Here is a 72,089-nt window from a genome sequence, read left to right as displayed (position 1 = left end):
GGCCCGAGACCGATCGGAGGTAAGCGTTTGGGAAGAGCGACATCGATCGGTCTGGGACCGATCAGATACCTTACAGTGAGCCACCGTTCGAAGTCGCGCGTATTTGGAAATACGACATCTGATCGGTCCGGGACCGATCAGATTAGTACCGATCGGCGCACCGATCAGCGATGATTCGGCGTGGATCGGTGCACCGATCCACGGTATTGTTTGTTTGCATGCACTTTTTCGATTGCCGATTTGTTTTCGCCCATCTGCTTTTAACCATCGCTGTGAGTCTTTTTAGCTTGCAGGTTGCAAGTCACATTCTCATGGTTGAATTCAAATTGAGCTTCATTAAGAGAAGAAGACAAGTGCTCTTTACACTGTGATTTGCAGCAGATGCATTTGAGGCATCAACGCTCACTGTTCGATTACGATTGGGCTGCGATCTACTTGACTCCTGGGATTGGTTCGAGCTCAGGATCATTGGTGTGAGTTCAGAGAACCAGGTAAGGAGGAAGAGGGATTGGCTGCAGCGCTGATTTGCGCAGTTTTGACCAGATCTGTGACAGCAGAGATCAGTTTTTGAGAAGCAGTAAAAACAGCGAGAGGTGAACAAGAACAAAAAGAAGAAAGCTTGAAAGAAAAGTCTGTGCTGTTGTGCGAAGTTCTTGAGCTCTCGGGTGAACTGCGATCTCTGTTTTCTGCTACCGATCCTCGCGTGGTTGTAAGCATTTCTATTCTCCTTTGCCACCGAGCTTCTGTAAGTCTCGTGCTTTAACTTAGATCTTTCTTGAGACGTTGTGGGGAGGTTACTCCACCGAGAAGGAGGATTTGTAGCCGGAAGTTATCCGGGGTGCGATCTACCGAAGATCAAGGAGTCGTCCTCCTTACGGATACGCCGAGGAGTAGGGGCAAGTTATCCCCGAACCTCGTATATCCTTGCGTCTGCTGTGTGTGTGTTTTTCTTCCTTCGTTTTAGTTTTCCACTTCTGCCGTGCTAACTAGTTTTTGTGTAGAACTCTCTGTCTAAGTTTTTTTTAAGAGGCTATTCACCCCCCCTCTAGCCATCTAAGATCCCAACAAGTGGTATCAGAGCCAGGTTATCTTCATCTGGACTAACATTCCAAGGAGCAACAAGATGGCCATGAAGGAAGGATTCAGCACCAACAGACCACCCTTCTTCGATGGAGCAGATTTCCAGTATTGGAAGAGCCGCATGGAGTATTACCTCAAGACTGATATCTCCATGTGGTTCTCGGTCAAGGAAGGCTTCACACCACCGAAGGACGAAGAAGGTAAGGAACTCGATTCATCAAGGTGGTCTACTGAACAAACTCGTAAAGGGCAAGCCGATGCCAAGGCGGTTGTCACCTTACAATGTGGGATTGCCAAGGACCAACTCGTCAAGGTAGGTCCATTCTCGAGTGCAAAAGATTTATGGAACAAGCTTATCGAGCTCCAAGAAGGAACTCGAGATTCTCAGATAGCCAAGAGGGACCTATTCTTGAATCAACTACAAAATCTCACCATGAAGGAAAATGAAACGGTAAGTGAACTACATGGGAGGTTCAAGGAAATCATCAATGGTTTACATTCCGTGGATGAACGCGTGGAGAATCGCGATCTAGTAAGGTACGCTCTTAAATCCTTTCCAAGGAATGCCTTGTGGTCATCTATGGTAGATGCCTACAAGGTTTCCAAGGATCTTTCCATTGTTAAATTAGACGAATTCTTTTGTGAAATGGAACTTCATGAACTTGCTAACAAAGGTCAAAAGGAGAAAGGTATAGCTTTGGTTGCAGGAGAAAAGAGCAAGGATGGGAGAAGAAGGAAAGAAAAGAAGAAGGAGAAAGAGATTCCTTCATCTTCATCCTCCTCCGAGTCCGATGATGAAGGTGGATCATCATCAAGCGAGATGGCAAATTTTGTGAGGAGGATCATGAGAAGAAGCAGGAGATATAAAGGAAAAGGTAAACCTAATGATCAAAATATCGATAAGACTAATGTTACATGTTATGAGTGTAGTAAGAAAGGCCACTACCGGAGTGAGTGTCCAAAACTCAAGAAGGAGGAACGGGCCAAAAAGAAGGAGGAAAGAGCCAAGAAGAAGAAAGCTCTCAAGGCCACTTGGGATGAATCCTCCTCAAGCTCATCGGAGGAGGAAGAGAAGAAGGAGAAGAGTACTCGGCAATTGGCACTCATGGCAAGGGAGGAGTCCGAATCAGAGAGTGATGACTCAAGCACATCAGCCGCGGCTTCATCATCTTCGGATGATGAAGAGGTAACCTCTTCTCACTTAGAAAAATGCTATAAGACTATTACACATTTGTCTACCTTGCTTAAAAAATCAAAAACAGAAAATAAATCATTAAAAGAAGAAGTAGAGAACTTGAGAGCTCTTAGGGAAGATGAGGTTGATGACCTACATCTAGAGCTCCTTGAAGATGAAAACAAAGCCTTGAAGGGTGAGGTTGAGAAACTCAAGAAAATGCTTGAGAAATTCTCAACTAGCTCCAAGACATTAGACATGATTCTAAATGCCCAAAGGGCGGTCTACAACAAGGCTGGATTAGGATACCAACCTAAGGAGTCTAGCTTTATTTCTTTAGTGTCAAGAACCCAATTTCATAGATCGCATGTTTCTAGGGTTCATGAGACTAGGAAGAAGGTAACAAAGGCATGGGTGCCTAAGTCTTTCATTGTAGATGCATTAGGTCCCAAGATTTGGGTACCTAAAACATCTATCTTTCGTGTCTTGTAGGCATTGGTAAAGGGGGAGCGTCTATCAACTTGGTTTGTTGATAGTGGATGCTCCAAGCACATGACCGGGGGCAAGTCACTATTTTCTACCATTCAAAACAAAAATAGAGGTAATGTGTCATTTGGTAACAATGGTAGTCTTAAGGTTGTAGGAGTTGGAGACATTCATATATCCGAATGTCTCCATATCAAGAATGTCCTTCTAGTCAAGGGGATGACTTTTAATCTCCTAAGTGTCAGTCAATTGTGTGATACGGGTTACACAATTGAATTTCATTCAAGTCAATGTTTGGTTAAACACATTGACACACTTGACACGGTACTAGTAGGCACAAGGGTTGATAATATTTATCAAGTATCGTTTAAAAGTGCTACTAATGCTTTGATTAAGTGTTTCATGTCAAAAGAAGAAGAGTCTTGGCTATGGCATAGAAGGTTGGCACATGTAAACATGAAGAACATCCGGAAGTTGGCCAACCAAGGATTAGTGCGAGACTTACCCAGCATCAAGTACCACAAGACCAAACTATGTGATGCATGTCAAAAGGGTAAGCAAACAAAAGGTGTTCATAAAGGTAAAAGCACTGTAAGTACATCTACTGCTTTAGATTTATTGCACATGGACCTATTTGATTGCAGTAGTGTAATATCATTGAATGGAAGTAGATATTGCTTGGTAATCGCTGATGATTTTACTAGATACACATGGACTTTCTTTTTGAAACATAAGGACCAAACTATAGATATTTTTATTTCCTTTTGTAGAAGAACTGAAAATGAAAAATCGACAACAATTAAAACCATTAGAAGTGATCATGGTGGGGAATTTCAAAATCATAGGTTTTTAGAGTTTTGTCAAGAAAAGGGATATAGGCATGAGTTCTCTACTCCAAGGACCCCACAGCAAAATGGGGTTGTGGAGAGAAAGAACCGAGTCCTACAAGAGGCTGCACGAAGCATGCTCAATGAGTACTCACTACCGAGCTACTTATGGGCTGAAGCTGTGAATACAGCTTGCTATGTGTAAAATCGAGTTTTAATACATAGGTTTTTAGGAAAGACTCCCCATGAACTTTGGTTTGGGAAACCACCTACAATTAAACATCTTAGGGTGTTTGGTTGTAAGGTGTTTATTTTGAACACCAAGGACCATCTTGGGAAGTTCTCGGCGAAGGCTGATCAAGGGATACTAGTCGGGTACTCTCTTACCAGCAAAGCCTATCGAGTCTACAATGAGAGGACTAAATTGATTGAAGAGTCCTCTGATGTAGCTTTTGAAGAAATCCCTAACTTAAATGATCAATCAAGGGATGTAGGAGAAATTCAATTTGAACTTAGAAATCTAAGTTTGAATGATCAAAATGAAGAACGAGTCGAAGTTGACTCTGATGTTGATGAGCAAAGGCAACAAAGAACTCAATCTGATCCTTTGCCAGATATTGAGTCCTTGCCTATGCTTAGTGAGACCATTCATGAGGCACCATCAACACCAAGACAATCTAGGATAGCCTCTAGTCATCCCCAAGACCAGATTGTGGGAGACATCCAACAAGGGGTTAGGACTAGATCATTCTTTAGAAATGAGTCCAATGAGGTTGCCTTAATCTCAGAAATTGAACCAAGACTAGTTGATGAAGCATTGCACGATCCTGATTGGATCATAGCTATGCAAGACGAATTAGGTCAATTTGAAAGGAGCCAAGTATGTGATTTAGTTCCTAGACCTAAGAAGACCACCATTATTGGAACTAAATGGGTCTTCAAAAATAAGTTAAATCAAAAGGGAGAAGTTGTAAGAAACAAGGCAAGACTTGTAGCCAAGGGCTATAGTCAAGTCGAAGGTCTCGATTATGATGAGACTTATGCTCCCGTGGCCCGATTAGAGTCCATTCGTTTGATGCTAGCTTTTGCTGCACATAGAGGTTTCAAGCTCTATCAAATGGATGTTAAATCTGCCTTCTTAAATGGTTTCATTAAAGAAGAGGTCTATGTTGAACAACCACCGGGGTTTGTGAATACCGAAGTTCCAAACCACGTGTACAAGCTCAAGAAAGCTCTTTATGGGCTTAAACAAGCACCTCGAGCATGGTACGATAGGTTGTCAACTTACCTATTAGAAAAGGGCTGTGTAAGAGGCCAAATAGACCCAACACTATTTCTACGTAGAGATGGTGAAAACATTTTTGTAGCCCAAGTATATGTTGATGACATAATTTGTGGCTCAAATAACAAGGGCTATTTGAATGAATTTATTTCTCACATGGAAAGTGAGTTTGAGATGAGTCTAGTAGGAGAGTTGACATTCTTCCTCGGACTTGAAATCAAACAAACTCGAGACGGAATTTATGTCCATCAGACAAAATACACTCAAGAGATGCTTAGAAAATTCAATATGAGTGACTCTAAGGAAGTGTCCACTCCAATGGTGACAAACACTCGCCTTGACAATGATGAGAGTGGAAAACCAATTGATCTAACGCAATATAGAAGCATGATTGGTAGTCTTCTATATCTCACAGCTAGTCGACCGGACATACTCTTTGCTGTGGGCATGTGCGCTAGGTATCAAGTCTGTGCCAAGGAATCTCATTTAATTGCAGTTAAGAGAATATTGAGATACCTTAAGGGCACAATTCGAATAGGTCTATGGTACCCTCGTACAGAGTCTTTTGACTTGATAGGCTATACCGATTCCGATTATGCTGGGTGCAAATTGGATCGGAAAAGCACTAGTGGGGGTTGCCAATTCTTAGGTTCATCATTAGTTAGTTGGTCAAGTCGGAAGCAACATTGTGTTGCTCTCTCCACGACCGAGGCAGAATATATTGCCATGGGAGAGAGTGTATCACAGTTGTTGTGGATGATACACACCCTAGAGGATTATGAATTTTCTTATAAGGGTGTACAAGTGCTATGTGACAACATTAGCACTATTAACCTAACTAAAAATCCAGTCCATCATTCGAGGACCAAACACATTGAAGTGCGTCATCACTTCATAAGAGATCACGTAGCTAGGGGAGACATTGCACTCACATATGTTGAGTCAAAGTCAAACCTAGCTGATATTTTCACCAAACCCCTTCCGGAAAATGAATTTAGTCATTTAAGGAGAGAGTTAGGAATGTGTTTGGCTCCTTAGGTCATTAGAACTTCACCATGATCAATAAGGACTAGTAAATGACAAGAGTAATTGGGAATGATTTTGGGCAACTTGGGAACATCTCACACAAACTATAAGGTTTAACAAAATATTTTTGTTTGCTAGAAATGGGGTGAGATGCTAGGAACAACCAAATTATTCAAATGTATCATGCATCTCTTGAATAATTAGGTTGAAGAGACATTAATTGAGTATGAGGAACACCATTACATAATTCATGTGTAATTGGTTCCTAGATCTTACTCATATATTCCAACCAAGGAATCTTGGTTGGACTTTTGCCTAGAAATTTTCTAATCATGGTTGATGGTTGATGTGTTGATTGGTATTATTGTTTGGTTCATGTCATGACTTTGATTGATAAAACGATAGGTTATTAAAGGAAATAATAACAACTTGGATATATTTTGACAAACTTGAAACTAAACATAACAAGGATCAAGAATTTCAGCTTTCATGCCTTGATTGCAAATTAGGACAAGTTGTTTATATTTTGACAAACTTGAACCTGATCATAGAGATGAGTTTAGCAAAAATATGTTTTGAACTCTTAAGGACCAAGAAGACAGAACTCCATATGGTTGGAGTTAGTGTGAGGTTTTGTTTGATAAGAATCTGAAACTTTAGGGCTATAAACATGTTCAGACCATAACTTTTAGGTAAGAGCTATGCTTGTAGATCCTCCATGTTCTAGGTGCTGAACTTGGGAGTTTTCCTAGAGAAACTTCCACGAATTATCGAACACAAGTTACTGAAATTACTACTTTCAGTTACTGAAATTACGGGAGAAATCAGACACTGATCGGTCTACGGACTGATCAAGTCAGCCTGGCACGCTCGAGCCCGCTACTGATCCCTTTCTGATCGGTCTACAGACCGATCAGAGAGATCCCTGATCGGTCCGGAGACCGATCAGATCAATTCGGCACAAAAGCCACTGATCAATCTCTGATCGGTCTACCGACCGATCAGGAAGCTCGCTGATCGTACTCATCGTCTCCTGATCGGTCCGTGGACCGATCAGGATGTTCCTGGATCGGTCCAGGGACCGATCAGGAGGCTTCTGATACCTTCTGATCGGACAACCGTCCGATCATTTCTTCACTATACACCGATCTAAACCCTTAAAACCTCCCGATCCCTTCTTTTCTTCATTCACGCGAAACCCTAGCCGACTCTTCCCACCAGCTCACCCTTTCTCTTCTCTTTGCACGCCGGAACACTAGTCCCAGTTCTAGCCCTCCGAAGCTCTAGCCAAGAGTTCAATGGCACCAAGGTAACTCCTATTTCTCTAAAATTTTGGCATTTCGATTTCATTTCTCACATATCTGTGGCTTTGTGTTTCGGTTGGCTCCGGTGCTCCTCTTTTTCCCATTGTGTCCCCTTAGGAAGAAACCAGTAGGTGAGGGTACTTCCAAGTCCAAAGATAAATCCAAAGCTCCTGCTGCTCCTTCCCGACCTCAACCATCCAGTTCGGGAAGATTTCCCAACCAACATTTTGAACAATCCTTTAAGGAAAGGACCTTCAAGTTGCTCCCATGTAGATCAGTCGATCAAAAATACATGAATGAGTTTTGTCCAGCGATTACGGAGACCATAGCCTACTATAAACTTGATTCCTTGGTATATTTAGAGAGAGATATCAACTTTGACCTAGTTTCTGAATTCTATAACAACCTTCATCAGACTATTGATGGTAGTTATAGATCAAGAGTGGCTAAGCAAAACGTTGATTTCAGCTTAATTGCCTTCTTTGATTATTTAGGCTGTCGTTTGTGTTCGGGGACGGTGTTCTCATTTTATCCTTCTTTGCCTGAACCCGTGCCTCATCCTCTTGATGTCTCATCTGACTCGATTTATGAGTACTTCTTTGGACATCCGAGACCGGATGGATTAGATGAGTTAGATGTCGACTTTCCTACATTTGCAGCCCTTGGCCTTTCTGCTTCTGATTACATTCTTTTCAAAATTGTCACAAACTGTCTTCTACCTATTACTTCTAAACCATTGGCAGAGATTCGACCGTATCATTGTCTGATGCTTTACGGGTTGCGTAGGCGTCTTGACTTTGATGTCATGTCGAGTGTCTATACTTCTATCATATCCCATAGCGAGCCAAGCGGTTACACCATCTATATGCCTTATGGGCATGTGATTACTGACTGGCTTGAGACCCTGGGTATTGATGTCTCTAAGGGGAGGATAGTAAAGATGGTTAGGCAGGATTGTCGACTTGGGAAACGTGCATTTTCCAAGTCTAGAATCTTAGGACAGGCTGGGGCGGTTAGGTGGAAGGATGGGAGGGCACTAGGTGAGTTACCTCGACGACAGGTTGCTCCTGTTGCTGCTCCTCCTGCTGCTGACGATGGAGAGGCCGATCCTGATCTGCGCTGGCAGATCGCCGAGCTGGAGAGTCGCTTTGATCGACACGAGGAGATGGTGGCTGCTGAGTTCGATGGACTACGCATTCGGATAGACCAGCGCTACGATGACCTGCGCTGGCAGATTGACCAGCGCTTCGATGATATGCGCAGTCATCAGGTGGTGACACAGCAGTTGCTACTCGGATGGATGGCACGCTACCCGCCTCCGCAGTCTTACCCAGGCTATCCATCCTCCAGCGTGCCGCCTCAGGATTTCACCCCTCCTGCCGATGATGGTGATGTTCCTCAGTGTGAGGATATTGATTGATACAGTTTGTTTGTTGACTGTCTGTATTTTGGATGTTATTTGTTAGTCTTTATGTCGGACCTGGATGTTTGCACTTCTGATGCTACTCATGTATTTATGCTACTCAGTTTTATATTTGCTTGCTCTTTATTATGCTTCATTTTCTATCGGTTTTTAATATGCTGTTCCTATGCCATGATTTGATTGTATCTTATGTCTTTCTTATTATCATATTGTGACCTTAGAGGGAATTCTAGGTCAGTTAAGAGAAGGCAGTATGGGTTAAGGGGGAGCCTTTTGAATTTTTGTCACCTCATTTGCACCTTTTCGGTGTTTGACAAAGGGGGAGAGGATACCTAAGTTTAGAAATGTATGAAAGCTTGATTATAGGGGAGAGGATAACGGGAAGGATCCTGTATCCGTCATTGACTTGGTGGTGTATCCGTCTTAGGGGGAGGATCCTGATTTCCCTAAAATTATGAGTATATGAGCATTTCTGATCTAAACTTAAATCGTGTTGTCAAACAACAAAAATGGGGAGATTGTTGATACAGTCTGACCTGGATGTTGTTTCGCTGTTGACACTGATTTAAGTTTGTATCAGATATTTAACTCAGATTAATTACTAATCTAGGTTGACTAGGTTGACCTGATTGAGAAAGTCCTAACTGGGATGTTAGGCAGTTGGAAAGTCCTGGTGAGTGAAGCCAGGTGAAAACCCTAGTGAGTGAAGCTAGGTGCAAGTCCTGGTGAGTGAAGCCAGGCAAGGGAAAATCCAGATGGATCAAGGGTGATCGGACATCTGGTGTTGAAAAGTCCAAGAAGGAAACTTGGCATGCAGAGTCAGAGAGGGTTCGGTAGCTCGTTCTCTAGGACCAGATGAAGTCGGAGAGGGCTAGGGAGCTCGTTTCTCCGGACTAGGTCAGAGAGGGCTCAACCCGGATTGAGTCCAGAAGCTGGATCGGTCGGCAGACCGATCCAGTGAAACGTTTCCAGTTGGGAACCGAATGCCCCATAGCTTCGATCGATCTGCGGACCGATCGACAGGTCGGTAGCTCAGTTGGGAGGTTCAGTTTCCCCTCGGGAGCAGATGTAAGCGTTTGGGAAGAGCGACATCTGATCGGTCTCGGGACCGATCAGATTAGTGCCTGATCGGTCCGCAGACCGATCAGAAGCTGCGCGTATTTGGAAACAGCGACATCTGATCGGTCTGGGGACCGATCAGATTAGTACCTGATCGGTCCGCAGACCGATCAGCGATGATCCAGAAAGCGTGGATCGGTCTGCAGACCGATCCACGGTATTGTTTGTTTTGCATGCACTTTTTCTGATTGCCGTATTTGTTTTCGCCCATCTGTTTTTAACCATCTGCTGTGAGTCTTTTTAGCTTGCAGGTTGCAGGTCACATTCTCATGGTTGAATTCAAATTGAGCTTCATTAAGAGAAGAAGACAAGTGCTCTTTACACTGTGATTTGCTGCAACAGATGCATTTGAGGCATCAACGTTCACTGGGTTTCTGATTGCGATTGGGCTGCGATCTGCTTGACTCCTGGGGATTGGTTCGAGCTCAGAAGACGCCAGTGATGACTGTGATATCATTGGTGTGAGTTCAGAGAACCAGGTAAGGAGGAAGAGGGATTGGCTGCAGCGCTGATTTGCGCAGTTTTGACCAGATCTGTGACAGCAGAGATCAGTTTTTGAGAAGCAGTAAAAACAGCGAGAGGTGAACAAGAACAAAAAGAAGAAAGCTTGAAAGAAAAGTCTGTGCTGTTGTGCGAAGTTCTTGAGCTCTCGGGTGAACTGCGATCTCTGTTTTCTGCTACCGATCCTCGCGTGGTTGTAAGCATTTCTATTCTCCTTTGCCACCGAGCTTCTGTAAGTCTCGTGCTTTAACTTAGATCTTTCTTGAGACGTTGTGGGGAGGTTACTCCACCGAGAAGGAGGATTTGTAGCCGGAAGTTATCCGGGGTGCGATCTACCGAAGATCAAGGAGTCGTCCTCCTTACGGACACGCCGAGGAGTAGGGGCAAGTTATCCCCGAACCTCGTATATCCTTGCGTCTGCTGTGTGTGTGTTTTTCTTCCTTCGTTTTAGTTTTCCACTTCCGCCGTGCTAACTAGTTTTTGTGTAGAACTCTCTGTCTAAGTTTTTTTTAAGAGGCTATTCACCCCCCCTCTAGCCATCTAAGATCCCAACATCATCTTCATCAAGGTTGGGTTAACTACCCTTCTAATTAAAGTTGACACTCTCTAAACCCATCTAGGGTGTAGAGAATATACTTCTAGGAACTCAAAACCTATTGGCACTCCTTGAGTGTTCTAGGTATTCATTAGGGATAACTTCCCTAGTTACCTTCATAATGACCTTCCTAGGCTTCTTAGAGGCCTTGGTCATGCTCCTTTCCTCTAGATCTGTTAGGATGTATACTAAAATCCTAGCTTTTGGTATAAACATTTATCTAGAAATAAGAATCACATTCGTCAAATGTCTACATTTATGATAAATGTAGTTGTTCAATTAATTTATATTGTAGATAACATGGTGTGTGGTGTCACACACAGAGGATCATGTTATCAGTACCTTATAAATTATAAACAGTAGCTCACGACCAAGATGGAAAGGAACAAATCATTGGAAGGTCGTAGTGTAATTAGGTATTAGTTTATTTTAACTATATAATTACACTAGTACACTTAGAGTGTATTGAGTAGGACCATTAGAGGTCGTTTCTTTTTATACTGACTTTATAAAGGAACAAAGACCTCAGTTATTATGGAACTGTGTGCTCTTAATCCTAATATAATAACAAACACATATATTTGATATTTATTTCTTTAATTTATCAATGGGTGAGATTTAGTTCGATAAATCAATAAGCCCGATAAGTTGAGAAATGATATCATTTATAGTGTGTGTTGTTGATTATAGAAGGAAACTGTGTCCTAGTAATCTAGGTTGAGAATGCCCCCAAGAGGAGCTCATAAGGATTGTCATGTTAAACCCTGCAGGTGGACTTACTCCGACATAACGATGAAGTTGAGTGGTACTACTCTTGGAGCTAGATATTAATTAAGTGAGTTGTCAGTAACTTACTTAATTAGTGGACATTTGTTATCTTAAACACAGGGAGACTAACACACTCATAATAAGAAGGAGCCCAAAATGTAATTTGGGATTGGTGTGGTAGTTCAATAATAGTTCTCTAGTGGAATGATTTATTATTGATAAAATTAAGTTGTGTGTTCGGAGCGAACACGGGATGCTTAATTTTATCGGGAGACCAAAACCAATTCCTCCTCTCGGTCCCTATCATAGCCTCTTGTATAGAGAGATTTATACCCACCACATACCCACCTTCTTACCCATCCAATGGGGCCGGCCAAGACCAAGTGGATGAGTCAAGTTGGTGGCCGGCCAAAGCTTGAGTCCCAAGCTTAGGTGACCTGCCACTAGAATATTAAAAAGGATTTTTATTAAAATTATTTCTTATGTGGATATCATGGTTTTAAAAGAGAGTTTTAAAATTAAAAATTTTCTTTTATAGCATTCTACAAAAAAAATTAAGAGAAGAGATTAATCTCTTTCCTTATTTGTAGATTAAAAGGATGGTTTTAATTTTTGGTAAAAACTTTCCTTATTTGTAAATCATCTACATGTTTAAAAGAGAGTTTAAAATTTGAAATCTTTCCTTATTTGTTGATTAAAAGGTGGATTTTAAATTTTAAGAAAACTTTCCTTTTTAACCATGTTCATGATTTAAAAGAGAGTTTAAAAATTAAATATTCTCTTTTATAAGTTTCTACAAAAGATTAAGAAAAGATTTGATATCTTTCCTTATTTGTAAATTAAAAGAGATTTTAATTTTTAGAGATAACTTTCTTTTTATCCACATGTTTAAAAGAAAGATTTTAATTTATTAAATTTCCTTTTTATAAACCAATCATGAAGGGATAAAAATTATTGGAGAAATTTTTATAAATTTCCGGAAACAAATTAGGAAGGTTTTAATTCTTGATTGAATTAAATTTCCTTTGCTTAGATTATTGTGGCCGGCCATGTTGATTAATAAAAGAGAAATTGATTTTATATCAATTAAATTTATTTTTCATGGCAAAGGAATTAAGGAAGTTTTTATTAAAATTTCCTTATTTGCCAAGACCAAGGATTATAAAAGAGGGGGTAGAGGTACCTTCATGACAAGAACTCTATTCTATTTTTCTCTCTCTTTTTCTTCCTTGGTGTGGCCGGCCATCCTCTCCTCCTCTCTTCTCTTTGATGGCCGAACCTCATCCTTCTTGTGGAGATTCATATGGTGGCCGGATCAAGTTTAGGGAAGAAGAAGAAGAAGGAGAGAAAGAAAGCTTTGTTTCTAGCATCCCTTGGAGCATGGTGGTGGTGGCCGAACCTCTTCATCCTAGGAGAAGTTTTGATGGCCGAAACTTGCAAGGAAGAAGAAGGTGCTTGGTGGTTCTCATCTCAGAAGGTCGTTGCCCACACAACGTCCGAGGTTAGAAGAGGAATACGGTAGAAGACCTAGAGGTCTTTGTTTGCAAAAGAAAAAGGTATACTAGTATTTAATTTTCGCATCATACTAGTTTTATTTCTTTGTAAAAATACCAAATACAAGAGGCATGCGATTCTAGTATTTCGAATTTGTTTTCGATGTTGTGTTTTTTTTTATTTTTTCTTTTCCTTGTGATTTGATTGTTCTTTTCGGTTGACCTAAAGTTATTTAAGGAAATTAAATATTAGCTTTCCTTAAAAGGCTTTGTCTAGGTGGTGGTGGTTGTTCCCATATCCAAGAAGGCCATGTGCCTCGCCATGCAGTCCTGGAAGCCAATTTTGGAAATTAATATTTAATGAAATTAATATTTAATGAAATTAATAACCTAGGTGATTTGGATCAAACGTGTTAAGTTCCGCAGGAGATCCAAGTCTAAACCTAAAAGAACAAATAAATTAAACTTAGAATCAAACGTGTTAAGTTCCGCAGGCGATCCAAGTTTAATTTAAAAGAACACATGGTAGCTAGGAAAAGGTTCAGACCTTTGTACAAAATTTTTGTACAGTGGAACCATTAGGTTTTCCGAGTAGCAACCAACAAGATCAACTCTAGGGATAGCTTCTCTTGTGACCTTCTTAGTGACTTTCTTAGACTTCTTTGAAGCCTTAGTCACATTGGTCTTCTCAAAAATACTTCTAGGGATAACTTCTCTTGTATCTTTGGGTACCCCTAGACCTAGAATTGGTTCTATAACTATATAAAATCCTATGGTATGACGTCACATCCTTCTTGGCTTTAGGTTTGTATCCCAAACCTCTATGGTCATTAGATGACTCTTGCCTTCTTAAACCTAGGTTATGCTCATTTTGCCCCTTAAAGATATTTTCTATTCTTTTTAGGGACTTTTCTAATTTATCAAGCTTTGACCTCAAGGCTTGATTTTCTTTCCATAAATCCATAGATTCAGATTTTTCTTGATTCCCATGAGTATTTTTATTTTTAGGCATATATCTAAAGTCCTTAGAGTTATTGCCTAAGTTATTATTTACCTTTCTAGCCTTAGGTTGAGTTGTCCTAGCATGATATGCTACATATTTCTCCTTAATCCTATCATGCTTTCTATTCTCATAATAGATAGAATTGAAATGATATAAATTATTTCTAACATGCTTTCTATCATTACTCAAAGGAATTGACTCAATAAATGATACCTTGGTTTTCTCCTTTGAAGATCCCTCTTGACTTGAGCTTTCTCCTTTGAGCTTGGTCGATTTCTTTTCCTTTGGACATTGGCTCCGGTAATGCCCACTTTGATTGCAAGAGAAGCACACAATGTGTTCCTTGCCTTTTCATTTCATGGGGCCGACTTCCTTGGGCTTCTTCTTGCCATTTGGTGCCACTTGACCCTTCTTCTTGGCCAATTTAGGACACTTACTCTTGTAGTGCCCTTTTTACCTACACTCAAAGTAAATAATATGATCTTTATTATTATTAATTGAAATTTCTATATCTTTGCTTGTAGGGGTGGCACATGTTCCTCCATTTGATTTTGCTTGATTTGTGGAGGTGACACAATCTTCTCCTCCATTTGACCTGGAAGTAGAAGCTTCTTCTTACTCCGATGTCAATGAATGACGCTCCCCCTCAATTCTAGAGGTGGAGGCCTCTTCTTCTTCATCCTCTTGCACATGAAACAAAGAGTATGCTCCCTCTTTGCCTTTTTCGTTACACTTCATTAAGGATGAAGCTTCTTGATCTTCTTCTTCCGATATTGAGCATTTCTCAACTTCGGACTCTTCTTCTTCCTCCTCTTGATCCAATGAGTTGTCCTCTTTGAATTTCTCTTGATTTGATGCAGTGAAGGGGGCCTCATGAATCTTGCCAACTTGCTTCAAAGCTCCTTGGTATCTTCAAATTCTCCTATCTTGTTCAAGATGTTACTAGGCAATAAAGTGACCAAATCTTGGTTACTTTATCATTGACCTCAGATCTTTGGATTTACTCTTGACTCCATTTGCTCCTGACTCCATTTGCTCCTTTTGATGCTCTTGCCCTTGTCATTTGTTGGAGCTTGAAATCCTTCCATTAGAGCAAATCATTGGTCTATCTCCATCATGAAGAAGTTTTTGATTCTTGATTTCCAAGAATCCAAGCTCGTTGATGTGAATGGTGGAGGCACCTTTGTGTCGAATTCGAGTCCATCTCGAAATTCCATTTTAAAGTTTAGCTCCTCTTGATGAAATCTTTGACTTGTTGAAATTTCGCTTCAACTCCTTTTTCCTCTAGCTCGTTGCCCTTGTGGCGATGAGTCTGGTGAAGAGCGGCTTCACTCTGATATCACTTGTTGGGATACTTCGGAGCTAGAGGGGAGGTGAATAGCTTCTCACACTTCGATAATGATGATTTATAACGGAATACTCGAAGCAAGCTCTCCAATGCTAATAATATGGATTTACTTGGTATCCACCTCAAGAAGAGGAGACTAATCCAAACATCCGACCCTTACTCACACATCCACTAATAATACACTCCTTCTCGAAAACACTCTGGAGATTGAGAAACCTCGTACAAAACTCTCAATATAACAAGAAGAAGAAAGAAGCAAACACAAGAAAAATCTTACAGGATTTACACAAATGAAACCCTAGCTAACTTCTTCTTCTTGTTTGGTAACATCTTTTGACCTTGAAAGTGCAGCAACACTTGTCTCCAAGAAGATTCAAGAATTAGCGAGCTCGGTGAAGAGAGTGGAGAAGAAAACTTGTGAGCGATGTTGAGAACTTTGCTCGAAAAACTCTTTTCTAGGGTTATTGTTGGCTCCTTAATCGATTAAGAATTCCCTTAATCTATAACCACATCAGCAACTTACATAAACGACTATATTTTCAGTTTTAATCGGCTACCCTAGTCGATTAGGCATTACTAAATCGATTATCCAGATAGATTCAACAACATTTTGTTTAATCGCGAGAAATAGCTTAAGCGATTAATCTGATCGTATAAGCTTCGAACATAAACATTCTGTTCGAACCAAAAGGCAACATAAGCGATTACCCTAATCACTTACAATGTCCTAATTGATTACACCAATCGATTACGCATGCTTTCTCGCGATTCTGAGCTTAAGTGATTATCCTAATCACTTAAGCATGGTAATTGATTAGCCTAATTGATTACCGAGCCCTAACTACCAAACCTAGGTCTAAAGTTTCCTTACCCAACATCCAATTAGCCTTAACCTGTTGGGACTTCTCATTGCTTAGCATCTAGTCAACCTTGACCTGTTGAGACTTCTTCACCAAGTGTCCGGTCAATCCTTTGACCCACTTAGATTTTTCTCCTTGCCCTAAGTGTCCGGTCAACCTTGACCCACTTGGACTTACCCCGCCAAATGTCTGGTCAACCTTGATCCACCTGGACCTCCACATGTCTACCTTCACTCACCAGGATTTTTCTTATGCCTAGCTTCACTCATTAGGGCTTTCACCTGACTTCACTCATCAGGATTTTCCTTCTACCTAGCTTCACTCACTAGGGCTTTTACCTGTCTTCACTCACCAAGATTTTCCTTCTACTTAGTTTCACTCACTAGGGTTTTCACCTGGCTTCACTCACAATGATTTTCCATCTGCCTAGTTTCACTCACTAGGGCTTTCACCTGGCTTCACTCATCAGGATTTTTCATTTGCCTAGCTCCACTCACTAGGGCTTTTACCTGGCTTCACTCACTAGGGCTTTCCATCTACCTGACTTCACTCACTAGGACTTTTAACACTAAGTGTCCGGTCAACGCTGACCCACCTGGATTTTCGTCTTCTGTTAACCTTCCCATTGGACTTGCCCTTGCCTAACCTCCAGTTGAGACTTTTCAATCAAGTATCCGGTCAACCTTGATCTACTTAACAAATCTCCACACACGGACAATTGTAATTACAATATCCATATATTGTCAAATATCGAAACCTAAATATCAAGACTTAAACTTGAGTCAACTCAAGCTTAGTCAAATTTTCCAATCTTGACCCAGAGGATATTGTACCAACAGATTCCTAGCTAGAAAAAATGACTCCGAACAGTCTTACGTGTTAAAAGGAATGTCAATAACCAGGTTAGGGAGGAGCCCCTGGTGTAGGTACTTCATGGAGACCCTCTTTTATAATGTTACTGTTTGTCTGCGCATGAATCTTAAAGTGTTTTTGAAAAAAGACATACCATAAAGATGCTTTGACAATATTTCCAAAATGGACTGTTGACAGGGTGGAAGCTTCTAAAGTACAGCTTGCATATGGAATATTCTCTGTCATCCATGATAAAACATCAAAAAGGAATGTAAGATCATTGGATTTAGAGACCCTTAATATATTTAACAGGCAAACCAACCGAGCCCCCTTTATAGTTTGATTGGCTATAGTTTGCAAGAGCAACCATATCGGATTTGAGGAATGTTGTCAGGGACTCATCCTCGCTCAACCATTTCAGTCGGACCAAGTGTTTGCCTGGTTGGATCATAGTTCTGATCGACTAGATTACTTGTTCAAAATAGTTAACCATGCTATCCTCGAGTGATGAAGAGGACTTGGGTCTGGATGGTATTGACTCGGCTTAGAGTTTCATCAATATTGAGGGACTCGATGTCCGACCGACACAAGGGGACATTTGGATAACCTCTTGACCTAGACGACCGACTGTGCTGGCCCAAGTGTTGGCCCCTCCTTGACTTTTACCACCATATCAACCAGTCTCTTGGACTTTGACCCGACTTGGAGGCCCACCTTATTCGCTATATCATCTTTTATTCCTCTTTATTGGTTAGACATATGATACTACCACAAGTAAAAGCATTCACATCAGTTACCTTATCCAAAATTTTTATCCTAAATGTTAGATAGGGTAATTAAAAAAACATGAACATCTATATATGCCTTAAATGCATTTTTGCAAACACCAACATGGACATCTATATGGATGTCCTACTATATCTCCAAGGACCTTGAGGTAGCTTGTTGGAGGATCGGTGGCCGGCTTGAAGGGGGGTTGGATAGACGGCACCCCTAAAACTCGCTTCCTACGTATTCGTTAGTGCGCAAGCGGAAATACAAATACTAAAACAATGAATACGAAAGCTAAAGACAAAGAAAAGAACTAGCAAACCAATAACACGTTCGTTTAACGTGGTTCGGAGATGATGCTCCTACTCCACGGCTGTCCGTAAGGTGGACGATCCCTATCCGTCGGTGGATTAGCCCCCGGCAAACTCCGGCTATCTCAAGTCGCTCCTTGTGGGTGGAGAAACCTCACCACAACACACCAAGACCTCTTGGATTCCACAAACACTTGAGCACTTGTAGACTACTAATTAGACCTTAACCAAGTCTAATTTCGTCACCTTGGCCGGCCATACCAAGCTCCTTCTTATAGAGCTTGGAACAAATCAGAACCTGATTTGCCCGTTACCAGTCGACTGGTCCTTGCACCAGTCGACTGATGCCAGCCCAACGGCTCTCTCAACGGCTATCTGCTACAGTGCATCAGTCGACTGGTCCATACACCAGTCGACTGCTACAGTACGCTACAGTAACTGCTACAGTGCCACTACAGTATAACCCTAAAACTAGGATTTTACTCGGTACAATCTCTCATGCACTCGTACCCTCACGACTCATTTGACTCTTCTTTGCAGCCTTGACCTCTTGCCTTCAAGCCTACTTCCTTTGGCTCTCGTCCCTCGGATGCATCCAAGCCCGCGGCTCGTCCCCAATGCCATCCTTCGCGTATGTCTCGAAGTCGCTTCCCTCGGCCCTTGTCTTCGCTGCCTTGTCCACGGTCCCTCGGATGCTCCATCCTTCACCGGACCCGAAGCTGTCAACCTGAGTCACATGTGTCACCTGCAGTCCTGCACAACTCAAGTACACATATCAAATAACAAGGGTAAACCTAACTTAAACCCTTTGCCCAAACACCAAAACACATGGTCCCGCGGACCATTGGGATTGCTCCAACAATCTCCCCCTTTTTGGTGTTTGGCAATACGTTTAAGTTAGGGAAAACATATAGCAAATAAACATGCTAAAAACAAGATGGACTTACGTTGCCAAGGCTACACACTTGGACTTACACCGCCGAATGGACTTACGTTGCCAAGGCTACACACTTGGCAACCGCCGAATGGACTTACATTGCCAAGGCTACACACTTGGCAACCGCCGAATCAAAATGCAAACATGCATTAGAACCTATCCCAAGGCTCCCCCTACACCTACGCTCCCCAATGAGCTAGGATTTTACCACGGGCTTTTTAAGAACCTATCCCAAGGCTCCCCCTACACCTAAACTCCCCAATGAGCTAGGATTTTACCATGGGCTTTTTAAGAACCTATCCCAAGGCTCCCCCTATGCAAAGGCACTTAAGGTTTTCCCAATTTTAACCTTACTTCTCCCCCTTTGCCTAACATCCAAAAAGTTCTCCAATAATATCCCAATTGTTGAAAATTTCTCATCCAAATTGACCCTAAACTCATGTATTAATCCCCCTTGGATCCCATACATCTAACCGAGTTGACATGGTCAAGAACAGCGCTGAAAAATACTTTCAGGCTGGTATCAGTCGACTGCCCTAAGTGCCAGTCGACTGCCCCCTTCGACAGAACCTTACAGAAACATTCTGTAGTCGAAATTTACTGTTACCAGTCGACTGGTGTTGGTACCAGTCGACTGGTGTCGTCAAAATGAGCTTACAGAAACATTCTGTGCTCAAAAACACTGTTACCAGTCGACTGGTATCTGTACCAGTCGACTGGTACCCTATTTCTGAAAAAATCAGCCTTTTCAGGCCAACTTCAGAAATACACCAGAAATTCCCTAGACCTCCAAAAATTCCCAAATTTTGTGGAGAGGTCTATTGTACCAGTGTCCACCTGGGAAAAATATATTACAAAATATATCTATCACCAATCCCAAGATTGACACAAAATCTAAAACTAGCTCAATGGTTCAATTGAACCTTGACCTAAAGTCCTAGTTTTGGCTTCCTCTTGATGTATTTGCCCATACCAACCCACAATGCATCCCTAGCATTGGTTTATATGGCATCTATACATCCAAAACCAATTATCATGCTATATGACCCCAAATGTCATATTTCTTGCATGAAACACAATCCATGTGTGCCAAATCCCTAGGTTTGAGACTCAAATCCGTCTCTAAACCATTTGGCACACTCCATGGCTCCTCTAGACCCCCAAGTAGAACCCACCTGAGATCCATTGGCCATGGGTCCCAAATTGACTCTTTGAGCTCCCCCTAGAGCTCTTAACCTTAGCCACCTCCTTAGGTGACTCATCTATTGTGGCTAAACCACAATGATGTCCCTTAGAAGATCTCCTTATCTTCTTGACCTTGGACACATCATCCTTGCCATAATCATATGCAACCCTAGCATATTTCTTTTCATTGGCCTTGGACGACACTCCTTTGCACTTATCATGTGCCACCCTAGCACATGGTCTTCTTTTAACCTTGGAGGGACTAGATCGGTATCCCAAGCCCGATCTATCATTGTTGGGTCTTTGACTACCCAACACCATATTTAATCCCTTAGATCCAATAGTGAATCTCTTAAGGAATTTCTCCAAATTATCAAGCTTTGACTTCAAAGCTTGATTTTCCTTTTCTAAGTTCCTAACCCTAGAGTCAACATGTCCACCTTGGACATTCCTAGACCTACCCTTTTTAGGTATGTGTCTCCCCTTCTTGGGATTAATGCCTTGGTTCTCCATTACCTTCTTCTCCTTAGGTAATGAGAATTTAACGTGTCTAGGTCTATCATGTATAGGTCTCCTAGGGTTATGATCTACATTTACCCTATTTCTATCATGATATCTAAAACCAAAATTTTGCATGGGCATATAATGATTAACATTATTTTTCCTAGCATGCATGGAGGAGTTTAAATTTGACTTCAAATTTAAATTAGGGTTTACCTTACCCTTTACCTTTGGAGCTCCCCCTTGACATGAGCCTCCATTCTTCCTCCACTTCTTTTCCCACATCTTCAAATGCGCCAACTTCTTGAGCTCTTTCTTCTTTGGGCATTTGGTGTGGTAGTGTCCCATGTCTCCACACGTGAAGCATCTAATGTGCTTCTTCTCTTTCTTCTTCCTACAACTCAAATTAGATTCAAAATGAATTGAATTGAGTTTAGGATATACCTCTTTCTTACCCAAAGGACACCTACTCTTGTAGTGCCCCTTCTCATTGCACCCGAAGCACATAATGTGGTCCTTTGACTTTGCTTCGGTGGAGGTGCTTGCTAGATTAACCACTTCCAAGACCTCTTCTTCACTTGTCTTGGATTCTTCCTCAACCTTTGAGGATGTCTCCTCATCCACACTAATGGATGGCATTTCTTCATTCTTCTCCTCCTCCTCGGAAGTTGAGTGCTCATCACCTTCCGGTTGCTCCTCCTCCTCTTCTTGAGCTACTAAGCCCATCTCCTTGGGCTCTATCTCATCATGTGTAGGCAAAAGTTCTTCTCCTAGAACTTTCTTTACCTTGCTCCACAACTCGTGGGCGTTCTCGTATTCACCTACACGATTTATCACATGATTAGGCAAAATATCAATCAATATAGATATTACCTTTGAATTTACCTCCGATCGTGTGGTTTGCTCCTCCGTCCAATGTCGTGGTCGGAGCTTCTTCCCTTTCTTGTCTTTTGGGACTTTGAATGGTTCCTCCACCACCATCATTGTGTCCCAATCCGTTTCGAAGAAGTTCTTCATCTTCACCATCCAAAAGGTGATGTCCCATAAGCTTCCTCCTTCGAACTTCGGTGGTTCTATCAAGTAGGCCATCTTCTTGCTTCCTTGGCGGTTAGTCCAATGGAGAGCGTCCTCGCTCTGATACCACTTGTTGGAGGATCGGTGGCCGGCTTGAAGGGGGGTTGGATAGACGGCACCCCTAAAACTCGCTTCCTACGTATTCGTTAGTGCGCAAGCGGAAATACAAATACTAAAACAATGAATACGAAAGCTAAAGACAAAGAAAAGAACTAGCAAACCAATAACACGTTCGTTTAACGTGGTTCGGAGATGATGCTCCTACTCCACGGCTGCCCGTAAGGTGGACGATCCCTATCCGTCGGTGGATTAGCCCCCGGCAAACTCCGGCTATCTCAAGTCGCTCCTTGTGGGTGGAGAAACCTCACCACAACACACCAAGACCTCTTGGATTCCACAAACACTTGAGCACTTGTAGACTACTAATTAGACCTTAACCAAGTCTAATTTCGTCACCTTGGCCGGCCATACCAAGCTCCTTCTTATAGAGCTTGGAACAAATCAGAACCTGATTTGCCCGTTACCAGTCGACTGGTCCTTGCACCAGTCGACTGATGCCAGCCCAACGGCTATCTGCTACAGTGCATCAGTCGACTGGTCCATACACCAGTCGACTGCTACAGTACGCTACAGTAACTGCTACAGTACGTACTGCTACAGTGCCGCTACAGTATAACCCTAAAACTAGGATTTTACTCCGAGTACAATCTCTCATGCACTCGTACCCTCACGACTCATTTGACTCTTCTTTGCAGCCTTGACCTCTTGCCTTCAAGCCTACTTCCTTTGGCTCTCGTCCCTCGGATGCATCCAAGCCCGCGGCTCGTCCCCAATGCCATCCTTCGCGTATGCCTCGAAGTCGCTTCCCTCGGCCCTTGTCTTCGCTGCCTTGTCCACGGTCCCTCGGATGCTCTATCCTTCACCGGACCCGAAGCCGTCAACCTGAGTCACATGTGTCACCTGCAGTCCTGCACAACTCAAGTACACATATCAAATAACAAGGGTAAACCTAACTTAAACCCTTTGCCCAAACACCAAAACACATGGTCCCGCGGACCATTGGGATTGCTCCAACAGCCTTCAATTTTTGCAAGAGGCTACTCCACCTTCATGAAGGAGTTGTTTAATGGAGCTTTCATTGCCTTGGATTAGCAACCTCTCCAGTTCTCTTGCTTCTAAACTTAGCAAAGATAAGCACACATTAATTAAATAAAAAGAATAACATAAAATGAAAGTAAGAGACTCGAGATTTACTTGGTTACAATCTGGGTGGTTATTAATCTAAGACGTTGAAATATGCACTAAGTGACTCATTCTTCGACAATAGTTGGAGGCGAAGTAGCCCCTTACAGTAGTTGAGTACACAAGCTTCTAAACACCAATTAGGAAATGGAAATAAAGTGTGTTGTAAATCTTAAGCACTAAGGGTCTACTGGTCGAATATGATAGTTGGTGACGTGGCACCTTCCGGACGCCTAGAAGCTATCCGAGCATCTAGATCTGTCAAACCCTATCAGAACCTAGGGTATTTACACGCGTGTCCCGTGCTGTAATGCTCTGCCTCTCGGAGCCCTCTGGCCTCTAAGCCATCGCTATCGTGCTGTCGTGCTATCGTGCTCCGCCTCTCGGAGCCCTCCGACCTCGGAGTCTTCATTGTCGCGTTGCCACCCCGCCTACCCAATTCTCTGTTCATCCCACTCCTTCATGTTATAAAAGGTGGTCATTTTCACAAACAGAGGTATGAGTACTCCTTTATCTACAATTACATACACACATCTACTACTGTTCTTCTTCATCTCCTCCTCCGGAGACTAACTTGAATGTCTAAGTGGACCAGACAGGGCACCCTGGGCTCCATTCTAACCCTCTCCTTTATTCTTTTACTCCCCATAGGCTCTCCTAGCAATTCATCCCTCCCTTCTACAACTCCACATGCATCTCCAACCTTCCCACCTTCCTCCTGGCTCTTTTGGTGATGAAGACATCTCACCTTTTCTGTGGGTTATTAGACCATTGGATCAATAGCCAGATCTTGATTGGTGTTATAGCAACATATCAATTCCATGACATGGTGGGCTTCTAATTTTGAGTTTAATAGGCAGATTAATAGCGCGTGTTAATTATTTGGAATATTAAAATTATTGTCAAAATTTATTTCTATCATTAAATTATCATAAATTAACGATAAAAAATTTATTTCCATGACTAACTTTAGAGATAGAAATTAAAATCCGACGTTAAATTTAACAAGAGAAGTCAATGTTCTGTTGCTATGTTTAGCAATAGAAATAGATTTTTTGTCACTAATTTATGATAATTTAGCAATGAAAATAAATTTTGTCGCTAATTGAGATATTCCAATCCTATTTACATTCAATAACATTTATATATACTATTGATGTGTGATAAATTTGTAAGTGTAATATCATCAAGTAATAAAGATATCGAACCCACAAGTACTGATGATTGAGTACTAGCTTACTAACTAAATTTAATTATCTAGACTAATCACTGGCATGCAGTGTCAATAATGAGAAAGTCAAAAGATTAGGGTGAAGAGAAAAGAGAGAAAGAAGGTTTGATCAAGAAGAGAGTAGAAAGACAGAGTGAATCTTGAGAAATCGATTGGCGAAGACATTCTAGGACTTTGGTTTCACCATTATGTTAGTAAACATTTGATCTATATTTAGTTTCCTATCTTTAATATTGGTAGACTATCATATGTATTAGATGTAAACTTTTAGAATTACATCGACATATCAATTCTAACCATCGCCTACAGTCGGAGCGGTTAAAATTAGGGATCGCTTCCATAAGGAGACCTTGTCACAAGATCCTACGAACCCCAAATAACCCTTCTACTTCTTTATGACAATGAATTGGGATTGATCCATTAAGATCAATGGCAACCTATTGTTCCTCGCAGCATACCGATCTATTTTTCTAGCCGACTATTCACGTCTCAATTTTCTACGGGTCGGAGGATTGAATTCTCCTTTCGGTTCATTTCCAAATTCTCATGGGATATGAATCTTGTGCTTTTGACATGGAGATTATGTTTGCATAGTAGATCGGGACCACAAATCAACTCATCATTGAATAAAAAAGATCAAATATTAATAGATCAATGAAAAAAATGTTCACATCGCAAAGGGCTAATCCCTAATCTTAAAATTAAGAATCTACTATATAGATATGAAGTTACAACCAGAAATCATGTTAAAAAATGACGACAATTCAAATATAAATTCAAAATTCATAAATCGAGAAGAAAAGCTTAGGCTTGTCGTGAGAATTCTCCTCCGGATGCTCCCAATATCTCTTCCAAGTGTAAACGATGTTCGATCCCCTCCAGATCATCTTCTTAAGTCACCTTGGAGCCCTAGGGTGACTCCAAATTGGGATCCCTGTCAAGGGGTTGAAATTAGTAGGTGCTAAGACATGGGTCGTGCTGGAAAACACGGGCGCCCATGTCGAGTTCGGCAGCTGCAGAGGATAATTGGTCACGGGTCGTGCCGGTGAGCATGGGTGCCCGTGACCTGTTTGTATGAAGTAAAGGAGACGAACAACATTCGCAGTGCGCGCCACACACTACAATTAAGAGCAATCGATAGCGCATGGTGCACACCATAGTTAAGAGCAATCGACAACATGAGTAGCATGCCACACATCACAGTTAAGAGAATTCACAGCACGTGTCGCTTGCCATGGTTAAGAACAATTGATAGCATTCGTAGCGCACGTCTCACGCTGCGATTAAGAGCAATAGATAACATTCGCAACAACGTGCCTTAATCGTACACCATTAATGATGTATTGTGTGGGGGCATCTCCAGACCATCAATGAGGGTGGAAGGGGAGGTAGCAGCAACCTTGTTGGCGAGCATGACGGAGTGGATGGACAGGTTCTTGGAAGAGACAGAGTACTTATTGTGCTCTTCGACGGTCCCGAATGTGAGATGGCAACGAGGAGACGAACAATATTGTTATGGGCGAAAACATCCAAGCACTTGGGATTGTTTGCAGCGACTTTGACAATGACAATATAGGTGGATCCCTACTTGAGGTGGGGCCTGTGTGATGACCTATCTTGATCACTCTAGGGCCGGCTCTCGTCAAAACTTTAATAAGTATAATTGGAAAGTGTAATCCTCTGAGTCGGAGGAGGACTAGAAGTTGATATATATTATAACTTAGCTATCAGAAGGATCATAGGTTGATAGAGAGCTCTTTCAAAGAGGACTACGTTGAGAGGCTGTTAGAGAGCAATGACTGATTAGAGAGCAACAATTAGTCAAATCTTTGACTAGTATTCTATCAGGACTGAAGAAAGATCAATAAATATTTACTTGAACTCCAAGGATGCAGCAAATATGTCGACCAAGACTACGAACGTCATTTCATCGATGTCATCTTTCCCCGACTTAAATAGCTTGTTAAATGTCATGTAAACGTGCGTCAATTTTAAAAACATCGCTGTTGGAATGGATTCCATCCTCATTTTAGACTGATTCCAATCAACCACATGCCCACCCCTTGGAAAACGTCCGACAGCTGAAAGAATGCATCCTGTCCGAGACTGAATTCGCATGCCCCCTTTCTTATTTATTTTAACACTAAAGAAATATTATAACATCCAATTGGTACATCTAGCGTGGATGTTAGCGTAGTTGGTGGGCACATAATATCTATGGCATAACAATCAAAGATCGATTATCAGGAACTGACTGCAAGCGGTATCGGCGATGGCAAGAAGTGGGAGGCAACGTTGTCGTCGATCGCGGCCAGTGCTATGTTCCTTTGGCCCTTCGTTTACCGGTACTTCGCTGGCATCTAGTACTATCTCGCTAAATACTCCCACCGCCTCGTCTCCCTCGTCTCCCCCTACATCCACATCACCTTTTCCGAGTTCTCCGGCAAGCGCATGAAGTGCAGCGATGCCTACGCCGCCATCGAGTCTTACCTCGTCGCTGCCTCCTGCACTCAATCTACCACCAAGCTCAAGGCCGAGCTCGGGAAGGACTCTTCCTCCCTTACCCTCATCATGGACGAGCATGAGGAGGTCACCGACGAATTCCGCGGCGACGAATTCCGCGGCGCTCGAATCTGGTGGACCTCTGTCTCCCACTCACCACCTCAGAACTCCATGTCCTTCTACCCGCATCCGGACTTCCGCCGCTACTTCCGACTCATCTTCCATCGTCGCCACCGCAACCTCGTCGTGGGATCCTACCTTGACCACATCCTCGCTGTGGGGTGCAAGGCTATTGGCTTAGAATCGATGAACAGCGCACCCAAGGCACACACTAATATGCAAGAGGAATAGAGCAAAGAGAGATTTTTCCTTCTATTGAGAAACCTTACAATGAGACTCTTTAAATACATGAAAGAAAACACTAATTCAACTAATTAATAGGAAAGATTAAAATCACTAAACCATGAAAATAGAAGAGACTAATTCCACTAGTTAATCCCTTAAAACTAGGAAAGATGACTAATTCCACTAGTTAATCCCTTAAAACTAGGAAAGATTAAGACTACTAATGCAAGGAGAAAAAAAACGTGACCACTACTTATCATGTCCGGATCATATGCTCACATTACCCCTCCTAATCCTGACATGGTTCTAAGTCACGGACACCGAGAAGTTGTCGCATGACAGCTAACTTCACTCCTGGCAATGCTTTAGTTAATACATCGGCTCGCTGTTCTTCGGTATTAACGAACTCAACCACAATCTGTCCCTTCTCAACGTATTCTCTGATAAAATGAAACCTTGTATCTATATGCTTGCTTCGACAATGGAATACCAGATTCTTCATGAGAGCTATGACAGATTTGTTGTCAACAAACAAAGTTACCGACTTTGGCTTTACACTTGTTAATTCGCTGGCAAGGCTCCTCAACCACAAAGCATGGCAGACCGCAGTTGTGGCTACCATGAACTCCGCCTCACAAGATGAAAATGTAGGATCGAAAAGAATTTAGATATCTCCACAATAGCATGATATTGTCCACTTTGGGCCTAAACCCTCACGGTTTTGCTCTTGGGCTCTACCCAAAAGACCTCATGCCAATGGAGATATCTTTCTCTTATAAACTCATGATCTTTTCCATGTGTTTTCAATATGGGACTATGTTTGCAACCTTGCAACCCAACAATCCCCCCCCCCAAACAAAGGACCATGGGCTTCCCACGTCCGATCGTTGACCCACCAGGTCTTCCTGCCCCTCGGTCTACCTGACCTACTAGGACTTCCTGCCCCTCGGTCTACCCGACCTACTAGGACTTCCTTGCCTAGCCGCAACTAGGACTTCCTGCCCCTCGGTCTACCCGACCTACTAGGACTTCCTTGCCTAGCCGCAACTAGGACTTCCTGCCTGGTGTCTGGTCCTCTTGATCGAACATAGGAGTCCCCACTTTCTTTGTTCGAGGTCAATATTGTACTCACATGGTTCAATCAGACCATAGCTCTTGTGCACAGTCGGCGGTTAAACCTTCTGGCAGTCCGGGCTCTGATACCAATTGTAGGATCGAAAAGAATTTAGATATCTCCACAATAGCATGATATTATCCACTTTGGGCCTAAGCCCTCACGGTTTTGCTCTTGGGCTCTACTCAAAAGGCCTCATGCCAATGGAGATATCTTGCTCTTATAAACTCATGATCTTTTCCATGTGTTTTTAATACGGGACTATGTTTGCAACCTTGCAACCCCAACAGAAAACACCACTGTCTTCTGCTTCTGTGAGTTCCAGGACACCAAACTTTCATTAAAATAGAAAGTCATTCCACTTGTGCTTTCCTTCCATCGAGGTCGCCGGCTAAATCACTACCCGAGTAGCCGAATACACCAATTTCCTAGGGTCCCTTTATGTAAGCAAGTCCAAAATGGATTGTACCTTTCAAATACCTGAGAGTCTGTTTGACCACCTTGTGATGCATGATTGTAGGCCTCTCCATGTATCTGCTCGCCATTCCGACATAATATGACAGGCCCGACCGTGTGTGTAACAAATATCTCAAACAACCAATGATGCACCTATACTCCGTGGCGTCAACTGGAGTCCCTTCCAAGTCTTTATGCAATTGTGTCTTGGGTTCCATTGAATGCTTTGTGGCATTGCAGTCTGTCATCTTGAACTGAGATAGAATTTTCTTGGCATAAGCTGATTGCCTAAGTAAAATTTAGCTCTTCTGTTGCTCCACTTCAATCCCTAAGTAATAGGAGAGAAGACCCAAATCACTCATCTCAAATTTTATCATCATTTGTTGTTTAAACTTGTTGATTTTTTCTGTGCTACTTCCTATCACGATGAGATCATCGACATACACTCCAACAAGTATCCTTGCTTCTCCTTCACATCTTGTATATACTGCATGTTCTTGAGTACATTTTTTGAAGCCAAGCTCTTCCAGACTCCTGTTTAGTCGCATGTTCCAAGCTCGTGGAGCTTGCCGCAGTCCATAGAGGGCCTTGGACAACCTGTACACCTTATGTTTTTGATTTTGTACCTCAAATCCTTCCGGTTGAGTGACATATATTTCTTCTTCTAACTCTCCGTTAAGAAATGTTGACTTCACTTCTAGATGGTGTACCTCCCAGCTTTGGTTTGCAGCAAGTGCAAGAATGACTTGGATAGTGTCAAGTCTAGCGGCAGGCACAAATACTTCTTCAAAGTTGATGCATTGTCTTTGTATATATCCTTTAGCCACAAATCTTACTTTGTGCTTAACGACTTTCTCATCTGAATCTGTCTTCAATTTGAACATCCACTTTAAGCCGATAGGTTTGTGGCCTAATGGGAGTTCAGTTAGGTTCCAGGTATTGTTCATCTCAATAGATTTTAGCTCTTTCTCCATTGCTTCGTACCAGCAAGCCTCGGTTGCAACTTATTGATAACATGTCGGCTCTTCAGATATCGCCGTCATCACCTCACCCTCTTCTTCAGCAATACCAACCACTTCCTCAGTATTGGCGTAGATATCAACAATGGATCTAAAACGGACTGGCCCTTCATAAGACTCGGGTGAGTTTGTTATCGAAGACGAGGAAGCTGCATGGGTGTTCGATGATGGTGTAGATGGACTTGAAGCTCCTGTCATGGGTACCACACTTATTGCCAGTGTTCTGACATCTTCTGCCCCTGCCTCAATGTTTGTTGCAACAATCACCTCGTCGGTGTCGAATGCATCCACCACCATAAACTCTGGTACATTTTCTTCATTGTTGACACTTGCATTCCATGTCCATTCATAATTTTCTTGAACATCACATCTCTACTTACTTGTAGCTTGCCATGCCTTGGATCAAATAGACGATGAGCTTTGCAGCTTTCCTCGACACCCAAGTATACCATGGGTGAGCTACTGTCGTCAAGTTTCTTGAGGTGAGAGGCTGTATTTTTCACATATGCAACACAACCGAACACTCTTAAGTGGACGAGATGTGGCTTTCTCCCCATCCAAGCTTCAAATGGCGTACGCTCTCCTAGCACCTTAGTTGGGAGACAGTTTAACAGATAGATAGCATGTCTAACCACCTCTCCCCAGAACCTTGCCAGCATGTGTGTAACCTTGAGGAGAGATCTTATCATAGCCATCACGGTGCGGTTCCGGCGCTCCACAACACCATTCTGTTGGGGGCGTGTAAGGAACCATGAGATGCCGCTCGATCCCTTCATTTTCGCAGAATTGAGTGAACTCCGTGGATAGAAACTCGTCACCCTGGTCTGTCTGGAGTGTTATGATTTGTATTTAGTCTTGTTCTCCGTCAAGAATTTGAACTTCTTGAATGCTCGGAATGCATCATTCTTTACTGTCAATATAAACACCCACATCCACCTTGTGAAATCGTCAACAATTAGAAGAAAATACTTGTTACCGCTAGTGTACATGGTAAGATTGATCCGCAAATATCAGCATGGAAAAGTTCCAATAACTTCTCCGCTCTAAAATTTGCTTGATACGGGAATAACGACCTTGCATGCTTGGCGATCACACACACCTTGCAAATCTTGTTCGGCCAGGGCAATGGTGGCACATCAACTGCCAATTTATTCTCCCCTAACAGCTTCAAGTCATGGAAATTGACATGTCCGAGCCTTGCATGCCACAACCAGGTTAGGTCTTCTAGGCTTGCTAGGAGACATACTTGCTTAAATGTCTTCAAGGTTATCTTATACAAGCGATTTTTGTGTTCGCTTTACCAGCATCAAGAGCTTCCCGCTCCTATCAATCACCTTCATGGTATCTCCTTCCATATGCATCTCATTCCCAGTTTCTATCAATTGACCGAGACTTATGATATTACTACAAAGTTTCAGAATATAGTATACCTCGTGGAGAGCCTTCCGATCGCCGTTCTTGCATTCGAACACAACTGTCCCCTTGTCCATGATCTCAAGGGTTGATCCATCGCCAAACCTCACCCTCCCGGTGATGGTTTCATCTAATTCTTGAAACTTCTCACGATGGCCAGTCATGTGGTTGCTGGCACCGTTGTCAAGGTACCAGACGTCTTTATCTTCTCCTTTGTTAATGCTGCGATACATCTCCAGTAGAAACCTGTCTTCACTGAGTAGAATAATATCCTGCCGTTCACGCCTAGTGTGAGACTCCTCGTGGGACACGGTCATCATCAGTGCTGGCTCTTCATTGGTGGCGCAAGTGAGGTGAGCCTCATTATCACGATGCTTGTTGTAGCATTCGGACGCATAATGCCCTATTTTCTCACAATTGAAACACTTTATATGACTTTTGTCTCGAGTGCCACTGTTGTTGCAGCTAGTCTCTCCTGCACTGTCTTGGCGTTGCGTACCACGGCCACACCACACCCTCGCCCACGCCATTTGCCACGACTAGGGCTGCTGGACCCACACTCCTTGCCTCCTGACGAAGTGTCCATGTTGTTCCCCTTCTGTCGCATTTTCCATGCGACATGAGTAAGTAGGAGCTCTCCTTTAGTGCTGTTGGTGTTGCCGCGTAATCGTAGTGTTTGTTCCTCGTACGCCTTCAGTCGTCCAATAGTCTCCTCAAATGGTATCATCTTAAGATCTTGAAATTGCTCAATACCGACAACAATATGGAAGAACTTGTCAGGGATAGAATCGAGCAACTTCTTTACCAAAGATGAATCTTCAAGCGTGGCACTAAGAGCAGAGAACTTGCTGCTCATAGCGTTGAGTTTGCCAGCAAAATCATCAATTGTATCGGTCTCCTTCATCCGGAGGGCGTCAAACTCGCTCTTCAACGTTTGTACGCGTGCCTTCTTCACTCGATCACTACCAAGGTACCTCGTCTTGAGGCTGTCCCAGACTTCCTTCGCTGTCTTCTTTTTTGCCATCTGGAGAAGTATGTCTTCAGGGACACACTACAAGATGTATGCACGTGCCTTTTTATCCTTCTTTGCATCCACCTGGGCTCCTTCCACTGGTTTCACTGCCTCCCAAACTCCCTGGGCATCAAGAATCGCCTCTGTCTTTATTGCCCACACAGTATAATTATGAGGACTTAGCATCATATAGGGAAATGACACTTCGCCGTTCTCCTTTGTAGCAGCTGGTGGGATGCCCGACATTTTGTGGAATCATGGATTCTTGGGTGTTCTATACCACCAAGGCTCTGATACTAGATGTTGACTTAGAATCGATGAATAGCACACCCAAGGCACACACTAATATGCAAGAGAAATAGAGCAAAGAGAGATTTTTTCCTTCTACTTGTTAGGACCAAAAGTAGCTAGAGGGGGGGGGGGTGAATAGCTCGTCGCGTTCGCTCGGTGCGCTTCGTTGCTTGGCGTTGCTTGTTTCTTCTTGGATGTGCAGCGGAAAATACAGAAACAAATACAACCACGCTAACACTAGGATTTTACTTGGTATCCACCTCCAAAGGAGGTGACTAATCCAAGGATCCACACCACGCACACACCCTCCACTATGAAACACTCCTTTTCGGTAACTACCGAAGGCGGAGAAGTCCTACAACACTCTCAATACAAGAAGAAGAAAGGGAAATACAAGTTAAGCAAAAGCTTACAAGATGTGCAGTAAAAACCCTAACCCTAACTTCTTCCTCTTGCAATAGATCCGCCTCTTGACTTGGAAAGCCTCCAAGAACCTTCAAGAACTGGCGATCACGTGCTTGTAGAGAGCTGTGGAGGAGCTGGAATGAATCTGAGAAGAGCTCGTGAAGAGATCGCGAAGACCACGCTCGCCTGCGGCTTTAAACCCGACGCAACGGTCGGATCCCGATCGATTCAAATGTTCTGAATCGATCGGGAGGCTTTGGATCGATCCAGAGCGCCTCCGTGCTCTGGAAAGCGCTGGATCGATCCACGGATCGATCCAGCGCTTATCGCGCGAAGCAGCCGCGTCGCTGCGAATCGAACCTCTGATCGATCCACGGATCGATCCGTGCTTCGATCTGGAAGTATCTGGATCGATCCACTGATCGATCCACATCCTGGATCGATCCACGGATCGATCCAGCACTTGGTTTTTGCCCAAAACCAAGTCCCAAACCTCCCTAACCAACATCCGGTCAACCTTGACCTGTTGGTACATCATGCCTCGCATCTGGTCACTCCCTTGACCTGCCAGGACTCCCCACCAAGTGTCCGGTCAATCCCTTTGACCCACTTGGACTTTTACTCGTCGTGCCAAGTATCCGGTCACTCCATTGACCTACTTGGACTTCCACCAGATGTCTGGTCAACCTTGACCCATCTGGACTTCCTTCCTTGCCAAGTATCCAGTCAATCCTTTGACCTACTTGGACTTCCCAACACCAGATGTCCGACCATCCTTGATCCATCTGGTTTTCCTTCCTTGCCTGGCTTCACTCACCAGGACTTTCACCTAGCTTCACTCACTAGGTTTTTCCATCTGCCTAGCTTCACTCACTAGGGCTTTCACCTGGCTTTACTCACCAGGATTTCCTTCTGCCTAGCTTCACTCACTAGGACTTTCACCGACTTCCAGGATTTCCTTCGCCTAGCTTCACTCACTAGGACTTTCACCTGGCTTCACTCACCAGGATTTCCTTCTGCCTAGCTTCACTCACTAGGACTTCCATCTGCCTAACTTGCCAGTTAGGACTTCCCAGTCAAGTATCCAGTCAACCTTGACCTACTTGACTCTTCTTCAATCAATATCTTATTGTCAAACATCTAAACCCTAACCAAGACTCAGCTTGGTTAACCAGGTCACCCTTGACCTGAAGGATATTGCACCAACAATCTCCCCCTTTTTGATGTTTGACAATACCACAATAACACTTACAATCCCACATGTAAGTTAGGCTAATCCTATAGCCTCCTTCTTCATGCCACTAGGTAATGAACCCATAAATTAAGCTTTTCATTCTCCCCCTAAGAGGGCAAACTCCCTCTAGGTAATGAAAACCTAACTTACTTCCTTTCATTCTCCCCCTATTGGCACACATCAACTCCTTACAAAAAAAACATCAACCCGTCTTTGGACACACATCAACCTATGCTCCAATTTTGGGCACACTTCAACAACTCCATTCGTTGAAGACTCTCCCCCTGAAGAGTTGCTCATCGTGATCACAATTTCACTCATTGTGATCAACTCAATATTGAAGGTCCCATACCCTTCATTATCTTTAACTTCTCCCTCAATGTTGACAAATACCCAACCTTGAGCATTTCCAACCACTTGAGTTGCCACTTGAAATGATGAGGATATCCACTCCCCATTTATCCCCATTTCAAGTTTAAATGCTCAACCTTGAGCAAGTTCACAACAGAAGATTAACCACCTTCCAAGGTTCATGAAAAATAATTTTCATGTCTTTAAAGAGTCCCTCCCCCTAAAGACATGGTGATAACTTCTGTCATTGCACCAACAATGACTTGGCATCCCTAAACCTTTAGGAAACCCAGATTTAGAAGTTTTGAGGTTCAAATGTTCAAAATTTGAAACAAACCTCAACCTAAACTTCAATGAAGTCTTCCTTTACCATTCCATCGTTGTTTTCAACACGAAAACACCCTTTTTATGTATACAAATGTATTTTAAGGGTTTGGAAAGGTTACCTTGACTAAAATAGGTTCAAAGTGCTGAAATCAGGCTTTCCCAGCCAAAATCAGCAACTTGAATCGATTGGAGTTGGGTTCCAATCGATTGAACCTTTCTGAATCGATCCACTGATCGATTCAGACTACCTGGATCGATCGGCTGATCGATCCAGCGAGCTACTGCTCGCGGGAGATTTGATCCATGGATCGATTCAGGCACTCCAATCGATCCATGGATCGATCGGAGCTCTGATAGTTGCTGAAATTCCATTTCAGTCAACTTCAGAAACCCCTAGAAAATTCTACAAAAATCCAAAAATTATGAAATTTCGTGTAGACAATGTTTAGGGCATATATTATCAAGGAAAAATAGTTTTCTATGAAAATACATCATATTTTCAAAGATTGACACAAACTTGAAAACTTGCAAAAACTTTAGTGTTTTCTTCAAGTTTGTGTCTAACTATACAATGGTGATTACTATCAACAGATAGCCTTCACCAAGGTTTTCCAAAATCATTTTGAAAACTTTTTCAAAACCAATATCCCACCATATTCCTTGGGCTTAATGCACATGACTTGTACATTAGCTTTCCCAATGATGGGAAAACACATAACTATGTGTTTTGATGAACCTAAAACTCAAAAGAATGCACTAAATCAACATCTTGAGTTTTGTTCATCTTCCTAACATCTCACTTGTATCTAATGTGCACTAAAACACATACAAGTCATCTTATAGTCCTTGTGAGATGTAAGATTTTGGTTTTGCCCTATTCTAGGGATCATGCATATCTATCTAGGCATTTTAGATATATACTAGACATCCACCAAGGATGTCACTTGTTAATAATTGTTGTTAAATGCCTTTTGTCCTTAATTACAAGGAATTAAACTAATGCATGATAATGTTATGGCATACATCAAAATAAAATAACTTTCAAAAGAAATATTCCTATAACTACATGATGTATGCATGACATGACATGGTATTTTTGTATTTTTCATGATACGTCATGAATGCAAAAGTAGACATGATGTCATGGCATATGATGGGCAAACAATCATGGCAAGATTTAGCATAAATAAAATATACCTAGATTAACTATCTAAGTATCCTTAACCACTTAGCTAACTCAAAATACCACTAGTTTCAACTTAAACCTAGATTGCCCTAAAGTGCTTCAAGACAATGCCAAAGCCTAAATTGGCATTTCTAATTCCCTTGATTAATTTATGCCAATTGAAATTAAGCATATTCCTCAAATGTTGGCATATTTTATTTTTCCACAAGAGTAGCACTTTTAAATTAAGGCCCGGATTGCCTTAAATTTCCTAAGAACATACCAAAATCCCAACTTGGTAGCTCTTATGAATTTCCCAATATGTGCTTTTTAAGATTAAAATCAAATTTTCACCACTAGGCACATTTTACTCTTTCAAGGAGTAAATAATAGTTCCATTTCATTTTCAAAGGTTAACAAAAACCTTGAAAATGCTCCTTGAGTGTCAATTTCCTCAAAGTTGGGTTAACTACCCTTCTAATTGGAGTTGACACTCTCTAACCCATTTATGGGGTAGAGAAGATGCTCCTAGGAACCCAACACCTATTGGTGCTCCTTGGATGCTCTAGGTACTCACTAGGGATAACTTCCCTAGATACCTTCCTAGTGACTTTGTTGGGCTTCTTAAAAGCCTTGGTCACATTTTCTAGGTCAACTCTAGGGATAACCTCCCTTGTGACCTTGTTGGTGACTTTCTTAGACTTCTTAGAAGCCTTAGTCACTTTTATTGCAAAAATACTCTTAGGGATGACTTCCCTAGTATTCTTGGCTTGACCACTAGAACTAGGGTTTGTTCCATAACTATATGGAACTCTATGGTAAGAGGGCATATCCTTCTTAGCCTTTGGTTTGTATCCCAAACCTCTATGACCATTGGATGGCTTTGATTTTCCTAGCCCTAGGTATTGCTCATTTTGCCCTTTTAGGATATTTTCCATCCTTTTTAGGGTCTTTTCCATTTTATCAAGTCTTGACCTCAAGACTTGATTTTCTATCATTAAATCCTTAGTGTTTGGTTCATGAGCATTTTTGTTTCTAGGTTTGTATCTAAAATCCTTAGAGTTATTGCCTAGATTTTTACCTACATTCCTAACCTTAGGTGTAGTTTTGGCATGTAGGGCCACATGCTTTTCCTTAAAGCCCTCATGCTTTCTATTCTTATGATAAATTGCATTAAAATGATAAAAATTTGACCTCGCATGCTTTTTACCATTTTGCAAGGGAATAGGCTCAATAAAAGATACCTTCTTCTTTACCTTGGAGGCTCCCCCTTGACTAGTGCCTCCTTGAGCCTTGACCATCTTCTTCCCCTTGGGGCATTGACTTCGGTAATGCCCCTTTTGATTGCAAGAGAAGCATATAATATGCTCCTTGCTCTTCTTTGTGTTGGGGATGATCTCCTTGGGCTTCACCTTGCCCTTTTGTGCCACTTGACCCTTCTTCTTGGCCAATTTAGGGCACTTGCTCTTGTAGTGCCCATGTTCCCTACATTCAAAGCATATAATATGATTTTTATTATTAATTAAAATATTTATACCTTTGCTTGTAGGAGTGGCATCTTTTTCTTTGGATCCGGAGGTAGAAGCTTCCTCTTGATCGGACCTTGATTCTCCTCCATTTGATTTTTCTTGACTTGTGGAGGTAGAAGCTTCTTCCTCCTCTTCTTCTCTTGACCCGGATGTAGAAGCTTCTTCTTCTTCTTGATCCGGTGTCATCAAGGATTGCTCCCCCTCAATCCTAGAGGTGGAGGCTTCATCATCTTGAATATGAAACAAGGAGTATGCTCCCTCCTTGTTCCCTTCGTTGCATTCCCTTGAGGATGAAGCTTCTTGGATTTCCTCTTCTTCGGAGGTTGAGCATCTCTCAACCTCGGAATCCTCCTCTTGGTCTTGCTCCAAAGAGTCTCCCTCTCTGGATTCTTCTTGATCTCGTACAGTGGAGGGGATCTCTTCATGAAGCTTGGCCAATTTGCTCCAAAGCTCCTTGGCATCTTCGAATTCTCCAACTTGAGCCAAGATGTGGCTAGGCAATAAGTTGACCAAAAGCTTGGTCACTTTGTCATTTGCCTCGCCCCTTTGAATTTGCTCCGAGCTCCATCTGCTTTTCTTTAGAAGCTTGCCCTTGGAGTTCGTTGGAGCTTTGAAGCCTTCCATTAGAGCAAACCATTGCTCTATCTCCATCATAAGGAAGTTTTCGATTCTTGATCTCCAAGAATCAAAACTTGTGGAAGTGTATGGTGGAGCCACCCTTGTGTCAAATCCAAGTCCATCTTGGAATTGCATCTTGAAGTTGAGCTTGATGAGGTCTTGAACTTAAAGAATTTGCTCCAACTTCTTCACCCTCTAGCTTTTCTTGATATGCTTTACCCTTCCGGCGATGATTCCGGTGAAGAGCGGCCTTGCTCTGATACCACTTGTTAGGACCAAAAGTAGCTAGAGGGGGGGTGAATAGCTCGTCACGTTCGCTCGGTGCGCTTCGTTGCTTGGCGTTGCTTGTTTCTTCTTGGATGTGCAGCGGAAAATACAGAAACAAATACAACCACGCTAACACTAGGATTTTACTTGGTATCCACCTCCAAAGGAGGTGACTAATCCAAGGATCCACACCACGCACGCACCCTCCACTATGAAACACTCCTTTTCGGTAACTACCGAGGGCGGAGAAGCCCTACAAGACTCTCAGTACAAGAAGAAGAAAGGGAAATACAAGTTAAGCAAAAGCTTACAAGATGTGCAGTAAAAACCCTAACCCTAACTTCTTCCTCTTGCAATAGATCCGCCTCTTGACTTGGAAAGCCTCCAAGAACCTTCAAGAACTGGCGATCACGTGCTTGTAGAGAGCTGTGGAGGTGGAATGAATCTGAGAAGAGCTCGTGAAGAGATGCCGAAGACCACGCTCGGCGGCTTAAACCCGACGCAGCGGTCGGATCCCGATCGATTCAAATGTTCGAATCGATCGGGAGGCTGGATCGATCCACGGATCGATCCGGAGCGCCTGATAAGCGCTGGATCGATCCACGGATCGATCCGGCGCTTATCGCGCGAAGCAGCCGCGTCGATCCGATCCAGTCGGCACCTGAATCGATCCACGGATCGATCCGAAGCTTCTCATCGGCTGAAAGAATCGGATCGATCCACCGATCGATCCACATCTGGATCGATCCACGGATCGATCCAAGCACTTTTGCCCAAAACCAAGTCCCAAACCTCTAACCAACATCCGGTCAACCTTGACTGTTGGTACATCATGCCTCGCATCGGTCACTCCCTTGACCGCCAGGACTCCCCACCAAGTGTCGGTCAATCCTTTGACCCACTTGGACTTTTACTCGTCGTGCAAGTATCCGGTCACTCCATTGACCTACTTGGACTTCCACGGATGTCTGGTCAACCTTGACCCATCTGGACTTCCTTCCTTGCAAAGTATCCAGTCAATCCTTTGACCTACTTGGACTTCCCAACACCAGATGTCCGACCATCCTTGATCCATCTGGTTTTCCTTCCTTGCCTGGCTTCACTCACCAGGACTTTCACCTAGCTTCACTCACTAGGTTTTTCCATCTGCCTAGCTTCACTCACTAGGGCTTTCACCTGGCTTTACTCACCAGGATTTCCTTCTGCCTAGCTTCACTCACTAGGACTTTCACCTGACTTCACTCACCAGGATTTCCTTCTGCCTAGCTTCACTCACTAGGACTTTCACCTGGCTTCACTCACCAGGATTTCCTTCTGCCTAGCTTCACTCACTAGGACTTCCATCTGCCTAACTTGCCAGTTAGGACTTCCCAGTCAAGTATCCAGTCAACCTTGACCTACTTGACTTTTCTTCAATCAATATCTTATTGTCAAACATCTAAACCCTAACCAAGACTCAGCTTGGTTAACCAGGTCACCCTTGACCTGAAGGATATTGCACCAACACTACTGAGAAACCTTACAATGAGACTCTTTAAATACATAAAAGAAAAGACTAATTCAACTAATTAATAGGAAAGATTAACATCACTAAACCATGAAAATAGGAGAGACTAATTCCACTAGTTAATCCCTTAAAACTAGGAAAGATGACTAATTCCACTAGTTAATCCCTTAAAACTAGGAAAGATTAAGACTACTAATGCAAGGAGAAAAAAAACGTGACCACTACTTATCATGTCCGAATTATATGCTCACAGAGGCCACCTTCCGCAATCGCCGCCGCAAGCTCTACACCAGCAACCCCAGCAACAATTGGTGCGGTTACAAGAAGTCTGTCTGGATCCACGTCACGTTCACCCATCCCTCGGCGTTCACGACCATGGCGATGGACCCCGACAAGAAGAAGGAGATCGTGGCCGATCTGGAGGCGTTCCGCAGTGGGAAGGACTTTTACGCCAAGATCGGCAAGCCATGGAAATACGGCTACCTCCTCTCTGGCTCACCAGGAACCGACAAGTCCACCATGATCGCCACCATCGCCAACTACCTCGATTACGACATCTACGACCTCGAGCTCACCTCCGTCAAGGCAACACTTAGCTTCGGAAGCTGTGTAGAAATCAATAAGTAGAGGAAAGAAATAATATAAAGCTTTTTGATAATCTTATTACTAAAGCTAATAGGCTTATTTATACAAATTGTCTAAAACAATAATGAAAATATTAAATAAGATATACAATCATAATAATTATAAACATAGTAATAGAATAGACTTGGAAATATTATTTTTACTATTTGATTAATGTCGATCTTGATTATGCGCCAAATATAATAATCCCAATTGATTAAAATCAATTAGAGATTATTTCCATTATTATCATTACCCCCTGACAAACTCAACTAGAGTGCCTGAACGTTGAGTTTGAGTGCTAACTTGATGAAACATTGTCTAGATAATGGCTTGGTAAATATATCAGCAATTTGATCTTTTGTAGAAATATAAGAAACTGAAAGTTGTCGAGTCGCCACACGCTCGCAAACAAAATGAAAATCAATCTCTACATGCTTGGTACGAGCATAAAAAATAGGATTTGCTGCAAGATAAGTTACTCCAATATTATCACACCATATTTTAGGCGTAGCAGTTGGGAAAAAGTGTAATTTTGAAAGAAGAGATTGTAGTCAAATAATTTTTGACGTTGTGTTAGCGATAGCTTTATATTCGGCTTCAGTACTCGAGCGAGAGACTGTAGGTTGCTTCTTTGAAAGCTAGGAAATAAGATTTCACCCAAGAAATATAGCATATCCACTAGTAGAACGTCTATCTTCGGGAGATCCAGCCCAATCTGCATCACCGTAGGTAATCAACTCTCGTGAAGACTGACGATATAAAAGAAGACCATGTAGAATAGTGCCTTTTAGATATCGAAGAATTCTCTTAACACCTTCCCAATGATGTTCAGTAGGAGCATGCATAAATTGACAGACATGATTCATAGTGAAAGCAATATTTGGTCGTGTAATTGTGACATATTGTAGGGCACCAACAATACTACGGTAGATCTGGGGGTTAGACATCGAAGAGGTGGATGAAGGTGCAGTGAAACCACCCTCAATGATTAGTGTCGAGATAGGGCGTGCACCATCCATTTTAGCTTGTTGTAGGAGCCTAGTAATGTATTTGCTCTGAGAGAGAAGACAACTTTCAGAATGTGAGAGAAACTCTATGGCAAGGAAAAAATGAGCATTACTAAGATCTCGAATAGGAAACTCTTGACGAAGAAGATGTAGTAAAGTAGTAATGCCATTTTGATCACTACCGGTTATTAATATATTATCTATATAAATCAGAACAAATATAAAAAATTCCTCATTACATTTGTAGAATAAGGAAGAGTCTGTTTTTGAGCCAGAAAATCCCTAAGAATGAAGCCAGGTAGATAGACGATGAAACCATGCACGAGGTGCTTGTCGAAGACCATATATAGACTTCTGAAGTTGACACACATGTGTTGAAAGTTACGGGTGGATGAATCCAGGAGGTTGTTCCATATAAACAGTTTCTTCAAGATGTCCATGAAGGAAAGCATTGGAAACATATAATTGGTGTATTGGCCAATTAGAACTTTCAGCTATAGATAGTAGCAATCAGATAGTTGTAATTTTGATGATTGGACTAAAAGTATCATTAAAGTCAATACCCGGCTGTTGATTAAAAACTTTAGCAACAAGGCAAGCTTTATAATGTTCAATAGAACCATTTGCACGATACTTAATTTGGTAAACTCATTTAGAGCCCACAATATTCATAGATGGAGTACGAGGGACTAAGCTCCAGGTTGCATTACGAAGAAGAACATCAAATTCTGTAGCCATCGTAGCACGCCAATTTGGATCTTTGACCGCCTGTGTAAAACTAGAAGGTTCAACAAAATTTGAAGAAGCAAGAAGAGCACGTGGAAGAGGATAACGAGTTAAAACTAATTGACATCGTGCATAAATATCGCTTAGAGGAAGCATCCGCCGAGGAATATCATCATCAGAGCTACTCGGAGATGAGTGGTCAGACGGGCGAGAATTAGAACTAGAGAGTGGATCTCCACTAGTCACCGAGTCCATAGGAATTTGTGGAGATGGAGCATCAGAATTAGAACTAGAGAGTGGATCACCACTAGCTGTTGAGTCTTCAGGAATTTGTGGAGATGGAGTAGGACCCAAGATACCATCCCCCCTTATTCTTTCAATATGTCCAGATGGAGCAATCTGTGAGGATTCAAGTATATTACTCAGTGATATTAGAAATATGCCTCGATTATCTGAAGGAAGATCCGAGGTAGCAACTGCAAACGGAAAAAGAGACTCATCAAAAGTAATATATCGAGAAATATATATCCGTTTGGTCGAAACATGGAGGCAATGATACCCATGATGCAAATTACTATAACAAAGAAAAACACATTGTTGAGAGCGAGGGTTTAACTTGTGTTTAGAGTAAGGTCGTAGCCAAGGATAACATGCGCAACCAAAGATACGGAGGAAGGAGTAATCTGGAGAATAATTATAAAGTATTTCCAAGGGACATTTGTTTTGAAGTAGTGTTGTGGGTAAACGATTGATAAGGTAGACCACGATTTGGACGGCGTCATCCCAAAATTTAAGTAGAATTGTGGCTTGATTAAGAAGAGCTAAGACATTTCAACCACATGACGATGTTTTCTTTCAATGGATCCATTTTGTTCAGGAGTATGGGGACAAGAAACTCGGTGGAGGATGCCAGAAGAAGTAAGATGACGATGAAGCCCTTGATACTCTCCTCCCAAATCAGAATGAATGGAGAGTATTTTACGATCAAAATAGCTCTCAACATTCTTTTGAAAATGACAAAAAATATCAAAGAGATTAGATTTTCTTTTCATAGGTAAAATCCAAGTGAACTTGCTAAAGTTATCAATAAAAATAACATAATAAAGAAAACCCTGATTAGAAAGAATAGGAGCAGGACCCCATACATCAGAGTGAATAATTTCTAAAGGAAAACTACAGTTGTGAGTAGAGGAAACAAAAGGTAGTTTATTAGATTTCGCTTTCATATAAGCTTCACATAAATGAGATGATGACGCTAAAGAAGTTGGTAAACCAAAACGATTAATAATATTATGAACAAGACGTAGAGACGGATGACCAAGACATGCATGTCACGAGAATTTATCCGTGCGTTCTCCAACAAAGGTTGTGAGCGAGGTGGGTTGAAGATGATAAAGACCGTTTTTAGTGTCCCCTTGGAGTAGAATAGTTCCTATTGCGGGATCCTTCACAAGACAATGATTAGGGTGAAATTCAAAAAATACATTATTATCAAGAGCAAACTGACAGACAAAAAGCAAATTTTTAGTAATAGAAGGAACATGAAGAGTGTTGCACATGCGAAAAGTACAACCATATGAATGAAAGGTTGTGCTTCCAATGTGAGAAATTTGCAAACCTGAGTCATTTCCTATTTGTAGCATGTCGGGTCCATGATAAGGTGAAACTTTTGTAAGAATATTATACTTCAGTGTAACATAATGAGTAGCTCCAGAATCCGGATGCCATCTTGGGGTTTCAGGAACTGATGTTGTTGCATTAAGAGGGATGGAGAGTGAAAATGCTCCAGAATTAGATGATTGAGTACTAGATTGCCAAGATGAGGGAGAGGGTCGATTTGATGATACAGGTCCTCCTCAAAAATTTGAATAATATCTTTTATAACAATTTTGAGCATAATGACCATAATTAAAGCAAATCTGACAGCGTCCTCGACCTTGACCCCGGCCTCGAAAGCCTCCAAACTGTTTTTGTTGATCATATTGGGGAGGAGGCTGATTATGTTGATCAGGTTGTGGAGCCTTGCTAAGCATATGTGCCGATAAAGATAGAGAATCCGACATCCTTTGAGATTGTATTTGTAAAAGCCTTTCATGAGAGGATAACATACCATAAAGCGTTTCAAGTGACACTTAATCCATGAGAGTTGTCACGCTAGGAACAAAGCTATCATATTGAGCACCTAAACATGCAAGAACATGCATTAATAGTTCTGGATCAGAGATTGGATGCCCAATTGCAGCTAAGTTGTTGGCAATGTTCTTGACTGATTGCAGATAGACATTGATGGAGACATCTTCTCGTTGTACAGACTATAATTGTAGACGAAGCTGGAGAACTCGTGCTTGAGAGTGAGATGCAAAAGAACGATCAAGAGCCTCCCAAACCTGACGCGAAGTGTTGAGCCCAACGAGCATTGGAAGTATAGACTCAGTAATTGATGAAATTAACCAAGTCAAGACAAGTTGATCCTTCTTAAACCAAATAGTATAGGATGGATCATCTTTTTGAGGTGGGGATAAACTACCATCAACATGACCAAGTAAATCATAAACACAAAGTAAATGAAGAAATTGCAATTTTCATAGTAAATAATTGTCATGGTCAAGTTTAACGGAGAAAGAAGAAACTATAGGAATTGAAAAAGAGGTATTTTATGACGATGAAGATATTTCAATAGACTCGAGAGAAGACATTTTTTTTCTCTAATTTTTTGTTCACGTTTTTTTTTCTCTCGGTTTTTTTTTCTATTTTTTTTTAGAAAATGCCAAATGGAGGAGGGAAAAAAAAGTAGAAAATCGAACTAGTAGAGGGGAAAAAAAATTGTTACGATAGCTGTCGAAGTTCCCGAAGTTACCGTACAATACTGGTAAGGAAGGACATTGACGATGGGACTGCAAGATGTTGGTGGAGCACGTTGATCTTTGGGTTGCTCCAAGTTTCTGTTGTGCTCCAAGATGTTCACGTTGTTGTTGACTAATGCAGTAGAAATCTGGTGCGAGAACAGGAATTAAAAAAGGAAGAAGCTAAATTTTGAGGGAAAATAAAGAAGCGAAAGGGATCATGACTCTGATACCATGTAGAAATCAATAAGTAGAGGAAAGAAATAATATAAAGTTTTTTGATAATCTTATTACTAAAGCCAATAAACTTATTTATACAAATTGTCTAAAATAATAATAGAAAGATTAAATAAGACATACAATCATAATAATTATAAATATAGTAGTAGAAAAGATTTAAAAATATTATTTTTACTATTTGATTTATCTTGACTGTGCGTCAAATATAATAAATTTTAATTAATTGAAATCAATTAAAGATTATTTATATTATTATCATTAAGCTATTTATCGAAACAACCGGCATGTCCATCATCGTGATTGAAGACATCGACTACTCGCTTGATCTCACTAGCGAGCGAAAAAAGAAGAAGGATGACAAGGAGGACGACGACAAGGAGGATAGCAATGACGGAAAGCCTCCAGTGAAACCACCTGGGGATAATGAGAAACAGAGCAAGGTGACCCTCTCGGGACTTCTTAACTTCATCAACGGATATATGGTCGGCGTGCGGCGGTGAGCGGCTCATCATATTCACGACCAACTACGTGAAGAAGCTCAATCCGGCGCTGATACGGCGCGGAAGGATGGACAAGCACGTCGAGATGTCGTATTGCTGCTTCGAGCCATTTAAGGTGTTGGCGGCCAACTACCTCGCAACTTGTTTGGTTAATAATTAATTAATACCTAATTCCTAATTAGAATTATAATTTAACAAATTACTCTTAATTTGTAGTGGTCATATCGATTCGCAACTTGTTTGGTGGAGATGTATAATTTTCGCATAGTGGTCGTATAATTTTCATGGAAGGAGAATCAAGCACGTGTCCTTTAATTCTTCCATCTAAAAGTTTTTAATTTATAGTAAGATCCAATAAAGAAATTGTTAATGTTAGTGGGGTAGGTAACATGTCTAGTTGACTTGTCTTAATTATTCAACTTACTTAGCCTTCGATTAAATTTATGTTTTATTTTTATAAATCCATTTTCTTGATTTGTTAAGAAATGAATGCATCTGATCGAGCTATGGCAGTTCAGACTAATTTACACCTCTGATTATCAGATCCACAATTCTTATGAAATAAAATTGATTAGTCTTACTACCAAATCATCTAATTATTCTTTTTATTTACATCGATAAATCAAGAATGAAAAATCGGTGTAGACAACCACCTCAATCATAGCTTGTACTGAAGTCGGTGTAGACAACCATCACACTCCTCACCTGATGCTTTCCGTTCGACCAGATGACCGTCGCCGGCGCCGTCGAGTTCCCTGGCAATGGAACGCCTGAAACCGACACTGTGAACTGCCTCTTCTCATTCAACTCCGAAAACTCCAACTCACTAGGATTCACCGTCACATTAAGTTTGGAATCAGCCGTGACTTTCGCCTTGTACTTGCCGACGCTGCCCACGTTGGTCACTGTTCTCAAGAACTTCGCAGCGAAGGTTTTCCCGTCTTTAACATATAGGCCCATGGTAGGATAATTGAGATCCCTCGCGTTTCCCTTGGCCTTGGCAGGGCAGGAACTGTTGTGGCCGGTGATGATCTTAATCAGGGTTTCGTTGTAGCCCGTGTTGCAGAGCATTTGAACGTAGTCACTTTCACCAGCGTCGTAGACAAGACCTGGGTCGACGGCCTTCACCGGGTTCAATTGGCCGGCTCCATATGATAATTGGTCTTGTTTATCCGAGGGATGCATCGGTTTAGCTGTGTGTATATATATATATATATATATATATATATATAAAACATGGATAAGATGATAAATTTTGCTTCCATGCACAAATAAATTATACAAGGTTACGTTGAAGAACAAATTACGGGTAAATAATTAATGTTAAGGCTGGAGACCTGTCGTCATGAGCGCAGACATGATGGCTGCCGGCGACCAATTTGGGTGGAAGGACTTGACGTAGGCGGCGGCGCCGGTGACGTGCGGGCAAGCCATGGAAGTTCCCGAGATTATGTTGAACTCTACGAACCTCGGGTCGCCGGTGATGCCTGACACTGGTACAGCCTTTGACCAAGCGGCCAAAATGTCAATTCCTGGAGCGATTATATCAGGCTGCAAAACAATTATATTAATTAAATCCCTTAAAAAATGTGTGAATTAGGTACGTAATTGAACCAAGGATATTGGATTAATGACCTTCAGGATGTCTCGGGTGACGAGGTTGGGGCCTCTCGATGAGAATGAAGCGACCAGGGGAGCCCTGGGGTCGAAAACTTGTTCACTTTTGTGGATGTTAGCCACTGGATTTCTGACCAAGATCATATATATTCATTTATTGATTGAATAAATTATTTAATCAGTATCTATATTTTCTCTCTGTACACTAAATATAAATACTCATGGATATATATATATATATATATATATATATATATATAAACACTCACTCAGTGTTGTTTATATAGTGCTTAAGCTTGAGGCCATCCGCGGTGCTGAGCAAAATTGTTGGCCTTGGATATGAGTAGGAATAGTCAAGTGCAGTGTCATCGCTACATAGAATTCCTTCAAAACCTGTATAATTAAAAGTTCCGTAATAGAAGAAGTTGCAGAAAATAATCTTCCCTTTCACCACATCCAAATATTTAGATAGGTCAGTGCAATCCCTGAAACACAACAAACAGTGGACAAGTTTGATAATTGAAAATACAATATATAAGCTAGTTCCATTTATGAAGAGAAGATAGCGTTATATATCTTCGTACCCTTGAGTTTCATGTAGGAAGATGAAGGGGTAATTGCTTTTTTCAGTGGGAAACGTATTGGCACCGGCTCCCTGTAATTTTTGTTTCAAATAATAAATAATAATATGATTTTATATATTTAAACGCCAATTCTCATGCAAGTAGAGAAAAAAAAATCATTACTTTAATGTGGTTATGATAAAAATAACTAAACTATAAATAATTAGTACGAAAGAAATATGGCTAATTAGTATAAGGAAATGGAGTGCGACTATGAACAGAACTTTTGCATATGATCAAAATCACATTATCTTTAAATTGTATAATTACTCACCAAAGTGGACACATTATCTCCGGTGACCACCCTGCCAATTATGTGTCTATCGATACTGCTCGCCGCCACGGACATCAACCATGGTGCCACATTGGTGACTGTGTTATGACTGGGCCCCATGTTTCCGGCGGCAGTCGATGTTAAAATCCCGTTCATCATGGCGTGGAACGAACCAATTGCTAATGAGTCGACGAAGTAATCCATCTGGAAGAGAGAGCCGATTGATGCGGAGATGATGTCGACGCCATCAGAGATCGCATCGTCAAATGCCGCCAAGATGTCTACTTCGGTGCACCCGAACGTCCAGCACACCTTGTACATCGCGAGCCTCGCCGATGGCACAGCCCCTCGGGCGGTGCCTTGGGCGAGGTCATAAAGGCTGGCGTGGGATACGCTCCGGCCAGCGGCGGTGGAAGATGTGTGCGACCCGTGACCTTCGAAGTCGCGCGGTGATGGTTCGTCCAACGTGTAATCGCCTAGACTATTGTAGTAACGGGCGCCGATAATTTTGCTTAATTATTCAATCAATCATAAATTTATATTAGTCACAATTTTAAACATAAATTCTAGGTTTTGACTTAATTAGCAATAAATTCAATCAAATAATTATAATTAAAATCATCAAATTTTATATGCATACTTGTTGCAAGTTATATTTACGCAAGTGCCCTTCCATTTCCTCGGCGGCGGCCGCAATCCCCCATCACTGAAGGACTTGGATTCTGGCCAAATTCCAGTATCTAACATTCCAATGATGATGTCGCTTTCCAGTGTGGGATTCCTATTAACTGTCTGTGTGAAGTTGAGAAAATCCCATGACCTCGTCGTGCGAATCTTCAGGATTTTACTAGGAAACACTGAAACTATTCCCTTCCTTCCTGCAATTATTTCATGTTTCCAGTATTATTCATTTATTATGTATCTTTCATCAAAATAAAAACTATTCAATATACCACTCAATTTTGCAGCTTCATCAGTAGAAAGTTTAGCAGCAAATCCGCTGAAACTCTTCTGATAGCTATACACCAGAGACTCATTTGGTGAACTGCATTATCAATTGTTTTAGTCAAGAAATTCGACAAAATATATATAATTTTTCACAAAATAACGTATATCAACTTATTGCCTACTTGTTCACGAGAATTTCTTTAAGCAAATTGAGATGATGCTCAGGAGTTGGATACTGGGATGAGGGTTGAGCTCCCATGTACACAATATAAACCTGCAATATGTCATTCATGTATGGTAATATTAATTGATTTAATACAGATTAAAGAACAATTTTTATAGTAAATTTATAATTGTAATTACCTTTCTTTCTTCATTTGAAGAGGCTGATGCAAAAAGAAGAATAAAGGATATGAAAAGTGCAAGTGGAATTAGATAGGATGGTGGAGAAGCCATTATAGTTCCTAAGGAAAATCCTATTTCTGTACATTTTGTAGGTGAAATAACGTTAATTTATAGGGATCAATTTTTAAGGATAAAATTGTTTATGAGTTATCTATTGGATGTCAACTATAATGAAGAGTTGATTAACACGTACTAACTATTAAACATTACCACGTTGATGCAACGACCATATGGATCAAATTTTTTATGTTGAGATATTCATATATATATTTATGATTTTATCTATTAGAGAATGAGTCAAAGATATATATCTTTAATCTTTGTTACGATTCAGATAGAGATTTAAACCTATTAATTCGTTACAAGAGACGGCATTTCTCAATTATCTTTGTTTATTTTTTTTCATTATATAAAAATTTCATATAGTTACTTTTTTTAATAACATTAAATTGATCATCAAGTTGCAACACTTTTCAGTTGAGTGATATTTGTCTTTTAAAAACTTTTCCTTTTTTAGTTTGTCTTACATTTTTACCCATGTTACAATTAGGAATGTAATCGAGCCGAGCCGAGTCGAGCTAAGCCGAACCGAATTTTTAAATGTTTGAGTTTGACTCATTTATAATCGAGCCGAGCTCAAGCTTTATTTAACGAATATATTCATGACTCACGAGCTTATTCGAGCTTTTATCGAGCCTAAACGAGTTTAATAAATATAAATTATAAATTTAAATATTCATTAAGACTAAATTATATATTTAGAGAAAATTATAATATTTTTATTAAAATTTATAATTTTATTCTAATAAATAAATTTAATATATTTGTTTATATTTTTCATAAGTAGAATGTAAAAGGTATAAATTCAATATTAAAATTATTATTTTTTCATTTAAAAGTCGATTCATGAGCTTACTAATGAACATGTTCATGAGCTAACTAGCCGAGTATTGTGAAACTTGAACTTGGTTTATTTATCTTAACGAGTCTCATTAAACGAACTCAAATGAGCTTTTATTGAATCAAGATTCGAACAGCTCATGAGCAACTTGATTCATTTACACCCTTAGTTACAATACAAGAAAACTATCAATTTGTAACATACTTAATGATCGAATAAAATTGGTTGCTAATTAATGATTGTTAGTGGTCAATCTTTAAAATTGATTGTTATTTTGTGACGGATGTAAAAATTTTGTCACTATTTAAGGACCGATTTAGCTTTCAGTCATTAGTTTTAATGACAAAAAAAAATTATTCGGTGTTAAATTTTTTCATTTTAATTTATTTTATGTTTTTATCATTAGTGATTGATCTTTAAAAAGGAAAAATACTTTTAACCCTCTCTATTTTCTATCAAGTAGCATTTTATCTCATATTTAAAAATAACATTTAACCCCCTTTGATCAAAGTTAAATGTGAAAAAAAAATATAAAAGATAATTATGTTATTGTCTTTTTGATAATCTTAGAGGAAAAAATTATATTAAATTTATTGATAATTCACATTCACTTATGTTTTATGAACTAATTTTAGACAATTCAAGACCCTATTGATATTTTCAATATATGTATGGTTGCTGATTTAGTAATTAAAATCAATAAAGTGTATGTAACCTCTAACAATATATGAAAGTATAATTTTCTTTTCTTACGCGAAGGCAAATTTTCTTCGTCTTCTTACGCGAAAATTATCTACTTTTGGCCTAGGCCCTCATGGCTTTGCTCTTAGGTTCTTCCCATGCAACCCCAACAATTCCCCCTCAAACAAAAGACCACAGGCTTCCCACGTCCGATCATCTATCCACCAAGTCTTCCTGCCCTTCGGTCCACCCGACCTATCCGAACATAGGAGCCCCCACTTCCTTTATTCGTCCGGGCTCTGATACTAATTGTAGGATCGAAAAGAATTTAGATATCTTCACAATGACATGATATTGTCTACTTTGGGCCTAGACCCTCATGATTTTGCTCTTGGGCTCTCCCCAAAAGGCCTCATGCCAATGGAGATATCTTTCTCTTATAAACTCGTGATCCTTCCTATGTGTTTTTAATGTGGGACTATGTTTGCAACTTTGCAACCCCAACAGACTTGACCATCAAAGAGGGTAACACCGACAATGCCAACCCTCATCTGACAAGCTTTGCTTTGCAAGACACCGAGAGCGAACACATCGACAAATCGACATCCACCACATATCCTAGTGAGTGACGAAGGACACCATCACTGGATGCTTATATATATATTTAAAGTTTTGATATCCTACGCATACGTAGGATATCACTCGTTTTATTTATTTTTATTTTTTTAAAAATTTTGAATTAAAAAAATAAATAAAATATTTTTTGTAAATTTTATTTCTAGGGTTCAGGCTTTGCGTTATAGTTTTTAAGCTATTTTTTTTAGATTTTGTTTATAGGGTTCAGACTTTTCAATTATGTTATAGTGATTGGTTTTAAAAAAAATTAAAATAAAATAAATTTAAGTATTTATTGAGTATTGTAATATGTTGAGGGGATATATTAATGTATTAGAAATTTATATAAAGAAATGTTTATTTTTTTAATAAATAAAATATTTTTTTTTAAATTTTATTTCTAGGGTTCAGGCTTTGGGTTATGATCCTTCCTATGTGTTTTCAATGTGGGACTATGTTTGCAACTTTGCAACCCCAACAGACTTGACCATCAAAGAGGGTAACACCGACAATGCCAACCCTCATCTGACAAGCTTTGCTTTGCAAGACACCGAGAGCGAACACATCGACAAATCAATATCTACCACATATCCTAGTGAGTGACGAAGGACACCATCACTGGATGCTTATATATATATTTAAAGTTTTGATATCCTACGCACACGCAGGATATCACTCGTTTTATTTTTTTTATTTTTTTAAAAATTTTGAATTAAAAAAATAAATAAAATATTTTTTGTAAATTTTATTTCTAGGGTTCAGACTTTGCGTTATAGTTTTTAAGTTATTTTTTTTAGATTTTATCTATAGGGTTTAGACTTTTCAATTATGTTATAGTGATTGGTTTTAAAAAAAAAATAAAATAAAATAAATTTAAGTATTTATTGAGTATTGTAATATGTTGAGGGGATATATTAATGTATTAGAAATTTATATAAAGAAATGTTTATTTTTTTATTAAATAAAATATTTTTTTTAAAATTTTATTTCTAGGGTTCAGGCTTTGGGTTATAGTTTTTAAGTTATTTTTTTTAGATTTTATCTGTAGGGTTCAGTCTTCCCAATTAGGTTATAGTGTTTGGTTTAAAAATAAAATAAAATAAAATAAATTTAAGTATTTATTGAGATTGTAATATGTTGAGGGATATATTAATATTTATTTTTTTAATTGATATTTTAATTTAAAATATTAAAAAAATAAAAAAAAACTGATTGATATCCTGCGCGCACGCACAGTCGTTTGGTCAAAGAGAGGTAAGTGCTATTTTTAACATATAAAGACGCAAAATGCTATTTTCAATGGACCATGAGACAATATACCAATCAAACCCCAGGCAATGACACTCCGAGGATCGAACCCTGGACCTTTTGGCCACGAAACCATGCGCCTCCAGCTGTGCTACGCCCTGGGGACGAGTTGATTGCCATGAAGATCACATGACCAGTGGATGGATATCAAATAATTTATTAAGAACTATCTAAAAAAAACTATAATTTAGCGACAAATATTTACGACAAAAATTGGTCATCACTAATTTGCTTGCGACAAAATTTATGACAAAAAAATAAATTGTCATAATTTAACAACCATTTTTGCGATAAAAATATTTTTGTCTCAAATTAGCAATAAAATATGATTAGTCGGAAAACTCATTGAAAATTATTGATGAACTTTCATATTGTCGCTGAATTTGCGACGAATCCTAAATTCGTCGCTAATTCAGTGACGAAAAATAGATTTGTCGCACATTCTGCAACGAATAATAGATTAGTCATAAATGTTACGATGAATTCAAGATTCATCATAGAAATCAATTTTTTTTTTATAAAAATTTAGACTTTTTGAAACTAGTTTTTATGGGTTACTAGAAATCTCATGATCAAAGTACTCAAATATTAATTTTACATAATATATTGAGATCAGTGATTTTTTTGAATGTGATTAATATTTTTTTGGACATCTTCATGGTAAAACAATTAGCAGTTCAGTAAAATTAGTATTTGAGGAGATTTATAAATTCAAGAAATTTATAGAAATTAATAGAAACTGGTTTCATGTAATTCTGCCTCAACAAGTTTTAGAAAGTTTAAATTTATATACAAAAATATTTGTCAAATATGCAACGAATTTAGAAATTCATTATAGAATCTATGATGAATTGACGAATTTAAAAATTCATTGCAGATTTTACGACGAATTTCAAAATTTGTTGCAGAATTGACAATTTTTTTGTTTAAAATTAAACTTTCCAATGCCTGTAGAGGTAGTTAGAGAGCACAAAATGAGATGAAATAAGTTCCAATGAGTTCCTATAAATTCCTTGATCATATAGACTCCCTGAAACATCAATTTTACCTAATATATTGAGATCGATAATTTTTTGAAGGTGATTAATATTTTTTGGACACCTTGATTCCAAAAAAATCACTTGTTGGGTAAAATTAGTCTTTGAGGAGATTTATAAATCAGAGGATTTATAGGAACTCATAGGAGCTAGTTTCATATTATTTTGAACTACCTAAACCAGCTTTGAAAAGTTTAAATTTATATATAAAAAATTTGTCAAATATGTGACGAATTTTGAAATTCGTTGCAGTCTCTAGAATGAATTTCAAAATTCGTTACAGAATTCACAATTATTTTTTTTTAAAAAATATACTTTTAAATGCCGATTGAGGTATCTAAAGAGCTTGGAATGAGATGAAACTAGTTCCTATGAAATTTTATAAATCCGTTGATCATACAAGTGCTCTTAAATATTGATTTTATCTAATATATTGAAATTAGTGATTTTTTGGAGGCAATTAACATTTTTCAGACACCTTCTCACAAAAAAAATCACAAATTTTGGAGGTAAAATTTGTGTTTGAGGAGATTTATAAAATCAAAGGATTTATAGGAACTATTTCATGTCATTCTGAGCTCTCTAGGTACCTAAACCGGCTTCAGAAAATTTAAAATATATATATATATATATATATATATAATTGTTGAATCTACGATGAATTTTGAAATTTGTCTTAAACTCTGCAATGAATTTCAAAATGCGTTGCAAATCTACAACGAATTTCAAAATTCGTTGCAAATCTATGATGAATTTCAAAATTTATTGTAGAATCGACAATTTTTTTAAAAAAATATACTTTCAAATGCCGATTGAGGTACCTAGAGAGATTGGAATGAGATGAAACTAGTTTCTATGAATTTCTATAAATCCCCTAATCATATAGATGCCCTTAAATAAAAATTTTATCCAATATATTGAGATCAGTGATTTTTTTAGGCGCGATTAATATTTTTCAGACACCTTCACGCCAAAAAAATCTCCAGTTGGGTAAAATTTGTGTTTGAGGAGATTTATAAAATTAAGGGATTTATAGGAACTCATAGGAATTAGTTTCACGTCATTCTAAGCTCTCTGGTACATCAACCGACTTCAGAAAATTTAAATTTATATATAAAAATTATCAATTCTGCAACAAATTTGAAATTCATCACAGAATATGCAATGAATTTCATAATTCATCATAGATTTGTGATGAATTTTGAAATTCATGCAATAATATTTGTTGCAGATTCTTGCACGAATTTCAAAATTCATTGTAAAATTGACATTTTTTTTTAAAAAAAAACTTTCCAATGCTGGTTGAGATACCTAGAGAGCTCAGAATAAGATGAAATCAGTTCCTATATGTTCCTATAAATCACCTGATCATATAGATGCTCTCAAATATTAATTTTTCCTAATGCATTGAGATTGATAATTTTTTGAATGTGATTAATATTTTTCATATACTTTTGTGCCAAAAAAATCACTAGTTGGGTATGTTTGAGGAGATTTATAAAATCAGGAAATTTATGGGAACTCATAGGAACTAGTTTCATATCATTCCAAGCTCTCTAGGTACCTCAATTGACTTCAGAAAGTTTAAATTTATATATATATAAAATTATTAATTCTGCAATGAATTTTGAAATTTGTCACAGAATCTACAACAAATTTTGAAATTCATAGTAGAATTGACTTTTTTTTTTTAAAAAAAATCCGAAGCCGGTTGACATACCTAGAGGGTTCGGAATGATATGAAACAAGTTCCTATGAGTTCCTATAAATCCCCTGATCATAAAAATATCCTTAAAAAATAATTTGACCAACTATATTTTTCTTCAATTTCTAAATCAATTACGTGTATGTAAGACTTAGTCAAATTTCTATAAGAAGTTGTAATTTAATAGGTTACACTTATTTTGAAATATCCGAAGATGGTTGAGCTACTTATAGAGATTGGAATGAGATGAAATTAGTTTCATGAGTTCTTATAAATCTCCTAATTTTATAAATCTCCTCAAATACTAATTTTACCCAACCGATAATTTTTTTGGTGCGAAGGTGTCTGAAAAATGTTAATCGCCCTCAAAAAAATTATCAATCTCAATATATTGGGTAAAATTAATATTTGAGGGCATTTATATGATCAGGGGATTTATAGAAATCTATAGGAACTGGTGTCATCTCATTCCAATCTCTCTAGGTACCTCAACCATCTTTGAATATTTCAAAATAAGTGTAATTTGCTAAATTACAACTTCTTATAGAAATTTGACTAAGTCTTACATGCATGTAATTAATTTAGCAATTGATGAAAAAATATAGTTGGTTAAATTATTCTTAAGAGTATTTTTATGATTAGGGGATTTATTAGAACCTATAGGAACTTGTTTCATATTCATTTAGAGCCCTTTATATACGTCAACCGACTTCAAAAAGTTTTTGTTTTTTTAAAAAATGTCAATTCTATGATGAATTTTGAAATTCGTTGCAGAATATGCAATGAATTTATGTGTCAAAAATGTGAGGTAGAATATCTTGGGTCAGAAATGTGAGTTATAATATTTATATGTCATTGGTTTGACTCTGTCAAAGGAATATTAAAATAAATCATAAGAGATTGTATAAGGAATATGAACCATTTGTGCTGACACAACAAGTAATTCAAGTATTATATGCTTCATATCCTAGTTTGAAATGTTACAAAATTGATTGATAGGTTGTTTGTAAAATGAAGTACAAAAAAAAAATTGAAGCACGTTAGGAAGACATTGCATATCAGCAAGAGAAAGTTATGAATATATTTCAGATCAAGGAATATATTATTCCACTATTACGAGATCCCAACGAAGTAGTGATAAATGTGGATGCAAATGAAATTGATGATGAGGAGGAGGAGGAGGAGGAAGACAGTGACGTGGATGAGTATGACAATGACAATGAGGACTTTGATTGTTGATGATGGGTAGGTTTTGTTATCTTAATGTAAAAAAATTATGAACTTTATTTTTTTCATATATGGTACTGCTTTTTTGTTTTGAGTAAATTTTGTTTTAATCTATAACTTTAGAAAAATCATAGCTCAATTATTTGTATATCTAATAACTCATTCGTAAACTTATATATATTATCGGTTAATGCTCTGAATTTCTTGCTATATATTATAGGTCATTAGAGGTGATATCTATTGTCATAGGAATCTCACATACTCTCTCTTAATAAATATGGTAAGTTTTTTTCATGTTATTTATTATGCATCATTATATTTTTAACTTTATCCTATTTTTGAATTTTCAGAACATCCTTAAACAGGGTGGGTGTTGACTGAGTTCTCATGGTTAGACATCACCTAGCAGTGTACCTACGCCCGTCCCTGATATGGCTGCAGGACCATCACATTCACCTTCCCCAGTTCAGGCAGAACCATCACATTCCCCTATGCCAGTATAGGTAGGACCATCACATTCCCCTTCGCCAATACATGCAGGACTATCACATTCACCTTCTCTAGTACCTTCACTGCACCATTTGGTGATTCAGTTCCTACTAGATACTCATTTTCTGAGGTCCAAGATGTTTGAGAATTTATAGTCCCTTGTAGAGATTCGTAAGTATAAAAAAGAAAGTAAAGAAATCCCTATATTTGAATTATAATTTCTATCTTATAAAAAGGAAAGAAATTATAAATGTGAGATATGACAATTAGATAATAAGTGTTGTCGGAGAAATATATAGGACCCGTGCAGCCGACAAGAGGGGGGGGGGGTGAATTGGCCTAAAAATATAAAGCAAAAAATCCTTCTCAACTTTTTGAACTAAATTAAGAAACACTTGTTTAAAAAGAAACTAATTAAAAGAAAGGATCAAAGAGGCATAGGAATTACTTGATTTGCAATCAGAAGATTGCTAGTCCAAGGCGTTGAAAAGCTCACTAGAAGATCTCCTTCTGGCGGAGTAGCCTTTCACAACAATAAGTATAGAAACACAGAGTAGAAGAAAAAAAATGTATCGGATTACAAATGTTGTTGTGAACTATTGAGACCAGGTCTTTATTTATAGCCCGCTGGTCGAATCTGACCATTTGCTGACGTGGCAACTCTGGGCACTTGGATGGGGTTCGGGTACTTGGACGTGGATAAAACTTTATCCAGGTCGACAACGGCTAGCAAACTAGCGGATAGAAAGTTATCCTGGTCCAGGTAACCGGACTCGATTGGCGTGCCCCTGCTCAATGACTTGTCAAGGAGGCACCCCTAGGTGCTTGGACAGTCAACATTGAGTTGACTATCCTATTTCTCCTTCATTCTGGCTCCATTCACTTGGGTGATTTTGGTCTCATTCGGAATTGGGCTCACCCGAACCCATCTTCTGGCCTTCTCCTCGAGCAATCTTCCACTCTAGCTTCTCGTCCCTTGGAAATGTCGCGCTCTTCCTTCTCATCCGCCAACATGTTTAGGGGTGTAATCGAGCCGAGTCGAGCCGAACTCTTGAATGTTTGAGTTTGACTCATTTATAATCGAGCCGAACTCGAGCTTTATTTAATGAATATATTCATAGCTCATGAACTTATTTGAGATTTTATCCAACCTAAATGAGCTTAATACATATAAATTATAAATTTAAATATTCATTAAAAACTAAATTATATATTTAGAGAAAATTTAATATTCTTATTAAAATTTATAATTTTATTCTAATAAATGAATTTAATATATTTGTCTATATTTTTCATAAGTAGAGTGTAAAATCTATAAATTTAATATCAAAACTATTATTTTTTCATTTAAAAGTCGATTCATGAATTTATTAATGAACATATTCATGAGCTAACGAACCGAGTATTATGAAGCTTGAGCTTTTTTGTTTATCTTAACGAGCCTTATTAAACGAGTTCAAACGAGCTTTTATCAAATCAAGCTTCGAATAGCTCATGAGCAGCTTGGTTCATTTACATCCCTAAGCATACACTTTCGTAGCACCTTGTCCCTCGGTCACACCGAGCTTGTCTACTCTCTCCCGCGCCATCCTTCTTGCTAGTTGTGTCTTTCGCTCTACTTTTTCCGCTCCTAAGTTTCTACACACTTAGATATAAGACATTAAACATACACAAAACCTAACTTAACTTAGTTGACCATATCAAAACTACCTTTGGATACTTACAAAATAAAGTTATAGAAATTTATGGGAATTTTTAGGCATATTTCGGGGTTAGAATTGAACCCATATGACCTCATTAAAGGGAGAAATGAGATTAATCACTCTTACGCTAATTAAGTTGATTAAACTCTAACTATATAAGTATTACTACAATGACCTAAATCTTTAAACGACATTTCTCTTCCTCTCCTCCCCGACTCCTCTATCCGTCGCATCTGCTGAGCCACCTATTTCCTCCACTAATCTCCTGAGTTCACCCAGCAGTTGTCCTTCTCCTTGGGTCACCACCTCTACATGGGCTGGCCTTCAACCAACAGGGGGAAATTCGAGCCCTAGCTTCGATCTCCCATCGCCGCACTTATGAGCCACAGATCCGACCACCAAAATCATCTATACCGGCCAACCTTTGCTGGAGACTAAGCTCTCTCCCTCCCCATAGAGAGATTTTACTCTGGCAAGGATTTGGCCATGGGTGGCTAGCGAGAACCACTAGATTCTCCACTCTGTCTATCCTTCTACCTCTAGGATTGGTGCTAGACCTCATCCCTGGTCCCACATGAAGTTCTGAGCAAAATCCCCCAAATAGCATTACGTCAGCCAAGCGATATCAATCTAGCCAGAAAGCGAGGATCGATTGAGGGTAAGTTGTCTAGTTTAAAGGTTGTAGATTAAGAATTTGGGTCTAACACTCAGATGTGAACGTGTTTATTGTGTTTTAGGGTATTTGTTTTGGAGATCAATAACTCCACCTTGCTCTAGCAACAATTTTCGACAGCGAGCACCTCTGACCATGAGTCAATAGAGGAGCCTCCAAATTTGGGTGAGTTTTGGGGAGGTGATACATGCTTAAATCTATCATAAGTGGGGGTGGAAAGGTTAGGATTATTTAATCTAGTTTGATTGTGAAATGATTAAGATTAATTAAAGATCTAATTTAATCTAATCAATTGGATGGATTGAACTAGAGTTGGGATTAGATCTGAATTGATCAATAAGGAAAATTAACCAAGGTTAACTAATGATTTGGGGTTAGCTATTTATTTCGGGATGTGATTAAGCTATTTGTAAAATATGTAATTAGCTAAATTACACATGTGATGTAGGACTCTGATTTGCGACGAGCATCTTGACAAGGGAGTTATTCTGACATGAGTTATATTTGAGGTAAGTACTTCTTCCTTGACCTCTATAGTTCATTGAACTTAGTACATGATTTTTAATTGATGAATTAGGTTACTTTTCCTTAAATCTACTTATATTTATCCATACTTGATACTTACCTGATTGACCTTGGAAATAATCTAATTATTGCTCATACAGTTTTAGCTTTGACTATCTATACTGTGTAGAATATACACATGTATGGTATGTATTATAGGAGTTATCATGTTGATTACTCATATGTTGTAGTGTGTGTACATGTATGGTGTGCACTATAGTAGTTAATCTTTTGACTGCCTATATGTTGTAGGAAACACTAGTAGAGGGTGTGTGCTATTGAGGTTACTATTTACTATACATGATGTTTAGTAGATATCTGTTGGATCTTTTCATATATATAGATATATGTAATTGATAGATCATGTACCGAATGTACTTATGTTTATTATGCGGTGCATTGATGATGATTACATCTTCATTATGATTATTTACATCATATTTATCATCACATTCTATGTATGCTGACAACTAAAGTCTCCCTTGTCGTTGAGAGAGTTGTTAGTCACATTCGCTGCCAACTAGATCACTCATAGTTATAGTTAGGGTTGGGTGCAGCTTATCCTGTAGTGCCCACTTGGTTGCTTAAGGGTAACAATGGCAGAGTTGTGTGCATGCAGTAGATCTCCTTGTTATGTAGCTAGATAACTACCCATCATCCTGCCCGACCAGCCACTCAGGAGTAGTGGCAGCTGAAGTCATGAGCAGTTGTTACAGTTCTACCCACTTGGTTACACAGATGTCATGGTATCTGGAGTGGAGTATAGGAGTGACACATACAGGGGCGTAGTTACTGTAGGGCGGGAGTGTGCGATCGCACCCCCTCAGATTTAGAGTAAAAAAAAATTAATATGATTAAAAATAAAATAAAAAATATTTATTTATAAATCTAAAAGTATGTGGGCTTTTATGTAAAACTCCAATTAAAAGTCAAAACTTGCGGCGTGTTTTAATTGCTCTCTCTCTTTTCTCTTGATTTTTCTCTCCGAATCTAAAAGTATATGGGCTTTTATGTAAAACTCCAATCAAAAGTCAAAATTTGCAACGTGTTTTAATTGCTCTCTCTCTTGTCCAAAACAAGTTATCTCTCTTTTCTCTTGATTTCTCTCTCCGCCGCCGAAGCTTTTATTTTTCCCTTTTCACTATTTTTTTCCCTATCGGCGAAGCTTCTTCCCACACAACATTATTTTTTTTCCTCTTCCATTTTCTTCTTCCTCCACCATTACTCTTTCCTTTTTCCGTTATCCCATGTTCTTCTTCCTCCCCTAATTCTCATCTTATTTTTCCCTAATCTTAATTTTGCCCTCAAAATCCTCTGTCGCACATTGCTGTTGCCATCCACGTCATTGTCGGCCTGTCATCGCACGCCGCTGCCAACGCCGTTATCGTTTGCTGCCAACGCTGCCATCATTGCTTCGCTACTATCGTTTGCTGACAACGCTATCGACGCTCCACAATAAATTTCTTTTGATTGAGGTAAAATTTTCTTACTTGATTTCTTTCGATTACGAATTTAAGTATTGAAAAAAATATGTAGTGTTAATTTTGCATATATTCATATTTTTGTTTGTTATAAGTATGTTAAATGTTTACACATATTGAGGTGATAAGTACATTTGATGTTTGATTTGTTATATGAATGTGAGGAATGTCATTAATGATCATTCAAAAATTTGATCAATTGAATCATATCATTTATTCCATGAATAGACTTATCATATAATTTACACCAATATTTTATAATAATAATATGCATATAAAATGAATCATCTTTATAATAAGAATTAAAATTAGATAGTTATATAATTAGAAAAATATGTTTTTATAATGTAAACATTTGACTTTATATCTCTACCAAGGGATCATTAACTCTCTATCAATTTCGTTTATTATTTGTTTTTGAATATAAATTGTTGAAAACAAATAGTCATTAATTAGATGATTATGTTTCTGAAATATTATGTTGATGATAAATTAGGTGAAATAACAATGTTGAGGTATTTTAAGAAAGTACGAGATGAACCTACTTCAAACAAGTCATCTCCCCCTCCACCACCTCCTCCTCCTCCGCCTCCTCTACCAGCTCCTCTTGATGCTGACTCAAATGAGTATCCTAGTGATCCTGGGCTAAGAAAGCACATTCTTGAGTATAATGTTAATGAAAGGGAGATTGTTCGACGTTACTATTTGCAAAAAGGTCCTTTTCAACCTAAAAATCATGAATTTCCTTGGCGTTCTTGTCCCAAAGAGAAACGAAGATTTCGAGCTATATGGTTTAGTCTTCATCCTAATTGGCTAGAATACAGCATTGCAAAAGATGCGGCTTTTTGTCTTTATTGCTATTTATTCAAAGCGGATCATGGTGGTCAAAGTGGTGGTGATTCTTTTGTTACTGAGGGATTTAAAAATTAGAGAAAGAAAGAAAATTTTAATGAACATGTTGGAAATCAGAGCAGCATTCACAACAGGTGCATGATGGCGACTTATGATTTAATGAATCAAAAACAACATATTGAAACTTGTTTGGTCAATCAGTCTAGTCAAGTAGCTATCGATTATCGTGTTCGTTTGACAGCATCAATTGATTGCATAAGATTTCTTGTGCGTCAAGGATTAGCATTTCGTGGTCATGATGAATCAACAAACTCACTCAATCATGGTAATTTTCTTGAATTGTTAAGATTTCTTGCTGACCATAATGAGGATATCAATAGAGTTGCACTAGACAATGCTCCCTCAAATCTCAAATTGACATCGCCTGATATTCAGAAAGATATTATCAGATCCATTGCTTATTTAACCACTAATTCTATTCTTGGAGATCTCGGTGATGAATTATTTACTATATTGGTTGATGAGGCTCGTGATGTATCTGTTAAAGAACAAATGGCAGTTGCTTTACGGTTTGTAGATGAAAGGGGAAATATTGTTGAGCGCTTTCTAGGCCTTGTACATGTAAGCGACACTACTGCCTTATCACTTAAAACTGCTATTGATTATTTGTTGTGCCAACATGGATTATCTATATCTAATTTGCGGGGGCAAGGATACGATGGAGCTAGCAATATGAGAGGAGAATTCAATGGCTTAAAAAGCTTAATTATGATGGAGAACCCTTCTGCTTATTATGTTCATTGTTTTGCTCATCAACTGCAGCTTACACTTGTAGCTGTTGCTAAAAATCATATAAGAATTTCTACTTTTTTTGATGTGGTTGCACAATTGAACAATATTGTTGGAGCGTCATGCAAGCGAAGAGATATACTTCGTGAGAAACAATTTGAAAAAGTTATTAAAGGAATTTGCAATGGTGATATCTTCACTGGACAAGGTATGAATCAAGAGATGACATTAAAAAGAGCTGGGAGCACACGTTGGGGTTCACATTATAATACATTGTTAAGTTTGATACATTTGTATCCTTCAATTATTGATGTTCTTTTATTTGTTGAAGAGGAGGGAAAAGATCACAAGCAAAGGGCACAAGCAAATAATCTGTTGGAATTGATTGGAAAATATGAATTTATATTTCAAATGCACTTAATGAAGAATATCTTGGGAGTCACGAATGATTTGTCGCAAGCTTTACAAAGAAAAGATCAAGACATTGTAAATGCCATGATTCTTGTAAGATCAAGCAAACATCAACTGCAAACTATGAGAGATGATGGTTGGGATTTGTTACTGAATGAAATTTCTTTATTTTGTGTTAAGTATGAGGTAGTCACCCGGCACATGGAAGACTTGTTCGTCTTTCATGGGAGATCACGACGAAATATTGAAGGAAGGACAAATCTTCACTATTATCGTGTTGAAACATTTTATGAAGTGATAGATTTGCAACTTCAGGAGTTGAACAGTCGCTTTAACGAGGTGAACACGGAGTTGTTGTTGTGTATGAGTTGTCTTGATCCATCAAATTCATTCTCTGCTTATGATAAGAGAAAATTACTTCAGTTTGCTCAGTTTTATCCATCCGATTTTTCCCCAATGGAGTTAATGCATCTTGAGCCCCAACTTGATAACTTTATTTTTGATATGCGGAGTAGCAATCAATTCTCTGAGGTTGTGGGGATTAGCTAGCTTGCTAAAAGGATGGTTCAATTGAAAAAACATCGTCTGTATCCTTTGGTGGATTTACTTTTGAAGTTAGCATTGCTATTACCTGTTGCAACTGCAACTGTAGAGAGAGTGTTTTCAGCAATGAAAATAATCAAAACCTCACTTCGAAATCGGTTGGGAGATGATATGGTAAATGATTGTTTGATACCATATATTGAGCGAGATGTGTTTGATACCATTGATAATGAAGCTATTATTCAGCATTTTCAAAATATGAAATCTCGAAGAGTGATATTGTAAAAAACATATGAAGTTCATATATAACTTTTTTATACATTTTTTGTGTTGTATTATTTTTTTTAATTTGTTGAATTCGCCCCCCCCTAATTGAAAATCCTAACTACGCCACTGGACACATACATGATCATATGCAATGATAATGCATATTGCATATCTTGGGGATACTATTCTACATATGCTTGCAATATGTTGCATTTACTTGTGATTTGATTGTTGCATATTGTTGCCATAATTTATACATGTTCATTTATTATACATGTATATGCTATCATGCATTGCTCAGGTGTTGCGAGTAGATTTGATATTAGTCACTAGTGATAATTAATCATTATACCTTATGGGTTAGTCCAGATTGGGTATGTGTATTTATTATGTAATATATAATCATATTCTTATTTCCTTATTAAGACTGTATGCTTTGATCTCCATATTCTATGTCGACCATGTACTATCATATTTATTATCCGCTGAGTCACCCGGGCTCACCACCCCTTCGTATGTTTTATATTCCTCATATAACATGTAGATGTTGCAGAGTTAATTATTTAGAATATCCTGCATGTTAGTCCCACGTTATATAAGAGAACAACTTTATTTTGTCTTTTACTTATTTGCATTTCCTTGGATTTTATGAACTTGTTATTGTAATAATTTAACTTTGATTTGGTGTTTAGCCTTGTGGCTCGTAGTCTGTTGTTGTTGGTTTGGGCGATTTATCTTATATCTTCCGCTGTATTTTTTTTCTTCAATTCTATAGGTTGCTTATTATCCTGTATGGTTATGAATGTTTCTAGCCATGTAGGATGTAGCTATTATACTAACACAATTGTGTGGCTATGTATCCAGATTCTATATGTTATCATAAGGGAGAGATGTTATTCGTTTGTTGAGCAGGGACTCTTTCAGGGCAAAACACTAAAAGAAAAGAAAAATTATTAAAGATGGACAATCCTAAATTCCTAATGAACTCAAAATATAAAAATAAATAAAAAGATAAAAAATACTAAAAATATAAAAATTATCAAAAATAATAATAAAAATCTATGGATTCTCCTACATAAATATCGAGTGGTAATCCTATATGTTTTAGGTTATGCATTTGGTGATGCAACTCAAGAAGTCATGAGATCATGTCCTTATTGCAAATGCATAGTCATTAAGTCATGATCAAGAGACAAAATATGAACATCTAATGATAAATGGTATCTTACAAGATTATCAGATCTAGAATTTTCATGGAGAAAAACTAATTGTACAAGATTATGATAACAACAAACTTCAGGATTCGGTGTAACAAGTATCTGAAGTAACTAGCCATGAACCCATGATATAAGAAGTGTTGCATGATGCATTTGCAATGCATGAAGGATCTACAAGTAATGGAAACTACATTGGTGCATCAACGAGTCATACACCAATGGAGTCTAATGTAAAATATGTTTATTGACTAATAGAGGAAGGGAAACAATAATTTTATACCAGATGCACAAAGTTTCCTAAACTGTCATTCCTTGTTGAGTTATTTCAATTGGAAGTGAGTAAAAAATGGAGTGATTAGCATTTATGTCATTATTAGACTTCCTTCGTCAAGTAATTAGCTTCCATCTAAAGCTTATGTGCCTAAGTCTTTTTATGAAGCAAAAAAAAATTAATTCCTAATTTAGAACTTCATTACAAAAAAAAATACATGCTTGTGCAAATGATTTCATGATTTATTAGGGAAAAAGTGAGAATAAATTTTGTAGAAATCATCTAGGAGATCATATAAAGGTGGAACAAATCATCTTGTGGTTAACATTTAAGCCAAAGGATTTTGGTATTTTTCATTGAAACCAAGATTGCAACATTTATTCATGTCATCCAAGACTTCTAAAAGTATGCAGTGACATTTCAAAAAAAAACATTTCGGATGGAAATCTAAGGCATCCAGTTGACTCTAGAGCATGGTACGAATTTGATGAATGACATTGTGAATTTGCGTATGATCCTAGAAACATACGCTTGGGACTCACCGATGATGGGTTTAATCCATTTAAAATTCAAAGTACTGTACATAATACTTGGCTTATTGTCTTGATGTCTTACAATTTGCCACCTTGTGAATGCATGAAACCTCATTCTATTATTTTTATCCACCCTTATTTCAAGTCCAAAAACACCTGAAAATGATATCAATGTGTATTTACGTCTCCTATTGACTAAATTGAAAGATTTTTGGGAAAATGAGATTGCCACATTTGATGGTTGTAACAAAGAAATGTTTCAAATGTGGGCTATATTGCTTTGGACAGTCAGTGACTTTCTTGGTTTGGGATGTTTGTTTGGATGAAATACATATGCCAAGAATGTGTTGAAATCCCGCAGCAATTTTGATGTGATCAACTAGATTAAGTTAGATCTTATTGTGTTTGACCCTTGTGTCTAAGTATACAGGAGCTTAGGAACACAAGAAGTCGAGCAGAGGATGCAGCTAGAGAGAAGGATGGCACGGGAAGGGAGCAGATGGGCTCGGTGCATCCGAGAGACGATGTGTTACGGAAGAGTACACCAGTGGACGAGAAGGACATATGCGATATACCAAGGGACGAGAAGCTGGAGCAGAAGCCTGCTCGAGGAGAAGGCCGAAAAATGGGTTTGGGTGAGTGCTATTTCGAATGGTCACAATCACCCAGGCAATCGGAGTAGCAGAAGAGTGAAAGGAGGCTAGAATTGTTGCTGGAGGCGCCTTCAAAGTGAATTGAAGGCACCGCTGCACCTTCACTATGGAAGGCGCCTTCCATGGCTGGAATGCGCCTTCAATGAACAGTATGAAGGCGCCTTCCAGCCTATGGAAGGCGCCTTCAACTAGGCTGATTTTAGTCGTTGCCAAAGGATAAAACTTTATCCTTTGGCACCTCACTGGAGACATCTTCTAGCCCTATGGAAGGCGCCTTCAAGCCATAAATAAGATTTTCCAGGAGCTAGAAAAAGACCCTTTGATCTAGGAAATAGATAACAACTCTTGTATTCTTTTCCTAGCAATAGTTTGAGCAATTAACGAGTGTAAGAGGCTTCTCCGCCTTCACCAAAGGAGATTTTTTGAGCTTTCATTGTCCTTGAATTAACAACCACCTAGGTTGTAACCAAGTAAACCCTGCGCCTCATCCTTCATTTTCTTGTTGTTTATTTAATTATACTATTGCTGCTAATCTAAGTTGAATGGTCGAGAAAGGTGTTTGTTTTACTTTTTGACAGATAAACTCAACCCCTTCTTGTTAGCCCTAACTGGTCCAACAGAATGCATGTCCAACTTGTGTCAATAAGATAGATGCATTGTCCAAAGGGCATCATCATTCTACCACCAGATTTAGACATTCGAACAATGTCAAGTTACGGCAAACCAAAGCAACATGAGTTAGATTTGGCACATTGTTTGGATTTGACATTCTATGAATGACCTTAAATAAGAATGTGGATTTTGGTAAGAGTAATGCATCAAAACCAGATATAAAAATAAAAAACAAGGTTAATTGAACAAATGTGGATAAAACAAAGCATATTTTTAGCCTATCATACTTGGAATTTAATTTGATTCGACATAATTTGGACCTTATGCATATTTTAAAAATGTTTGTGATAACATTATTGGAACACTTTTAGATAATTCCAACAAGAGCAAAGATAATTATGTCACACATAAAAGATTTTGGGTATTATAAAATAATTTCGGCCCTGGACACAATCAGATGGTTGAGAGTATTATAGTTTGTGTAAATTTGAAAAAAAATATATTTTGTTCAGTATTGAAAGATATTTGTGTCCCTAATGGTATGCCATCTAATATTTCAAAGTGTGCGGATATTAGATGTTGTATGATTATAGCCTTGAAAAGCCATGATTGTTATATCATGAAGGAATAGTTCCTTCCAATTTCCCTTCATTGCGTGTTGTCAAGAAAGGTAACTACTTCACTTATTATTTTGTGTGAATATTTTAGGGCAGTGCGTGTAAAGTCCTTACAAGAAGAAGAATTACAAAAAGTTGAAGAAGAGGTTGTTTTGATTTTATGTTAATTAAAGAGAATATTTCCACTATCTTTTTTCACAATAATAGTTCATTTGATGGTACATTTGGCATATGAAGCAAGAATTGTTGGGCTTGTACAATATATGTGGATGTACCCAATAGAAAGATATCCATGAAAATTAAAAAATTTGGTTAGAAATAAAACATGACAAAAGGTAACATTGCATATGCATATTTAGCAGATGAATGTGTTGTGTTTTATTCTCGTTATGTAGATGGTTACAACTTATTAAACAATCATGGAACATGACATAAAGAGACACTAAATGTTGAGTTTCCCTCACTCCCGAGGTTTCCACAAGTAGGGTGATTTCAAGTAGTTACCTTGGATGACAAAACTCTAACTCAAGCTCATAGATATATTCTCTCTAATTGTATAATGTTGCAACCATATCATGAGTAAGTATTACCAGTTGAATACAAATTCTATTTTACTATTTTTTTAAAAAAAATTGCATAATGTTTTACTATTTTATGAACAATATTTTTTTAATTATATATTAGTGTTGACATTGAACAGTGAATTAAAAAATAAACTGAAGAGAAGACATAGATATGACCATTGCCCATGTAATTCTCAGTTGAATGATATGGTTAGAATACAATTTCCAAAATGGTTTGCAAGAGCAAGTAATATATGTGATTTATTTTATATTACAAATTTATAATAAATAAACTTGCTACTTTTTAAAAGATTTATATCTTATCATGACTTTAAAAATTATATGTGTACCTTACATGTTGATAAATGAAAGAATGGATGATTTCTTTCTTGGGGTAATTTCACATGGTCCAAATCAACATTTAGTTATCATGGGTTCAAGATAAATGATTTTTCATTTTGCACGGTGGAATTTGAAAAAAAAAAAACAAAAAAGTGTAGAATAGCGGGGGCATGGTGCATGTGATGCATGATAATGATGATTACGAGTGAATCTATTATGATCGACTAACTGATGTCATCTCACTTGATTATGGTGGTCATGGACGAATTGTTCTTTTTCGATGTGATTGGGTTAACACTACTACATGTTTGAAAATTGATTCATTTGGATTTTTAATGCTGAATTTTTCATGCTTGATATATATATAGGAGAACGTTAGAAGCATGAACCTTTTATTTTGGCAACGCAAGCTCAAATGGTTTATTATGCTCGTGATCCAAAGGAGTAAGATTGGTATTGTGTCATTCCTCACACACTAAGAGATACCTACAACATGGGCGATGAAGATGATATGCATACGATATATTTTATTCATAATAATTTTTCTAATATGGAATCAATATTAGATGATGTAAATAAAGTAGATGTTGAATTAATTAGAACTGATGTAGAAGGTTCAATAGTTGATGATCTTCCAGCTGTAAACAATGAAATAGATGATGAAACTTTGATTAATTTTTGTGTTTCTTTCATTATGTTGAAACTATCTTTTGAGGTGGAATTGTTAATACCCCAAGATAGTTTTGATGTGAATAACCAAGTCAGGTTAGGTCCTGTTGGTATTTAACCTCTGTGTTTAAGTGTGTAGGGACTTAGGAGCACAGGAAGTCGAGTGAAAGACGCAGCTAGAGAGAAGAACGACATCGGAGAAAGTCGACGGGCTCGGTGCTTCCGAGGGACGAGATGCTACGGAAGAGTATGCGAGCGGATGAGAAGGAGACGCCCGACGTTTCTGAGGGATGAGAAGTCAGAGCGGAAGATTGCTCAAAGGCCGAAAGTTGGGTTCGGATGAGCCCTATTCCGGATGGCCGAAATCACCCAAGTGAGCGAACCTGGAGCGGAAGACCCAAACCAATGCGAGCGAAACTAGAGTAGAAGACCTCGACGAAAAGTCAACAAAATGTTAACTTTCCAAATCTGAGCGTCCAGAGCAGGTTTTTATTCAGAACGCGACGTGGCACCTTCCGTTGTGATGGGGATAAAAGTTTATCCCCCCAGGCATCCGGAACCTTTCCAGCTGCCCCGACCAGAGCTATAAATACAGCTCCGGTCTTAGAAGTTTAGATAGAACACTTGTAATCATTTCTCTTTTGATTTAGCTTTCTGATCTAGTGCTTTAATTGCTGCAAAAAGGCTTCTTCGCCTGAAGAAGAGTTTAGTGAGATTTCAACTTTCTTGGATTAATAACCTCCGTGGTTGTAACCAAGTAAACCCCGTTATGCCTCTTCCTTTTTAGTTTCTTATTTCTTTTATGCAAGTGTTGATTATTGTTAAACTATAAAATCAAGAAAGGTATTTTTGTGTTATTATTGTGCAGACTATTCATCCCCCTCTATCCGGTCGCCAAAGGGACCAATAGGAATATCATGTGTTTTCTTCAACCATAGAGGTAACTATTTTGGGGCAATAGTGGGCTATTGGCAATTAGAAAATTCCTAGCTCAATTAGTTGGTATATTTAGATTTAAATTAAATATGATGTGTAATTTGTAAGGTTTTAAAAGGTCCACTAGAAACTATAATATATTTTGATTGTGCGGTATGATTGTTTTTTATTCTTATGATAATTGAAGTTTGTCAATTTAGGTAGAAATTTTATATATATATATATAAATAATGTTACTTTAAAATTATATGGTGATTTTTATAAAAGAGTTTTTGGTTATTATGATTAAGGATTTAGCTCAATTGTGAAGTTGTATTTTAATTTAAAGAATGATTTTTATTATGATGAACAAATAGAACTTCTAGTTTTATTATCAGTCTAATGATAACTATGAAGTATATAAGGTTTTCATCGTGATTTGGCACTACATTTGACCTACTTTTGCATGTATAATAAGAGATAACTTGATTCTATGCTTCATTTTCATGTTTTATTATTCTTAGATACCGCTCTCATTTATTATGGATGACAGGAGCAAAGATTAAAGCAATACGGGGAGCAAAAAGACCAAGGCATGGAGCCCTGCTTTACCATGGGCGGCCATGGCCAGCGCCACGACTCGTGGCAAGCTCTACCGACCTGCCAAGGGCAACTGTAGCCAGTGCCACGACT

At 39.0% G+C, this 72,089-nt stretch overlaps 1 protein-coding gene and 2 pseudogenes across 1 annotated transcript; 2 read left to right on the top strand and 1 right to left on the bottom strand.

Moving 5' to 3' along the window:
• Positions 1-25,805: 25,805 nt before the first annotated feature.
• On the top strand, positions 25,806-46,051 carry LOC122015709 (annotated as a pseudogene).
• Positions 46,052-46,545: 494 nt separating this feature from the next.
• LOC122015707 (subtilisin-like protease SBT4.3) lies at positions 46,546-49,809 on the bottom strand. Its single transcript, XM_042572727.1, has 10 exons — positions 49,717-49,809; positions 49,536-49,627; positions 49,359-49,450; positions 49,046-49,283; positions 48,406-48,916; positions 48,093-48,163; positions 47,778-47,993; positions 47,527-47,638; positions 47,229-47,442; positions 46,546-47,084 (listed from the first exon to the last, which is right to left on the bottom strand). The coding sequence occupies exons 1-10, from the start codon at positions 49,807-49,809 to the stop codon at positions 46,546-46,548; spliced, it is 2,178 nt and encodes a 725-aa protein (XP_042428661.1).
• Positions 49,810-62,649: 12,840 nt separating this feature from the next.
• LOC122015705 lies at positions 62,650-64,743 on the top strand (annotated as a pseudogene).
• The last annotated feature ends 7,346 nt before the right edge of the window (positions 64,744-72,089 follow it).

This window comes from Zingiber officinale, chromosome 8B (assembly GCF_018446385.1).
Source record: "Zingiber officinale cultivar Zhangliang chromosome 8B, Zo_v1.1, whole genome shotgun sequence".
Lineage (NCBI taxonomy): Eukaryota > Viridiplantae > Streptophyta > Magnoliopsida > Zingiberales > Zingiberaceae > Zingiber > Zingiber officinale.
This window is presented reverse-complemented; position numbering and strand designations above follow the sequence as displayed.

Coding starts and splice junctions, on each gene's coding strand:
- LOC122015707 (XM_042572727.1), bottom strand. CDS start 49,809: ATGGCTTCTCCACCATCCTATCTAATTCCACTTGCACTTTTCATATCC. Junction 49,284..49,358: donor TGAAGCTGCAAAATTGAGTG/GTATATTGAATA, acceptor AAATAATTGCAG/GAAGGAAGGGAATAGTTTCA. Junction 48,164..48,405: donor GAGATAATGTGTCCACTTTG/GTGAGTAATTAT, acceptor CAAAAATTACAG/GGAGCCGGTGCCAATACGTT.